General features: G+C 42.9%; 1 long non-coding RNA gene across 1 annotated transcript; it reads left to right on the forward strand.

Moving 5' to 3' along the window:
* Nucleotides 1-1,185: 1,185 nt before the first annotated feature.
* On the forward strand, nt 1,186-28,538 carry LOC110341306. Its single transcript, XR_002383196.1, has 4 exons — nt 1,186-1,294; nt 20,931-21,081; nt 27,454-27,870; nt 28,351-28,538. It is a non-coding gene; the product is annotated as an uncharacterized LOC110341306 (long non-coding RNA).
* The last annotated feature ends 43,551 nt before the right edge of the window (nt 28,539-72,089 follow it).

Raw genomic sequence — 72,089 nt, forward strand, 5'->3', positions numbered from 1 at the left:
TTTAATTTAGACATGCAAATTTTTTAATTTGCACCGACTGCTCTGCCTTAATGGTTTTGATTAATACTTGGAGGTAGTGTTTGTGAAAGAGATTTATACCGTGATTCATCTGCAAAATAATCAAATCATTACCAGCTAATGACAAAGCTGTGAAAAATGATATAGATATTGTGTAACTTCCAGCTACGGCCGAGCACGTGGAGGTACCCGATCCTTCCAGCAAATGTGGGCTTGTGTTAATAACTGCTGGGAAGTTCGCTCTAGGTCCACTCTAATTTGGCAACAAAAAACATTGATCTTAATAAAGCTGTCTGATAAAAGGAGCCGTGATTAACATCCGAAGCCCTTGCTCTGCTACTCATGCCAAGGTCCCCTGTTTTTTTTTTCCAGGAATGAAATTCCGCTGCACTTCCTGCTTATCGCTCCATCCAGCCTCAGCCTTTCTGTGGCTCTCCAGATAAGGCTGCAGACAGACTGGAGAGAGGGTGGGCCTGCAGAGCTCTCAGACAGCAGCGCTGGCAGCCACAGGTGGCAATTATAAAGAAGTCAGAGCCTGATGCACCAAGGAGCCAAGGTGAAGCCATCTCCCCTCTGGGTCCTGAAGTTCCAAGGTGGGGGAGTCAACTTCTAGTCAGGTCCTGTTCTCAAATGGCATCAGGAAGCAGAAGGAGGCAGGAAAGCAGGGGATGGTCCCAGGTCTCACTACAACACTCCTTCTGCCCAGATGACAGCACAATAGCTCCAGTCCAAGCACCAAGAGGCTATCTTGGCACAGGGACAGGTTTGGATTACGATTTTCTGACTCTCACCTCTTGCTCTCAACCCTTAAAAAATAATAAAATTCACTTTTTGGGGCTTGGCTTGGGGGAGAAGGAAAGGACAGAGTAGAGCTCTCACTTTGTAGCCCAGGCTGGACTACAGCTTACTAGGAAGCCTCCTGCCTCAGTCTACCAAGAGCAGAGGTTGCAGGCAAGCCACAATCACACCCAAGTTTTTAAAAGGTACACTCTTGAGATCTTTGAGAACTCTACTGTGAAGCATTGTATTTATTTGTTATGTGCTTGTATTCCCATGGTCTGGGAATGCGTGCACGTGGCCAAATGCAATGTGCAGTCGCCTTCCCGAGGCCCTCGCTTTCCCGTGGCCCTCCCTTTCCGGTGACCCTCCTCTTCCCGAGGCCCTCCCCTTCCCGTGACCCTCCCCTTCCCGTGACCCTCCCCTTCCCGAGGCCCTCGCACCAGCAGTGGAGGCACGCCACCTCCTTTTCCATGAATCTTCACCGCAAGCACAGAAAGTAAGTACATCACTGTTGTTGTCACTATTATCACCCCTGTTAGTTGGAAAACTAGCTCTCTCCGTGTGTTAAAAAAAAAATGGCCCACATGGACACGAGGCTTGCTTCTGACCTATTCTAGTAGCAATGTGTGCCTGAAGTTACTATGGGAAAATGAAAATTCTCTGTCTCAGGAGTCGGTAGTGAGAGCAGATGGAGGGGGGCAGGGAAGGTACAGGGAAGGTTTAAAAGAAGAAACTGGTCAATCCCCACCACCACGGCTGGTGATAATACTTCCATGCATCACAGAGAGCCAGCTCCTCGTTTATTCTGGTCCTCACAAAGGAAAAGCCAGGGAGTTGATAATCATTAATATTTCATTGAGGACCCATCCATATTTCTGTGATAGTGACACGGACATTCTACTTCATCAGGAAGCCATTTTACAAAATTAGCAGGAGCCAGCGCCATTCTGGAAAGCAGAAGTCAGGACTACTTATCATAATTATTTATTACTTACTGGGTGCCAACTGGGCCTCTGTTGTGGGGAGGGAGTTAGAGGGGCAGCGTGTAAGAGCAGCGGTTCCTGTTCGCTGGGTTCCCAATCCAGCTCCAATGACACAGCTACGATGGCTCTTGTGTCCTTAATTACTGATAACTACCACAAAAGGAAGATCAGAACTTCCTATCGCTGCTCTAGACGTGAAGACAGATGAGAAGGGAAGCAATAAGTGCAATTAATTCCAGCCAGAGCTGGAAGAGGAAAACTTGGAGCTGTGCTACCACACACAGCATTCATCAGGACAGTCCTGCTCGCCCAGCAGGTGCTGCAGATTCACAGATGCCACAAAGGCTGCCACTGTCGAAAGAAGCATAACATTTGTGACAGGCTTTTCAGCTCAACAAGTCAAAAACAATTGTGTGACTTCCTGGTGCATTGTGCCCAGGAAAGCTTCCAAAGTTCAACCAGTAAGTTCAAGGTCTAGTTAAAATCCAAGGCATTCAGAATAAACCTGTGTCACCGCACTTCCGCTTGCCCTCTCCTGGCCTGGGGACTGCAGGCAGGTTGACTCACCCCAGGAGGATCAAGCCATCCAGAATCTGCTGACATCACGGTTCTAGTCCCACCTCCACCTGTTAAGGGAAGCTTTTTCTTTGCTAGCTGCTTTGGTTTATCACCCGCCAGTCGCCTGGGCTCTGCCACATTGTAGTCCCCAAATAAACACACAGGACGCTGTATTAATTATGAAGCTGTTGGCCTTGCTTGTTTCTTCCTGGCTAGCTCTGCTTTAAGCAATTACCCCATAATTGTTAATCTAAGTATGTTTCTTACCGGAGAGGTTTCCGGGCTTCCTACCCCAATGGCGTTACATCTCGACTCTTGTGTTTCTCCTTCCCAGAATCCTCCTGGACTCCTAGTCCCTCCTGTCTAGATTCCCTATTGGCCAGACAGTGCTTTATTGGCATAAGACTTCCCCAACATCCACCCACCAGGAGAGGGAGTATCTCAGACCTGCCTGCACCCATCATGAAACCCATAGGAGTATTGGACCTGCTTGCACCCACCAGGGGAAGAAGAGACCCCACCTGCACCTTCTGGAAGAAGGGATAAGAAGGCTACAATATAAGAACACAGTCAAGAACAGAAAAAACAATATGATGCCACTAGACCAGCAAGACCTGAATATCCAAACACAGATAAAGCAGAAGAGAATGACCTTAAAAACAGCTTCATGAAGACGATAGAGACCCTAAAAGAGGAAATGAGAAAATCCTTTAAAGAAATGGAAGAAAGAAACAAACAGAATAAACCTGTGTCACAGGCCTTTGGACAGCTAAACGTCTTAGACAACTCATGAGCAAGATGCAGTGTGAATAACAGGCTAAAGAGATGAAGGGATGGGAAATACGCTCTCAGAGGTAAACCTGCAGAAGTTGTCGGGACTTAGTGGAACAATCCCCTAATACCTAGACAAATAATGCTGCTGAATTCTCGGGAAGCAGACTGCATCCCCACCCTTAACTTCTAGGAGCTTCTTGTGGCTAGACGGAACACCCTAGAGAAAACCGACTCTGAAATAGAGCCATCATGCCAACGTCAGGGAAACACTCTTGTCTGTCAACAACTCGTGGGAATGAGATGACCTCACCTCTGCTTCCCAGGCGTGGATGATGGAAGGACTGGAGGTTGAGCATTATTGCAGATAGGTTTATGGCTGTGCTTCTGCCACCAATGGACCACCATTATTCTGGAACCAGTCCCTGACCAGATCCTTCAGCCCCCTCACCAGCTACTAACAAACACAGCCTTGTGTTTGCCAAGAATATTAGCTGTCTTTCTGAAATCCATTTCAACACCTGTCTACTCTTAGGCACAATTCTTAATGTAAATATTCTATAGCTACATCCCCCTGCTGTAGCAACCAGCCATATGACACCAATGGGGCATTTATTTATTTATTTGATTCTTTTAGATGGGGTACCCTGTGTTGACTATACTGCTCTTAATCTTCTGGGTTCAAAGCATTTTTCTGCCTCAGTCTCCCCAATTACTGGGAATGAATATATAAAATCTCAAGTGTCTGCTTCAAAAGCTGAAATAACTACACATGGCTATTGTGCAGTTCCAAGGAGGGCAATGTCAATCTTACTAAAGCTTACTACAACGTAAGTGCACTTACTGGGCCTCTCTCTCTAACATGTCCTTGAAGCTAGAAGTGGCTACATGACTAAGGACTACTGGGCTATGCACCTTCCTCTTTCCTGTTTGGCCCCATTTTCCTTCTGTTTGGGTGTATAGCTAACAACATACAGATCAACTACCTTGAGAGTAAAGGAGGAAGATAGGAAGTTGGAGAGGAGCTAGGACTTTAAAAACCTGTTGACCCACTTGAGTAATCCTGAATAGCTAACATATGGGCTGATGAAGCCCTCCATCATTCCAGCTTTTGCCTGCTTTTCTCTGCTTAAAAATGATTTCCAGCCCCAGTATATATAACTGTACTCAAGAGTGGGTACTATCCCCATAGACCTGGGTCTATGAATACAGCACTGTCCTCATCTGCTGCTCCCATTCCACCTCCCAGCTCTCCTTAGTATCAGCCTGGACCACTGTGAAGCTGTGGGCATGTTGTATAGAACTGCCTGTGCTCAGCATCCCTTCTCTGTGTTTGGCTTCCCCATGTGCTCATCTTCCTGCCTCCTTATTTGCAACTTATTCCCCATTGGGAGTGCTCCAGCCTTTGTTGATCACAATTGAGAGTCCTCCCCAAGTCTGGGGCCAGAACAGAAAGTAGGCTCTCTCTGCAGCAGACTGAGAACATCCTATTTATTGGGGCAAGGAGCAGGAAGGAATCTGGATGTTACATTTTGGTGGAAACAATTGAGTCCTCTCCCTTCCCTTCAAAGTGTGTCTAAGAGGCAATTTTCTATAACATGCCAGAACAAAGATTCCTAGCCTCAGTCTTGAGGTCATTCTCTTTCCCTGGTGACTCTTGTTTTCCAAGATAGTGTCTTGTCATAGGCCTAGGTTGGCCTCAAATCTATGGTGATTCTGCCTCAGCCTCTTGGTTATTTAGGATTGCAAGTGTATGCCTCTGCTCCTGGCTCTTGATGACTTAAGGCTGAACATTGAGCATATGCTTGGCCTCTGCTTAGGCCCTTCACACATGCTGCTTCCCTTAATCCCCAAATTAACCCCAGCAAGTGAACTTCTAGAATAAATCATGGACTAGGGTCACCTGGCAAGGATGTTTTAAATCCACACATTGTATTTATTGACAGTTTCTCAGCAAGGCTGAAACTAGTCTTCCATTGGGTATATGCAAATACATCTACTGTTCCCATTTTAGAGATGAGGAAAACGTGGTTCAAAGAGCAGAACATGGTGTCCATAAGAAGTTCCAGCCTTGGGACCTGACATTCAGGCTGCGTGTCTGGGGTTGTTCTGCAGCTAAAGGAGCCAGAATTGGGCTATAACTTCCCATGTGACTCTCTCAAGGGCTAGCCACTGACAGCATCGGCGTCTTCTCTCCAAAAGGAGCTTTCTTGGAGAGGCAAAGAAGAAAGAAAGCCTGAGGACTGTCCTGAATGCTGGGAAGGTTTTGAAGACTGGATGCAAATGTCTAGTCTACTTGAGACTTTCACTACACAAACATTTTCTTCCTACAGGATCCCATGAGGTTACCGTCGTCCCATTTCAGCAGGAAGTAATTCTGAGAATACTATGCCCACTTTCCCTACTGTTGGCAATAAAGGATAATTTACACCTGTTTAGAGTTAGTTTTCAATAGTTCAAGGTTGGGATTGGAAGGAGGCATTCATACTTGGACATCTCTTTCAGATAAATTTAGGTTTAGATGGGATAGATATGCTTAGGATGGGATATAGGTAGATTATTATATCTTCTAGTGATTTATAATTTGTGTATCACAATTCATCACACTGTGTAAAGTCTTATTTCTATTCATGATGTTTGATGCATAAATATCCTTATCATCTTCTATATATATATATATGCTATATATATATTCAAGACATTTTGTATATTGACACAATTTAGTTTTGTTTTAAGTCTAAATCTTTTCTTTAGACTAAAAGGGGAGTTGCAGGGAGAGATCTTAGGTACCTGTACCGCTGACCACGCCAGTTTGGGTGTGGTTACAGGTACAGAGCTGAGCTTAGGGGAAAGAGAGATGCTCTCCTGGGGTTCCAGTCAGGTCTCAGAGAGCAGCGGAGCGCTAAGCTCAGATTCTTGGCTTCTCACTTAAGTGGCTTCTGCCTGATAAAATATCGTGTGGCATCCCTACCTTGTGTAGCTTAATTTCCCTCAATAGACAATGAAACTGAAAGATACGTCAGTTAGTGCCTGGCCACTTGGCTATTTGGACTTACGTGAGTTTCCAAAGCTGCCAAGGTTAGACCCTTGCTCTAATTCCTGGTATTTCATCTCATATGTCAAGGGCTGTTGGCTCGTTTTCCTAACTGAAAAGATGCTCTCACTTCAAATCCACTCCTACACAGTCAGAGGTACAAGTGACCTTCTCCCCACTTTCCCCTCTTTCTCCATGCACCATGGCATCTGAGTCTGAGTCCCCCTTTTTTATTTTTCTAATTTGAAAGCTAGGAGAAGAAACTCCTGGGTAAAGCTTTTTCCACAATCAGCTCAGAGGAAAGTGCCCTAAGGAGCATCGTGTGTGTGCGTGTGTGTGTGAGTTTGTGTCTATGTGCCACCTCTAACCTGTGGGTGTCAGAGGACAACACTGGGAAGTTGGTTCTTTCCTTCTACCTGTACAGAGACTCTGGGAATTAATATTTCCAGTATGGGAAGCACTTACCTGCTCAGCCATAACATCGCTGGTCCTAGACATTCTTAGGGAAGAAAGCTCCCTCTGAGGTTTTCTCAAAGCTACTCACTGCATCGACCAAAAGCTTTTCAAAACATTCACTGAACATTTACTCCCTTAAGTTTGTGCCAGTTGCATTTCTAGCCCAACAGAGAATCATTACCCTGAAGTCACAGGTGAGGAGTGCTGTCAGCCACCACATCAAGGAAAGCAGGGTGTCCATCACGGGCACTGGGTACTAGGAAATGAGTGGAAGGAAGGAGTAGTCTACACCTCTGCCTACAGTATAACAAATGCGGCTTCTACGTCCATATGTGGACTGCCTTGCTTTTCACTGGGTCCTTTCTATCAATCTGAGCATGACAGTCTTTCAACAAGCATTTGCTGCAGCAGATCTATTTGCTAGTCCACAGGAGATACTCAGAACAAGCTCATGAAATAGGAGCCAAGGTGCGGAGGAGAAACATCTTCTTAGCATCTGGTATTCATGGCTAATTTGTGCAGAGAAAACCACCCAGAGGTTTTAAGAAAAAAAAGAGAGCGAGAAGCCTAGGAAGAAGCATGGACACCATCTGAGTAAGGAGGGACACCCCATGCTTAGTGACGAGTGCCAAATTGTCGTTTGGTCTGCACACGAACAAAGGAACAAGGCTGGTGCTGAGGCTCAACCTACCCTTCTTGACAAATACAGAACGTCCTGCCAACATCTGCCCAGATGTGACACCTTGCCCGAATTCCCAGTCGCATCTTAGGCTGTCTCACTATGTCAGTGAAAGTTTGGCTGATTTTCTTGAGTGCAAAGAAAGTATACAGTATCCTTAATTCTCATTTACTTCTTGTATACAGTTGTGGTGATCATGTGTGGCCCAGAAGAAAAGAGAATCACCACAATAAAGCTCTCAATTGGTGGATTAAATAAAATGTTGTATCATTGATTTCTAAATCACTAAACTACGCTGAGATGTTGCCAGTGTCTATTTAATAGAACTGCCAAAAAACATTTAATTTTTTCATATAAAACACACCCAGAAAACTGAACAAATTTCATCAAAATGTTTAAATGCCAGAAATGATTCCAATCTAATAAAACATTAAGGCCTTGCGTTGTCTGCATTGTGTACACGGCAGACCTCCATAAACGACACGGCTGGAACCTGCTTTTTAATTCTTTTGCACAAAAGCACCAATTTAGGTCCTGCTGGGAAACCTTTCAAGGGATCACTCTGTAAATAAAGCAAAGCAATTTCTTAAAATACAGTTAGCCACGAGCAGTTCCTGCAGGTCTGCAAGGAATCTCTGCTGATCAGACGCCGAGGCGGCCTGGGCCATCAGCTGGTGAGACAGAATCTGTTGGTATCTGCCGGCTCCCTGAGTGACAGCTGTGTGCAATCACAGAGACATGTAGACACACATCAGACAGCATGAGCAAGAAACAAGCAGCGGGACAGGAGGGCTTGGGTTCTGAAATGGACGATGGCATGGAACGCTTTGGAACTGCCGTCTCCAGAGCCTGGCAATGTTTTCATTCAGCACTTGCAGTTTACAAGGTGAAGGCTGAAAAACATGGAAAAGGGGCTCGCTTTTAAGGGGTCCATCCTGTCCTTGGGGTGCAATGTGGACCAGCTCTATTCTGGAATATTTTTGAAGATTTATTCTTAATTATGTGTATATGTGCATGTAGAGAATGTTGAATACCCGGGACCTAGGGAGTCAGTTGTGAGTCCCTAGACATGGAATCCAAATTTGGGGACTCTGCAAGGGCAGTTTGGACCCTTAGCCTCTGTGCTATAACTCCAACCCAGGTTTTATAATCTACACCTGCCTTACAGTAGGATGTTCATTTTAGCACCATAGTCAGAAGAGAAAACAAATCTAGAGGCAGAAAACCCTGTACAAGGCAGAGTTCAAATCTGCATCAGTCAGTCTGTCCTTTCCTTCCTCTGTTTTCTACCTGGGAGAGCAGCTAGTGCCCTTCACCTTGGCAGTCTTTCCATAAAAAGGAACCCATTTTATTCAGAAGTAGACCCCAGCAAAACTCCAGGCCAACTAAGACTTCAGGCCTCACTTTTCTAACATGCTTTATGGACAATGGGAATAGAAGGCTAGAATAGAAAGTTCGAGACTATGTCCAGCCTCCTTGATAGGAAGGCTAAAGTAGTATTCCCTCTGCATTTGCACAAACTGGAACCTGTGACAGCATGCACCATCCCTGGAGATCCCACAAGTGTCCTTGAGTAACAGAAGCCACGTCCTACCCCCAAGCAAGAGCTAAGGTTTACAAGAAAGCCAGTGAAGTTCTCTGAGGAGAGCAAACCCACTTCATGTCAACCTGAAAGATCAGTTAGAGTTCCCAGAATTCACCCCCAGAGTGTGCCCCTAAGTCACCCAGTGAAGGACTGTGAGAAACTGTGTAAATGGACTCAAAACAAAACAAGACTCACCTGACAGTGAGTTTCATTATGAACCTGGGGTTTTTCTGGAACTGGTGATGTCACACAGTTTTGAAATGTTGGGAAGGTGGGGGCCTCCCACCTATGCTCCACGCTCAGGTGAACTTGATATGTCCGATAACCCCCCATTGACATGACAAAACATCTCATCCTCCCTGGAGGTTCCATGAGCTCTCTAGCTCACTTCTGCCTTTCTCACATTAGAAGTGGTTAACAACCAAAGCTGGTGTCTGTTCTTATTGCACACCACAAACAGCGGCAAGTCATGGAGAGGCTTGTTTTGGCTCACAGTAATTGTCCAAGGTCAAGAGGTTGCAACTCTTGACCTTCTGTCTGGCAAATTCCCAAGGTTCACAAGGTATCATAAGGCAAGAGCAAAGAACATGAGAGAAAACTCGTCTCCTGACTGCTTTACAGACCTACTCTTGAGATAGCCCCTTAACAAATGAATTCATTAATTGCATGAAAGAACTAATCTGTCTGTGAGGGAATAACCCCAATCATTCTTTAAAGATCCTACCCAAAGACACAGAGGCTGAACCAGCCATCTTCTGTAGCCAGGTGAGGCCTCAAGTGGAGAGACTGGGACACCAACCAGGCCACAAAACCTTCGACCTACAGTGTGCCCTGCCTACAGAGTGTTCTGGGACTGGAGCCTAGCAAAATTGTCATCAAAGAGACTTCATCCAGCAATCAATGGTAGTGAATGCAGAGTACCACAGCACATTGGGCAGAGCTCTGGGAGTCCTGTGAGGAGAGGGAGGAAGGATAGGAGGAACCAGATGGATCAGGGGAACCACAAGAACAAAACCCACAGAATCAACTGACCAGGACTCATGGGAGCTCACGGAGATCAGGGAGCCTGCAGGGGCCTAACGGTGGCAGCAGTAGCTGTCTCTGACTCATCTGCCTCCTACTGGATTGCCTCATCCAGCCTTGATGTGAGAATATGTGTTTGGTCATTGCAGCTTGTTCTGCCATGATTGGTTAGTGTCCCTGGGAGACCTGCTCTTGTCTGAAGGAGGCTGACATGGGGTACATCTGGAGGGAGAGGTGGGAGGGAGGGTAGGGAGGGGAAACTGCAGTTGGGTTGTAATAAATGAGAGACAATTTTTTAAAAAGACCCTACCCAATTCCATCGCTTAATGTCTCATATTGGACACTAAATTTCACTGAATTTTCACGGGAAAAGCCATATTCCTTTGAATTTGTGTAAATTATAACAATCATGTGTCATAGCAATAGGAAACCATGAGGCAGTCACATCTCCAAAGTACCATCTGAGCTTGAGTTATATGAGTTATGTGGAAGTTTTGCCACTTAAAGCATAGGCCATGAAGCAGAGGATTCTACCTGCATATACCAGAATGCAGAGTCCCAGGCCCCACTCTTGAGCCAGGGATCATAATCTGTATTTTCATAACAACCTCGAAGGAATGATATGTGTGTCAATTTTTTGAGACTTGCTGAGATAGGCTTGGGTTTTGACAGTGTCCCAAGCTTTAGTAACTGGTTTATTATACAGGCAGAATTCCAGAGCTCCTGAACCCTGATTTCTACCTCCGAGAGTCTTTGGAAGCTGCACACATGCTCCAGTTGGGAGCATGCAGACCTGGATTGCACCATCATTCACTTGGTGTAGGGCTATAGGTCAAGACAGAGAATGCAAAGCCCATGCCATTTCAGTTTATTTAGCAGTAAAAGAAGCCAACAGAAACTTCTCTCAGGAAATTTGGAGTGATCAAATTGGGTCACACAGGTAATGCTCCAGGCAGCAGGTCAGGCATTTTAAATGGTTGACTTTTGCCTCTTCTGCTTGTGTCTTGTCTTTACCCCAAACACCTTTCCATGAGGCCGCTGTGCTTCCCTTCCAGCTTTGACATGCTCTGATGTAACAATTAGTTCGTTCTTTCCTGCTGAGTACCCACTAAAGCAAACCCTGTAAGTGTAATAGAAGCAAAAATGGATCAAGGTGACATTTTGTCTATGCCCAACTTTGTCTCCTGCTCAATTCAGTTTGGACTAGAGTGGAGAATTAAGGCAGCAGGAGGACAGACATGGTGTCATCAGCAAAGCTCCCTAAAGCACTCTGAGGGTTCACAGGGCCATACAGTACTCGTTGGTCTGATGGTCTAGCTAGGGGTGATGCTATCTGTAAGCAGGTTCAGTGTTTCCAAGGCCTTGGCTTCTTATCAAAAGAATTCAAAACCAGGACTCACACAGACAGACAACTTTGTTCAAAGAAAAGTAACATGCAAGTTATAGAGAGATATGCTATCAAGGTTGACAGGGGTTCACATGAATAAGGGTGACCAAGGATCCCATCATTGCATGGAGATTCCTTTTGCAGGGTTCAAGAGAAGAAGCGGGTGTTGGTGGCGCACGCCTTTAATCCCAGCAGTTGGGAGGCAGAGGCAGGCGGATCTCTGAGTCAAGGTCAGCCTGGTCTACAGTTCAGGACAGTCAGGACTATACAACCAACCCTGTCTCAAAAAGGGAGGGGGATTTTGATTACTAGAGACATAGTGAGGGTGTTTCTCTTTTTGACAGATAAAGCTTCAATTCATAAGGTCTTGATCACTCATGTCCCTTCTCATGATATGCATGCCCAATTAATTATAAGATTACCAATAGGGGATTCTTTCTAGCAGTTTTCTTGAGGACACGGTTTTACCATATTTCACTTGTACCCCAAACCAGTTCAGACACGGTCGGCATTTCTGTTCTTCATACTGGCTACACTGGTAATATACTTGAACAGAGGCTGTCTAAGTTTGATTATTGCAAGGGATTGAACAACTTACTCTGTTGTTCAGAAAGAAGTATGTGAAGCTTGGTGCAAGAGGGTGCCCCAGGCTGCTGAGGTGGCTAGGTGAGCTGTTTAGAGAAAGGTGGGTATGTATTTACATGCACATAAAGGAGCTAGGATGCCTGGTACATTATTATTGGGGCTTATTCAAAATCAAATGTGTTCCCAGATGACTAAACTGTTATCTGTGTTTGCCTGTCTTGGGGAGACTGACGAATACTTCTGCAATGGAGCCTGTAACCGGCATCGTGAAGTGGTGTGAATAAGGAGCACGTATGCACAGCCAGATGGAGAATACAAGTGGGAGAGACGGCCTCAGAGAGAATTGCATGGGCTGAGGATGCAGAATCAGAAGTTAACAGTGGAAGAGAGCCCCAAGCATGAGTGGTGACAAGAGCAGTGGGCCAGAGTCAGAGAGTACTTCAGAAAGTCGAGGACAGAACCAAGGAAAAGGTCCAAGAAACTGAGAAAGTCACACAGGCCAGCTAGCATTGCAGTCTGGGATTCTGGGAGGAAGGGGTGGATCCTTAATGTAGATGGCCGCTATGGTTTAGGTGTGAGTCTAAAACATGGATTGCAATTTGTCCTCATTAGACAGTAAGAGGTAAGGTAGAAGAGACTGTTCAGAGGGAATCAGTCTTCACTAATGGATTTGACCCAGTCACACAAATCATGGGTCAGTGGGCTAGTAGGTTATCTCTAGAGTAGATCAGCCATGGAAGCTAGTTCAGGTCGTTTTTCTTGCCATGCAATATATTCTTCAGGCAAAAGGGCCATCAACAAAAGTGAGCTCTCCACATTGAACCAGAACTGTGAACCAAAATAATCCTCTTTCTAGCTCATCCAGCCTGTGGTACTCTTGTTAACAACAGAGAAGGGATTAAGACAGTGTGTGAAATAAACACCACCACTAACTAGGTCTGCCCATGAGCATCTAGACACTAAGGAGCTCAATAAAATGAATGGAAAACCACTAATGAATAAAGAAATTAGTGCAGTTCAGAGTGACTAAGGACACACCAAATATAAATGCTGTAATCTAAGGAAGGTGCCCCCCACCGGGAAGCCAAGGAAGCCAAGGGCTCCTAATATCCTCTCTCTTGCATTTCAAACTATTCTTAGGATGCTGGGATTTTTTAAAATATGCCTACAGATTCTCTGTAACATCACATGTCTTTAACAATCTCATGATTTCTCATCATTCTGCAGATACTGCCCCACCCCTCAGGCCCTTGGAAGTCAAGCATTGCTGTTGGCTGCCAGCTTCTCTGCTTCTGTCCCTGTTGTTCTCACTCGTTAAAGAAAAGTGAGACAGCGCATAGTATTTGTACACGAGAGAATAGAGGTGTCAAGTGTGGGATACGGCAGTGCCACCCACGCGCGTTCCACCCACGTGCTGTACTGCATGCAGCCTTACCGCTTTGACTGGGTCGTGAACAGCTTCTCAGTTCCAGCCCCTACCTCTGCTCACTGAAGGAATAATAACTGAAAGTGCCTTGGTGTGGAGACCACTTCCAGAAAGGTGGGCGCTAGGCCAGCAGTATGAAGTTGGAGCCACTGTGTGTATTAGCTTCCTCTGTGGCACCAGCTTGTTTCCCAGCATCCACCTGGCCTGTCTCTCTACTTAGGGCCAAATTGCCTAACAGATCTAGAATGTTCTTAAGAGAACCAGCCCCACAGGAGGAACAGTGTAGTCCCATTCTCACACCCACAGAAAACAATCTCCCTTGATAAACTTACCCAGAATACGGAAATGAGAAAATCTCGATGGAAGCCACTTTCACTTCAGTGTGAACAAAAATTTGGAATCACTTTGAAAAGTACAATATCAATATTTTGAATTAACCAGTGGGAGAGAGGCACTGGGCCAAGGAGAGGAACCCAATCTTTCTACAATTTTGATTTCTTAATCTCTTAAGCAAAGCCCTGGGCTGCCACACCACACAGAAGCAGGCTGACAGCCAGCTGTCATAGAGCCTGGGCCACTGTGCAAACAGCAGCAAGATCATCAGTAACAGAATAGGGAGGGGAGAGAAAGCGAGAGCAGAGGAACAGCAAAGGAACAGAGGAAGGAAGAGCAAAGAGGAGGAGGGAGTAGTGGAGAGAAGCAGGGAAAGGAACCAGGAACAGTGGGAGAGGGGGTTCCTGTGACAGCCATTGAGAACTCAGCCGTCCTCCTCTGCACGGGCTTGGTGCCGTGTCATTCAGAAAAGAGAGACAGGAACAACTGCAAGTGGGCGTGAGCAGAATAAAGTGGTCCATCATAGACATTCTCTAGAGGGGCCGCGTGCAGGAAACAGACTTTCTATAGGATACTGATGCGCTTCTTAAACTAGGGAAGACCCGTGCTCCCACACTATCGGTGCATTCATTGTCACCTTGAACAGCACATCATCGGGAGATCGGATAAGTCCTGCAGCAAACATGCCTTTGCGTTTGAGAGTCAAGTTCAGAGTCCTCTTGAGTCCCTGATCTGTTATATGGCAATACTGATCAAGCATGCTTCATTTCCAGAAGAGGAATCAAGGTTGGGAGAGGAAGGAGGCCCTCCAGAGACCACCACACTTATTAGACACAGGTCAGCGGGAGAAGCCTGGATCTTAGGACTGGAGCGGAAACTCAGTGGTTAGACACACGTGTGCTCTTGCAAACAACCCCAAATCATTTCCCAGCACTCTTGGGGTGGGTTCACAACCATTTGTGATTCCAATTCTAGAGAGTCCAAGCCAACACCATCTTCTAGCCTCTCTGGGAACCCACACAAGTGTACGTACATTCACACATGCACGTGTGTGTGCGCGCGCACACAGAATATAATCTTTGAAAAGAAGCCTGGCTCTCCACTTTCAAATCACAATAATCTTTCTGATCTGCTGACTAGTGGGGAGAACACCACATTTATTATATTGTATCCTAGCTGTTGACTGAGAGTTGTTCTCAGAAACAACTGCAGAATTAAGCTTAAACTAAAGTGGGTTTCCCCTTATGCATGGGGATACTACGAGTTTTCTTTGTTAGTGAGCTGAGAAAAGGCTACAAAAAAGAGAGCTGAACTTGCTCAACAGAAAGCATGAGGTGCCTGCCTAGATCTCTGAAGTCTCTGTGTGCCTTTTAAGGGGATGCCACCCTCCCTCTGTGAAAGTAATGACTGAACTGTGGGGAAGGGAGGAAAGACCTGTGATAAATGAAGGGGAACTGGGGGGTGTAACATGAGGTTCTTTGTCCTGGCTGGTCCCACCACTCTTCAGCCCCAAATGAACACATAGACACAATGTTAGTTATAAAACTGTTGGCCGGTGGCTTGGGCTTCTTATGAGCCAACTCTGTCTTAATTATTAACCCATTTCTATTAATCTATGTATTTCCACATGATCTTGGCTTACCAGAGAACACCTGGTGTGTCTTCTCTTCCAAGGCTCTACATGACGACTCCATCTGCCTGTGTTTCCCAGAATTCTCTTCATCGTCTATACTTCCTGCCTGGTCCACCAGCCAGTGTTTTATTCATCAACCAGTGAGAGAAACATATATAAAGGACACCCCCCATCAGCGAGATTATAGCAGAATCTCAGCAATGCAATCCCAGAGCAGACTCCAGATGCAATGGATCTAGGGAAGAACCTGCTTCCCATGTGAAGAGCCTTCCTATCTTCACCACCTTCCTTGGCCCTCCATAGAGCCCTTCAGGAACAGTGGAAAGGCACAGAGGAACACCACTGGAATGTTGGTGAAAGGAGGTTGGGTTCAGATTTGGGTCAAACGCACTAGAGGGTTAAACCCTATGGAGGGTTGGGATGAGAGTGTTGGTGTTATTGATAGCTGAGCTGGAGCGGTATTAAAAGCAAGTATTGATGAGAGGCAGATGCCTTCCTGTGTGAACCTATCCCACATGCAGAGTCTGACTAGACTTGAGAAGTGACTGAACTTCTGTCCTCAAAGAAGGACAGAGTCCCAAGCACACTGGTTAGATATTTAGATAGAGGAGACTCAGAAGCATAGCAGGATGCTAGGATCCCCGGTGAGAGGCACACATGCATGCTACATGCAAATCACTCCCAGGCTTTTGTTTTATTCCAAGTGGGTTGGTAACCTACCCACAGGGCCTGTGTTCTTCGCTGAGCTTTGCTTGTCTAGTCAGCATGGCCCAAGGCCTGCACCTTTTCAGCTTAAGGATCAAGTACCAGGACTAGCCAGGAATAGAGCCGAGAGGACTAAGAAAGTGTACCCCTTTCACTTTCACAGCTGAATTGCTGAGATTTCAAACTTTAAAGGTTTGTTTTCACAGCTAAGGATTCATGGGGCAGCCTTGTAATCGCCATACACCCTGTAATGTCTGTACTCCAGTTCTAGTTTGAGTTTTGATTCCAAGCAGCTCTGAAATACCTAAAACCACTACTCCACCTTCCTCCCCCTTCCCTATTAGCTTGTCGAACTCATGACAACCTACTAACTTGGAGGTTTCATGTGGTAGCTCTCATTCAGTTCCCTCTTCTCCTTCTGGTTGGCTTGGTTCATCAATAGACTTAGCCTCCCCGTATTCAGAACCCTGGAATGCCTCTCTGCAGAAGCCAGTGTTCAGAGTGATCCACCCTACAGTGCAATGGCAAACGTGAGTATCAGTTTTCAAGAGTAGTCTCTTCCCCAACCTTACCCACAGTGAGCTAGCAGTGCTGTATGCTGTGGGTTCCATTGACTCCAGAACTCCCTGCTCGGGACAACCCTAATTCCAACCTAGCCTGGCCCTCCCTTCTCCCTCCTTCCCCTTTCCCTCTTTTTCTCCCTTCTCTCCCCTCCCTATTTTTGTGTGTTTGGGGGACAGGGACTTTGCTATATAGGCCAGGGTACCCTTGAACTCTTGATTCTCTAGCATCAGCTCTCACCCTGGAAGGTTGAGGTTGCAGGCATGCATCACCCAGTGCAGCACAGTTTGGTCTTCTGTAAGCAGCAATACTTAACAACCCTTCTTCATAGACCCTGCCCAAGTTATCGCCCATGCCGAAAGTAAATCCAAAGATCTCTTCAAACTCATATGTCCGAATTGTGTGCATTCTGACAGATAGCCTGTCCACAAGGCTTTGTCTTCTGCACTCTAATTATCAGGGTTATCAGAATCCAGCCAGAAATCCAAAAGCTGGCATCGGTCTGAAGAGTGGTTGCAAGGGCTTCTACCAGCAAGATCAGGGACTTTATCGAGCAATGGTGTTGCTGGACTATGTCATTCTTTATGGAAGAATTTACACTTCTTTTAGAAAAAACATCCAAAACATCTCTCAGAGTGTACATTTTCAATAGAAAGCGTAAAGTAGTTAACAGATTGTACTGAACTATGTGTATAAACACACTTGACGCTCTGAAGTCAGGAAGCTGGGATGATTTAAGTACATGTGGGTATGATTCATTTTATTATTCCTAAGGAGTGGGTGTGAAGAGAAGTTCCTGGGCATCAAGGCTGAAGGGTGTGTCTGTCAAGCAGTTTTTGCAGTTTAGCCTTATTGGGCAATAGGGCATCTCATTTGTTCTCACTACAGAGATGCAAGGACGATACCCTGAGTGACAGGAAAGAACGGTGACCAGAGGTTAACTGCAAAGAACAGTAGAGAAGGCATAGAGATATCAGAAACCACTTTCCAACTTCCATGGTTGCAAAAAAGAATCCTCTTAGGAAGTGAAAAAAATTTCTCAATGGGAAAGCTAAAAGCACTAGAACTTGTTCATATTATGCAAAAGTTTTTTTCTTTTCTATATTCTAATTAGTCCTTTCAAAACATTTCTAGGCCATTAGATCAGAGATCTACTATGACATGATATGGTATAATTCATGTGAAATATTTTAGTTTTGGGGGATCATTTGTCTTGGTAGCAACCACTCTGAATACCATCTAGCAGAAATAAATCAAATGAATGAACTTGCCTGTGTTTCAATAAACTTCATTTACTATGGCAAGAAATGGAATCTGCACAAAGTTTGTAGTCAGTTGATCATCAGGCTTGGGTGTGAAATATCTGCCCAAAAAATGACACATATCATGAAGGAATGGTCCCTGGCTGGTGGCCCTATTAAGAAGAGACTGAATCACGAGGGTACTAACTTCATCCATAGACCAATCAATTGCTGAGCTCAGTAACTGAACTCCCACCAGGAGGTAGGGCCTACTTGAAGCCAGATGATCATCAAGGACCTGTGCTTTGAGGGTAGATCCTGTTCCCAGACCCTTATCACTCTGCTGCTTGGCACCAGAAGGTGACCAGCATTACTCACGACATACTCTTACACTGGCCAGCTTTATCTCAGACCCAAGATGGATCTAAGACTGAATGAATTAAGGCTTAGAAATTATGAACCCAAATGTTCTTTGCTTCTTAAAATTGTTGTTCTAGGTGTTGTACCACAGCGATAGGAACATTGACTTATACATGACCTCTACTTTAAACTACAAATACTGTGAATAAAAGCCTGCTTTCCCAGGGTAGCAAGCACCAAAGGTGCTTAATGAATATTAAGGAATGACTTCAAATGACATTCAAATTGCGTACCTTGGTCAAGCCACTGCATCTTTTAGAGCCTCTGGTTCTGAAACATTTAAGTGGAAAAAGAAATGTCCATCCTGCTTGCTTCTGGGCTATCTCATGACAGCCTCAGCCAACAATAAAATTGCCAGCACGCACTGAGTTCTGAAAATGTACCATGTGACAGCAGCTGCTAAGGACAACTGACGTGTGTGTACTTTCATGTAGTTTTCAGAACCCAAATGGTCTCCATCTTGTCAGATAAAGAAACCAAGCTTCAAGCACTTTAAATAGTGTTGATCCCATACTTAAGTGGAAGAAACTGTATTTAAAATCCAGAGCCTGTGCAGTCACTGCCCACTACTTTACATTCTCTGGGCTTGGGGACCGAACAGGGCTGACACAAATTGTTTGTTCTTTAAATAAATCATGGCTGTTTCTATGAGCAATGAGTGGCCTGTGTGTTGCTGTGCAATCCTCTTGCCCTTGTGTGGTTATTCAAGCACGATGATTGTGGAAAGGGGAAAGTGGCATAATTGAAAGAAAGCCCACTAAGTGGTGAGTAAATGCTGATGAACTAACATGAGAAAGAGGAAAGGCCATTTGCTGGGAAAACACTTGGTAGCCTAGAGAACTAAGGAATGGCTGAAGAAGAACCCACAAAAAGTTGATAATGAAAGGATAGCTCCATATCACCCTGCCTCTAAGTATCTCAGCTCATGTTCCAAATTTCCTGGAAAGAGAATCTCTTTCTCCAGCTGCATCAGGCATTTCTGTCCTTATATCAATCAGTGATGGCCAAAGAACAAAGCTGGTGGCGATGCTACGCCACAGATGGGATGCGCAGAACCATGAAACAGACAGCCACAGCAGCGGATCTGTCCTAGGTGGGTTGCCAAATTCACACACCACGTTCTGTCTCCAACTGACCCTGTAATGACATGAAAACATTAGACATTTACTGTCTCTTTGAAGCCTCTTTGACAGCTCTCCACCAGATACAAAGATATTATTGAAAGGTCCAAAGCCCCTACCTCCCTCGCTCCCCTCCACACCTCTACCTGTCTTCTGCTATTCATCATCTCTTAATTTTATCACTAATCTCTGAGTCACGTGACCTCCTGATTCCCATAATCTCTGGTCACCCTGTTCACTCCACCAACTATCACTAGCGAATGGTTAGCTAGCAAGGTTATCATTGATGGTTTGTTTAAAGGTTGGCAGTAGCAATAAAATGTTTTCTCATGACCTAGTGCCATGTATGTATCTGTGGTGTACAATGTCCACAGTTGAAAATATATCCATCAGTGTTATGGCTTGATATGAAGTGTCTCCCGTGGGCTTGTATGCTGAGTGCTTAGTCTCTAGCTGAAGATACTATTTTAGAAAGGTTTGAAAGACTTCTAAAGATGGAACCCAGATGGAAACGAGGGCACAGAAGGCAGGTCTCTAGAGGTATCTTGCTTCTAGACCCTTCTAGTCTCTCTGTCTCCTGTTACTCCAAGGTAAGAAGTTCCCTGGACACAGACATCTGTGACCATGATGTTCTATCCAAACACTTGGGGCCAAGTGACCATGGACTGAGCCCTCTGAAACCCTGAGCAAACCTTTAACTTGTTCTCCTAGGTAGCTTGGACACAGCAATGAAAAGAGCAGCAAATGGACAGTTTATGGACACTAAATATAATTGTTACTGTTTCCTGTGAGCTCTTTTTTATTAACCTTATTTTTGCAGCAGGTTTCATGACCAAGCACTCCTTTCTGATTGGCAGGGTACCAGCATACTCACTAAACCACTGATTATACATTTGAATAAATATATTTTGGAAGCTAGGTGTGGTGGTGTGTGCCTGTGATCTTAGCTCTTGGGATCTGAGGCAGTGGATCAAGTGTTAATGCCAGCCTGATCTACAAACAACCTATTCTTTTTCCCAAGCCAGCAGCTTCCATGATGTACCAGGAAGCAAGGGCAGCTGCTTGGAGAATTCACAGAACTATGCACACGCAGGATCTTGTTGAGAAAGTCTTGGGACATCTCAGCCCATGGAGTCCAGTGCAGCGCCACTGTGTTTTTCCCCTTGAACCTTTAAATGGTTGTGCCAAAAATCAAAATATTCCTAGCTATTATTGATTTCTTGAATGTGTGATCCTAAACTAATTCCCAGGAAATTTACTAAGTAGTTTACAAGCATTATTTCATCTGAATTTTACTGACATGTCTGCCACACTTGGGAGCCAAGACCTAGAGAGTGATGGCAGCTGATCAGAGAGTCATGGGACCCAGTGGTCCTGCTCCAACATCTGGTCTCAGAACCCCACGGTTTTTCTGTCCTTGAGACTTGCTTTGACTGCTACTTTTCTATGACGTTGCTTTTCTTCAAGTGAGATTTAGGATCTTTTTCAATATGATACCATGATACATCATTCAGTAGGAATTTTATATCCAAATTCTCCCTCAAAAAATCATATTCCTAATTTCCTCATTGAAAACAATACATTGAATCCAATCTGAAGGTCCATTCATATTTTTCACTTTCTCATTGTAGCCAACAGTGGGCTAGGAATTTTGACGGCAGTGGAAATGAACGGTCCCTTCCCTCCTGGTCCTAGAAGACATGCTACTATACGGCACAGCTGAGCGGACGAGAGGAGGGAGAGAACACAGAAGAATTACACACCAGCTCTTCAGTGCAGAAGGTAGGATTTGGTCAACATTTAGGGTACAGCTGTCAATTTAAGACTGAACCTTAAATTCCTGTGGGGTTAGGGTTTTGGAGCTCTTGCCTTGCAGTCTTCAGAGACATGCAGACTACTTTCCCATGAAATTCTCTGTAATCCATTCATTCCAGCTCCATTGCTATAGGTTCTTGGAAACACGGTCTTCAAAGGAATGGCTTTTACTCACAAACACAGCCCGGGCAAAGAAAAAGTCTGTCAACACTTCCCAGCCTCTAAGAGGGTAATCACAGTTGTATTAATCCTAGACAAAAAATTTCCTCAGAACTCTAGACCAGCCTGGTAACTGTGAATCTGTTTCCTAACCCCAGTGTCCGCAGTAACACTGACAGACAACACAGACTCAGAGCTCTCATTGCTCACAGTAGTGATGCAATGAAGCCACCAAGACCTCTCACAGGGGCCGCTCAAGACCATCAGAAAACATAGGTATTACAATTTATAACAGTAGTGAAATTACAGTTTTGAAGTAGCAACCCAAATAATTTTATGGTTGGGAGCCACCCAACACGAGGAACTGTATTAAAGGGTCGCAGCATTGCGAAAGGTGAGAACCACACTGAAAAGGCTCACAAGCCAGTTCTCTATTTAAGTAACAAAGAAACCAGGTGCTTAAGGACCAGAGGAGGAAAAATTGTACTGCCCCTATGTCACTACTAGCTAACGTGACACAGAAATGACTGAATTTCTGAGATCTCTCCCAAAGTCAGTTTTAGTTAAAATGGTGTCAGGTTTCAACGTGACTCTCCTCCCTCTCTTGGTTGCTTGACTTTCGTTTTGTTTTCTTTCAAATTGATGTTCCCTTTGCACATTCCACTTCCGCCAGGCTTGGGAGGGGGAGCTCTGGTAATTCTGCAAGATGGTTGATTGCCGTGTTTTCGCTGATTAGGATGAAGCTCCAATAAAGCAGGCAGCCGCGTAGCCACACTGCTCAGCTAAGCCCTGGAATCCTTAGAGAGGCTGCTCGCCACTAAACAACACATCATAAAGTTTGCTTCAAGAAAGTAGATTTATTTCTTTATTTGGATGCACACACAGCCATAAAGGTTTATCTTCTGATCAGAGAAAGAAAGTAAGCAAAGTAACAAGGGTCTTGACTGAAGAGACTCTGTGAACCAAGTAGCAAGGTTCTCTGTCCAGGCCAGCAAGAAACGGGGAGGAAGTCAAAACAAGATCCAGACAGAGGCAGGTCCCACACTTCTGCTTTCCTTTGCTTCCTCCCTCCCTTCCTTCTTCCTTCCTTCCTTCCCTCCTTCCTTCCTTCCTCCCTCCCTCTCTTCCTTCCTTCCTTCCTTCTCCTTCTTTCCTTCCTTCCTTCCTTCCTTTTACTTGTATCCATGATAAGCAAACTTAAATGTGTGTTTAAAATCTTGAGGATTTATATTATTAACCAAACAAGAGTTTTTACAATCAGGGAACGCTTGTCTGGCTTTCCCCCCTCGCCTCCTCCCTCCCCTCCCATCCCCCAACCAGCACACACAATTTTTGTAGAATATTTTGTTGGCTATAATTAAACTATGTGTGTTAATTAGGATTAGATTTTAAATGCACTGCTTGGGAAGTTGAAAAATACAGGATCTGAATGAGCCCAAATTGAGATGACACTTGAATTTTCGCAGATGTTTCCATAATCCTAATTTCAAATTGATTGTACTTCCTGAACAGTGAGAAGCCGTTTTCAGTTATTTATTCAGACGTGCACCGCTTCTCCCTCTGCCAGTGGGCAGAAAATATCTACCGCTTTCAATAACTCCTTCAAATAGACTACTTCCCAAGGCAGGTTTTAATGAAGGGAAATGGGGATAAGTAAATCCCACCTGCTCCCAGGGTCACCCCTTCCCAGGCCATATTCGGACCCAAACAGAAATGAAAACTCCAGCAATTTCCCTCTTGCCTACCCCCTCTGTGCCCGGTTCAGCTGCCTTTTGAACTACCATTGTTCAGTAGGCTAGGAGAAGCACAAAAAGACAAAAAAAAATAATAATTTCCTAAATTTTTGGCCAACAGTAGCCATAATAAGTGGCACTCAGTTCAGCCACAAAGATGTGTGGTGGCCTACCCCACGTAAGCCCTGGGTTTGGACCCAGCAGCAGGGCCACCTGTAAAACACATTCCCAAATAAATGGCCTGTAAAAAGGGAAGTCCCTGCCAAATGTGAGAATGTCAGCTTAGGGTGAAGACTGGCAGCCCACTTTGTTCCTGAAAGACAGTAGCGCCTGTCTTGCGTACAGAGGGCCAGGGGCTCTCGTAGTTTCACTGTGGGTTTATATTTTATGTGCAACCCCAAATCCAGAGCATCTTAGCAGTCCTTCTAGGAAGCAGCCCAGTTCCCTCACAAGTCTGCTGTTTGATTGTAATTCCTTGCAGCTTTCCTGCTAGGGGCGGGGGCGGGCTGCTGAATTAGAGGCATCGTGCCTTCTTCCACCTGTAACGATTTCCCACTCAACTGTAAGACAATGGCCATGATTGATCTAATGAGGGACTGGAAAAGCCAGCTGATTGCTATAAATAGTTGAAAGCAAAAACTTGTGCTTGGCTTCCCAAAGAATTTCTCATCAACTCTGATACCCTAACCTAAGTAGGTGAGCATCGCCGTGTGGCAGATGAGGTGAGACACTGAGCCTCTTCCTGGTAGGAGTTTGCACACAGGCAAGGCAGAAGTCAGGCAGTGGAGAGATGGCTGATGGAATAATCAGGCTTTGTAGCAACGATTCAGTGCCGTTCTATATGTGCTATGGAGGCACAAATCCTTTTTTATTTTTTTGAAGAAAGCAATTTAAAAATACAAGAATACAAGAGACTAGACTGTTGAGGGATTTTAAAGGACTGTTTTTAAAATCATGTTTGAGTCTAATGGAAAGAGCTTTTGTGCCTTCATTTGTTAAAAAAAAAAAAGTAGAAGCTGGGCAGTGTGGCTCACACCTTTGATCCCAGCTCTCAGGATGCAGAGGCAGGTGGATCTCTATGAGTTTGAGGCCAGTCCGGTCTATGGAGTGAGTCCCAGGACTTTCAGAGTGGATACACAGAGAAACCCTATCTCGAAAAAAAAAAGTCAAAAGAAAGGAAGAAAGGAAAAGAAAAGAGAAAACTGTAAAGGTATATAAAACTAACATCTATAATATACCTGGAAATCATAAATTTGCATGTTTTGCATACATTCACCTTTAAACGTGGGCTACGTGACACATTATGTGATGTCTGTTCTGCATCCCTGATCAAGTATCAGTGTCTGGGTTTGTAATCTCGGAATCACTTAGGCTCTCTGGGTAATTCCAATGAATAGTAAAGCCTAAGAACCAGTTATTGTACCAGGCAGGGTCAGTAAATAGTACAGAGAAACTTTTTTCACCTATCCTATCCCACCCCAAAAAATAGAGGCAAGAGAAAGCTGTTTCCAGTACCCTGGCAGCTGAGAACTTACCTCAGCAGTTCATCCTAAGAAGGCTGGAGCCAAGCTGACACTGCTACAGGCTCTCCCTGGAGATCATAGCCACTGCTTTGATAATGCCCCACGGAGTAGATCACTTGCTTAAGACTACCAACTGATAGGTGGCAAATTTAGATTTCTGATTGGATCAGTGTTGGCTCTTGAACCCACATTGTCTCCTGTACCAAGGGAGGAAAATGGGTGGCTGTGGCAGGCCTAACATCCAAATCCAACCTAAGACCCGTTTCTTTAGCTCACCAGGACAACGCTTAAATGCATGCGAACAAGTTTCTGGATGTCTGGTCTCCAATGAACTACAACAACATCATGCAGTTTCAAGCCTTAGTGTAGATAGCATGGCCTCTGCAAACATCTGGATTCAAATACTTTTGCTATGGATTATTTTGTAAAATAATACTAAAGTCTCAGAAATGTAGATGTTACCATATGTGTACATCCATTGATGAAAATGAAAAAGGTCCCTGCCTACTTACTCACTGGGCAGGAGGACAGGAGGGAAGGAGAGAAGGAGAAAGACTTCGGTGTCAAGAGACTGACATGCTCTTAATGGAATTGTTATGCCCCTAATTCCATCCATTCACTTTTAATTCATTAATACAATGCATACTTGTTAGAAGGCATTTTTTACTGATTCCTTTCTTTTTATTGGAAATATATATATTTTTCATACAATATATTCTGATTATGGTTTTCCCTCCCCAACACTTCCCAGATGCTCCCCCACCCACCCAAATCCACACCCTTTACTTTCCTCTCCCAAAACAAACATCTAAAAATAATAATAGAATATGAGGACAATTTTTAAGTGATGGAAACTCCAAAAAAACAAAAATTAACTTGTGTGCTTCATTGAGTGTCAGGCATTCTGTTGGCATTTTAGAGGCTTTTTTCCCAGCTAACATTTAGTCCCTTCAGCAATTTCCCTGGTGCTACTAGTTGAAATATTTTTCTACTACAGGGATTTGAGAGTACAAGGCGCTAGGATGATCTCATTCATTCATATAGTAAGTACAGATGAGCAAACACGGCAGGCCAAGGCCCATTCATGGATGACCCAGAAGTTCAGCTAAGATTGAATAGCAGCTTAGCCTCAATCACCCAATCACCCCTGAGCAGGAGGAGTTAATTATTAAAACCCTAAGAATTTTTAAAACAAGAGGTTGACATTACCCGGATGTATTTATAGCAAGGAAATTGGGATGATGAGTTTTAATTGTCAAGTTCACGCAGTCTACAATCACCCGGAAAGAGACTCTTAATGAAGGACTGTCTAGCTCCGATAGCTTGTGGGCACATCTGTGGAGAGTTATCTTGTGTATGCTAATTGTGCAGGCCCAGCACACTGTGTTCAGCACTGTTCCCTGGGCTTCTGTCCTAGAACTTATAGTGTGGAGAAGGGGAGCTGAGTAACAGTCACGGACACACTTACATTTGCTCTGCTCTGGACTGTAGGTGTAATGTAACTAGCTGTGGGGAGGCCCTGCCTTGCCTTCCTTTCCATGATAGACTGTAACCTGGAATTGTAAATTAAAATGAGCCTTCCCCTGATAATCTGCTTTTAGTCAGGGTATTTTCATCAAAGCAACAGAAACGAAAGCAAAACATAAATCATCATAAATACAAGCTAACTTTTATTTTTTTCCTTTTCGTAAAAGCCATTTTGTATCACACTATTACTTGTACGCAGTGGTGGGGTTCCAACCTGAGCCATCCTACATGCTCTGGTGGGTGCCATGCACACATAGACAGTGCTAATTAGATTTAATGGAAAGAGAGAGAGGAGGAGGAGGAAGAGAAGGAAAAGGAATAGAACTTAAATAAGGAGGAGAACCTGAGCTTGTGGCAGGAATCTGAGGGAGTGGAAAGAGGGAATGGTGATTCTATTTCATTCTATACATGTATGGAATTCTCAAAGAATAGATATGAACATTATTATCAGTCAGATCCATTTCTACTGTGCAGCTCAGTATGAAAGTGTGTGAGAGACATAAACCTTTCATGTCTTTCCATTTTGGTGAATTGTGTAAAGGATCTTATTTTTAAAAAATGTTAATTGTTGAATAATTGTAGGGAACAACCAAGCTGACTGGGAAAGATTTTATATATTGTCATTTTGTCAGGTCTAGGGTTCTTTTAAATCCAAGTCCAGCTGTCGCTATTCCCAGTAGCAGGATTCTCAAGATTCCTAGAGAGTTAGAGTAGCCTATGCCTTGTTGTCTGCCCTATCAACTGGCACAGAACCCATACTTCTTTAAAAGCAGGTACTTTGAGCGGCTGAAAATGTTTAAAAAAGCAAATCCACCTACGTTGCATTCTCTTCCATCCTTTTCTGAATTGTGTGTGTGTGTGCGTGCGTGCGTGCGTGTGTGTGTGTGTGTGTGTGTGTGTGTGTGTGTGTGTGTGTGGTTTGTGTTGACTGACCAGAACAGCACGTGATCACTGAGAAGTATAAACATTGCTGCTCACAACTGGTCAGAAATGCAAACAGCTTTCACAGAAGGGACAATAAGAAGGGAATAGATGAGAGTGGGTGTGTTCAGGGTCCCTCCCCTTGGAGCTCCGGAAACCTGCAGAAGAGGGAGAGAAGAATTGCAGGAGTCAGAGGGGTTGGCACAATAAGAGAACACAGGCCACAGACATCAACTAAGTAAAGATCATGAGAGCTCGCAGAGACTAAAGTGGCAACTATGGAGCCTACAAGGACTGCTCTAGGCCCTCTGTATACATGCTGTAGTTGTTTATTGTAGAACCGAGTGGGGAGACTCCTAACTGTGGGAGTGGGAATCTCTGAATCTAATGAACATGACAATAGCATGAAATCTGATGACAAATTGCTCCACCCAAGGTCAGATAACTGTGTAGCCATCATCATCTTTCTTTTGCAGTAGAGTCTGACTAACACAGAAACCCACGCATAGAGTGACACGCTCTGGAACATTCAGCTCTGAACAGGACACCTTTATCAATCCTCTCCTCAAGACCCAGGATCTGTGCAGAAGAGACAGTGGAATGATTTAAAGCCAGAAGTAGCAGATGACTCCAAGAAAGCAGCCACCTCCAGACACAACATGACGGATACACATACGAAGTCACAGAGGCTGGGAAAGCATTCACAAGACCTGCACAGGTTCAAACCAGGCAAAGTCACAGCAAGGGGAAGAAGAAGCTGATACTAAGTCCCACTTCAAACAAGCAGCTATTTGCAACTGATATTTTCTGGGAAAGGAAAAAGTTCATATATTGACACTCCAGAGCAGACTCCATGCCCAGGAGCTGTTGGTCAACACAAAGTGAACTCTATGGTTGGTTGGTTGGTTGATTTTGGGGACAATTGTTTTACCTTGTTTTGTTTTGGTATTTTTTGTCTTACTGATTTTCTTTTTCTTTTAGTTTAACTGTTTTGATTTGTGTTTTTTTAAAAATGTTTTGAGAGAGAAAGAGAACACCAAGATGGGTAGATAGGGAGATGGGAAGCATGGGGAATAGTAGGAGGAGGGGGGAGAATGTGATCAAAATATGTTGTTTGAAAAAATTAAATAAAACACTTTAAAGAACATTGACAAGGAGAGGAGTGCAGGGCATAAGGATGAAGAGGCATTTAATCACCTCTTAAGACAGAAGTCCCTGCACACAGATGTTGACATGCATGTTTAGTTTCAGTGAAAATTCAAGAAAACCATGTGCAATTATTATAAATTAGGATTAGATGTCACACAGCCGTTCTAATAGCTGCCATGTGTTTTTTAAACTGAAATTGAAAAATCTACTTTTCCCCTTAATAGGAAAAATGGAGACAGGACAATCACCAGAAGCTTGCAGCCATCCAGCATGGCATATGCATTACTGGACAAGAGAGATGCTGCCCCTCCCCATTCACAGGATCACACATACTTACAGTCACACATAGACACAATCACACACCAAACACCACACACACACACACACACCACACACATACACACCACACCACATGTATCACACCCCATGCACACCACACACACTACCCACACACCACACACATACACACACACCACACCACATGTACCACACCCCATGCACACCACACACACTACCCACACACCACACACATACACACACACCACACCACATGTATCACACCCCATGCACACCACACACACACACACCACACACATACACACACACACCACACCACATGTACCACACCCCATGCACACCACACACACTACCCACACACCACACACATACACACACACCACACCACATGTACCACACCCCATGCACACCACACACACACACACACACACACACACACACACCACATGTACCACACCCCATGCACACCACACACACACACACCACACACATACACACACACACCACACCACATGTACCACACCCCATGCACACCACACACACACACACACACACACACACACACACACACACACACACGGGGGGGCGGGAGTTGTTATTGTTGAATTGTTAAGAGTAATTTTAGTTTATATATAATGCATAGATATAGTACTATATAATTCTCAAGGTTTGTGTTAATTAATTATGTTAGCATAGAAAGCAATGGGTTTCCTTGTGGTATTGTCATATATGTATGCTTTGTTCTCATTCATTCCTTTTCCCCATTCTCTGCTCTGTAATGACAGAAATTCTTACAACTGTTACTAAAGTCACCCAAAGATCATCAAAAATAGTAACTTGGACTGTCCCAGCATTCAGGCCCACAAGGTGTGAGAGTGTCAGAGTTTATTTTGCTTATGTCATTACTTGTCAGTTCAAGTACTCATTAGTTCAATCAAATTATTTAATAGTATCACTTATAAAATGCTCCATAACATCTATATATATGAAACTATATGATTTACACCAAAATCATTACATGCCAATATTTAAGGACCTTGGTAGGAAATCAAATTGTCAGCTAGCCTAGCCAGCTAGAATAAAATGTCTTTACTTTTTTTTTTTAAACTGGGAATTGCTTTTGCTCAGCTGTTGTCCAAAATTTCGGCTAAATAAATATATAGTATATTCTGTATGTTTTAGAATAAATTACTCCCAATGTTGCAATAATCCAGTGTCCAACTGTTCAGAACTTCCTGCCCAGACTCTTAATGACATGACTAACATCCAAAAGAATTTTGGGGGCAAAACTTCGGAACTTTGGTCAAAGTAGACTGAAAACAGAAGTTCAGAAGAAACTGTAGAAAGTAAACTTTTGCCCCCTCCTGTCCCAAAGCTGGGAAGGAGCTAACCATAGTGAGTGGGAAATGAGTTGTCTACCACTGAGCTATGAATTCTAGAAATGGTAGCAGAGACATAGGGTAACCTACAAAAGAAAGTGAAGTTTGAGGCTCTCTCTCTCTCCCTCTCTCTCCCTCTCTCTTCCTCTCTCTCTCCCTCTCTCTTCCTCTCTCTCTCTCTCTCTCTCTCTCTCTCTCTCCATCTCTCTCTCTCTCTCTCCCCCTCTCCATTTGAAGGATGTTGAGGACTGACACTTGGAGGAAATTTTTATTTTTAGCCTTATTTTAACCTCATGAGGAACAAAATTAAGTGCATTGAACTTAAGTGAATGCTGAAGGCTGTCTAGACTCTGTGGGATGTTCTAGGCTCCTCACCTATGCCCTCCAGAAAAAAAAAAATAGTCCAACAGAAAGAGAAAGAAGCACGTTCTATAAATTGAAAAAAGTTCATATGGATGAGTTAGAGACATGACGAGCAGGGGCAACTTCTTTTTTTTTTTTTTTTTTTTTTTTTTTTCATGACAGGGTTTCTCTGTATTGTTTTGAAGGCTGTCCTGGAACTCTGTAGACCAGGCTGGCCTCGAACTCTCAGAGATCCGCCTGCCTCTGCCTCCCGGGTGCTGGGATTAAAGGCGTGTGCCACCAACGCCCGGCAGGGGAAACTTCCTTTACCAATTTGCATTTATCCCCCTGGTGACTGCTGATTGCAGACTTGCAGACCAGGAGAAACTTAGAAAAGCCGCAAAGGTGAATAGGAATAATCACCACTAACAACATACACACAGTAAGGAGCATGAGGAGGAAAACTGTGCAGCCTGTGCTGTGGAAGGCTTTCTCACATGAACATGCTGTTAGAGGGCTCATCAGGTTAGTCAGTTTCTGAGAGTAACTTGGTGCTGTGGTCAGTGGGATCCGAAGGGTGAGCTCAGCAGCTGGCCCATGGGAAAAAGACAAATGTTGATTTCAGTATTTCTACTAAGGTACCAGGAGAAGGTGCTACTAGCAACACTCCTACAGTATCTATGTTTAGATTGATTGTTGAAATGTATTTCCCAATTTTTATTGTGATAAAATGAAAATAATATAAAATGTTACCATCTTAAGCATTCATACTTTTTATAAACTTTTTAGGTGGCATGCAAATGATGGATTTCATTGTGACATTTTATGCATGTCTATTGTACTTTGCCCATATTTGACCACCTCATGGTCTCCCTTGCCTTCTGCCTTCATGTCATACTTTTTATTTGTGCTATTTCCAAGGCTTTGTTTTTAATTTTTTGTTTTCCTCAGGAAAGTCATTCTGACAGGGATGAGATGTAACAGATTAAATTTACATGTTCTTGATAGTGAAGGATGTTGAAAGTTTATATACTTGCGTATTTTTTGATAATGATCTAATTCATTGACCATTTACTGATTGGATGGTTTGTTTTCCTTATGTTTTGTTTTTTAGTTCTTTTTATATCTAGATATTTTTAAGGTTTTTTTTTCTCCTTCTATAGCAGCCCCTTTGTTATGCTGATAGCATTTTTGCTGTGCAAAAGCTTTTAAATTTCATGAAATCCTATTTTTCACTTATTTATTTCTTGAGCTGTTTGAGTACTTTTCAGATATCCACTTCCTATGACTATTTTGAGGTGTTTCCCAATAGCAGTTCCAAAGAGGCATGTCCTGCATTGAGACCTGTGATGCATTTGGGTTGGTTTCTGTGTGGGATGAGAGGCAGGAGTCTGTTTCTGGTCTTCTACCTATGGATATACTGGTTTCACATGACCATTTGTTGAGAAGACGGTCTTTTCTCCAAGATATGTTCTGGGAACCTTGATTAAAAGCAACGTGGCTAAGTGTGGGGTTCTTCAAAAGTAACGTTTTACTTCACATTCTGGGGGCCAACTGAGGGCAATGGCAATAACCTGTATTGTTTTAGGAATCTTTTGAACCACCCTCCCCCAACAATTCCAAGGGAGGAGTCCTATGTCCGATACTCTAAATCTTGGCAGACGTACTAGGATCCCACATGGCTTAACTCTGTATTCATATCTGCACATATAATATGTATTTTAAGTAAGATCATAAGTATTTCCCCATGACTTTCTCAAATATTCTTTAATGCTATTTATCTCTTCTTTCTCCTTTTCCCTCTGTATTATCCTCCCTCCCTACTTAAAGTACCCAGCATACCCTTTTTCCATTTCCTCCTTCAAACTGAAACTGGCCTGGAAGCCCCCCTTCCTAAGGACTAGGTATCATAGTATCAGAAGGTGCTGTGTAAGCTGTCAAGGAAAAAAAAGCAATCAGTAGTCACACCCAGCTGCAATGACCATGAACTACAACAATGACCCACCTAGCAGAGCATCCCCAGTGCAACCTCGATCGTGTACTAGTGGCGCGTCTCATTTGGAGGTCTAGTTGAACTTATGGCACACGCAATAAGAGGGAACGTATGCCTGATACTGCAAACCTAGCCTACACTCACGTGACTGCAGAGGACACAGATCCTAGAGGAGAACCCATTGCTGCCATTTCCTAGACCAATACAATTTCTAACCATAGTCTTAGTATCTGTCTCACAGACAAATTCAGCCCTTACCCTTCATCAAAGAATCTTCTTTTTGAAGCAGAGACTGCCACCGGGACCCACAGCTGCTCAGATTGCACAGTCAATGACCAGGGAGTCCCACCTCCCAATCAGTACATCTGCAATGTGACTCCTGCACCTAAGGCTCATGAAAGATGGGCTGGAAAGACTATAAGCGCCAATAACCAAGACACTTGCTGTGAGATAGTGTCTTCTAGATATGGAAGGAAAATATCAACATGGTTTCCTAAACAAGACAGGAAAATGGGGGAGAGATCACAAGACTCCACCCCTGGGTAAAGACCTTCTCTGCTAAGAGAAAAAGGATAATTCATTTTCTCCAGGATCCAGCCCCCTGATAGGTTATCCAATCACAACTTGTCATCCCTGAACACATGTACATATGACTAAAAGTAAATGGACCCAGGAACACACACAAACACATAATTATAGATCATTATATATTTAATTATTAATTGTATATATATTATATTTAATTAAAGAAGGATAATCTTTTTTATTTTTAAATTTAAATTTAGATTAGAAACAATGTTGCTTCACAAGTCAGTTCCAGGTCCCTCTCCGTTTCCCTCCTCTCCTCCTGTGCCCTCCCCCAACTCCTCCCATATCCCCTCATTTCCCCAGGGAGGGTGAGGCCCTTCTTAGGGGTGTCCATAGTCTGTCATTTCAAAGAAGGACAATCTTAAATTTAAGAGAAAGTCAGGGAGACATTGACAGCTTTGGAGAAAGGAAGGGATGGAAATTGTATAAATACAGTGCTCATACATAAAATTCTCAAAAGCTTTCTTAGTTAAATCAAATAGCTGTAGTGGTGTGAGTTTATTTCTGGGTTCTTTATTCTATTTAATTGGTCTATGTGTCTATTTTTATGTCATCCATGCTGTTTTTGTGCCAATAGCTTTGTAATATAGTCTGAAATCAGGTATTGTGGCAGCTGCAATATTCTTTGTTAAAGGCTTTTCTGAATCTATTGAATAGATGAGTCTGTCCATACCATGTTTCTCACTTATTGATTTATGCATATTGAATCATCCTTATATACCTACAATGAAGCTAGCTTAATCATAGTACCAGGTCTTTTCCATATGTTGCTGAATTTCGTTTGCAAATATTTGTTTAACAAGTTTTATGTCTTTGTTCAAGAAATCATCCTAAAGTTTTCTTTTTGCTATTTTTCTCTAGTTTTTATAAGAAAGCAATGTTAGCTTCATAAAATTATCTTGGTAGAGTTGCATCTCTCTTTATTTTATGGGATAGTTTGAGGAGTATTGATTGCTTACTCTTCTTTAAGAGTCTTTAGAATTTAGCAGTTAATCTGTCTAGTCCTAGGCTAGTCCTGCTGCTGTTGCTGTTGGGAAACTTTCAAAAAAAGATTTACTGTATTTTTATTTGTGTGGTGTGTGTGTGTGTGTGTGTGTGTGTGTTTGTATGTGTGTGTGTGTGTATACACCACACATGGGTGCCTGCGGAGGTCAGAAGACGGTGTCACATCTCTTGGAGATAGAGTTACATTTATTCGTGAACTGCCTGACTCGGGTATTGGGAATAATATGTAGGTCCCCTGACCTATCTCTCTAGCACAGAGAGAGTCCTTACTGCCGCTTCAATTCACTGCTCATTATGGATTTGCTGAAGTGATTTATAGCTCCTTGATCTTATTTTTAGTAGTTGATAGGTACCTAGGAAATTATTCATTTCTTCTGGCTTTTTCCATCTTTTTAAAATACGTTTGAAAGTATTTCCTAATGATCCTCTGTTTAATGTCTCATTGCATAGTTTGCATAAAAATTTATCCATCTTGAAAGAAGCAACTCTTCATCTTAGTGAGTCTTTGCGTTGTTCTTTTAGTTTTGTTTTATTTATTTCTGTTCTGATTCTTGTTCTTTCTTTGTAGCTTATGATTTGAAACGTTGTTTGTTTGTGTTCCCTCTGAGCTTCAGATGCATCATTACCCCTATCTACTGGAGATCTTTCTGATGTTCTAGTGTTAGCACTGTCAGATATAAACCTTCCTTTAGCAACTGCATTGGTAATATCCCAAATATTCATTTGATTACAGTAAATTTTTAAAATTTCTCCCTTATTTCTTTTTAATGACTCACTGATCATTCAAATAAATGCTGTTCCATCTTCAAGTATTGGCATAGTTTTCATGGTTTCCTCTTGTTTTTAGTTTTATTCCACTATGATCTAATAAGATGCAAAAAATATTTCATTTTTTTATATTTGCTAAGACTTGTTTTATAGCTTAAAGTGTGATCTATTCTAGAGCAAGTTCCAGGAATTCTGAAAAGATGTGTGTCCCATATCTGTTAGATAGAATGTTCTGTGGCTGTCATATCTTTTTGCTCTAGGGTCCAACTTAACTCTGAAGTGTATCTGTCAATGCAATGGACCTGTTGTTTGCCCATGCTGCTTGTCTTACAAAGCTACGTGCACAAGCATTTGATGCATGTCTATTTATAGTTGTTATATCATTATATCTTTTGGGTCAATTTCTCCCTGTTGCAATCTGCAGATCTTCTTTATCTTTTCCAACTAATTTCAACTTGCAATCTAGTCTACTTTATCGTGTTAAGTACAACTACTCCCTGGTTTGGGCTTCATTTGCTTTGCATATTGGCTTCCATACTTTCGTGCTCTGGTCTGTGTATATCTTTGGCAGTGAGGTGTGTTCATTATAGATAATACATTTGGGTCTTACCTTCACTGGTTTAAGTGGGCAATTCAATCCATTCTTTACAACTACCCCCCCATACATTACCCTCATTCTTTTCATCTGGTCACTGAAATGATTACCTACTAAACAAAAATTCCCCTTTTCCTCTCCATTCCTCTACTGGTAGGTATTATTCTATCTGTCTTTGAGATTTAACTATTCCATACTATAGCTAATATTAAGTCCAATCATATACTACTAATCTTTTCCTGATTGTTTTATTTTGCCTAGCATAATAGCATAGAGACTTATCTACAATGCATCATATGCTAGAATCCCCCCCCAAGCCCCAATACCCACTATTTTAAAAAAATTTGGCAGGACTGGACCTCACTGTTTAGACAAGGATAGTCTTAAACTCATAGATCCTACTGCCTCTGCCTCCTTAGGGCCATGACCAAGGGCATGTACCACCATGCCTGGCAGAATCTCTTTATGAGATTAAATAATATTACATTGTATATACATTCCATACATTGCTTCAACTTCTTTGAAACTTATGAACTTCTACAATTTAACTATTATAAATAATGATGAATATAGGAACACTAATATTTTGTTGAGAACTCATCTTTATTTCTTTGGAGAAAATATTCAAAAGTAGGCTTAGTGGATGATATGGTGATTACATCTTTAATTTTTTAGGTAATCCAATAATGTCAACACAGATTTTATAGCATGTTTATGTCACCACAAATTATCACCTTGTGGCAGTTTGAATGTAATTGGTCCCCGTAAGCTCATAAGGAGTGACACTATTAGGAGGTGTGGCTTTGCTGGAGTAGGTATGGCCTTGTTGAAGGAAGCATCTCACTGTGTGAGTGAGCTTTGAGGTCTCATATGCCCAGTGCCTTAGTCCACTTCCTGTTGCTTGCAAGATGCAGGACTCCCTGCTACCTCTTCAGCACCATGTCTGCCTATACACCATGATGATAATGGGCTGAACCTCTGAACAGTAAGTGAGCCACCACAATTAAATATCCTTTATAAGAGTTGCCATGGTCATGGTGTCTCTTCACTGCAATTGCAATCCTAAGATACAAGTTGGTACCGGGGGTTGGGGTATTGCTGTGGTAGGCCACATCATGTTTTTGCTTGAAGAAATATGGACTTTGGGTTAAGAAAGCAGTGCAATTCTTTAAGTGCTGCTTAATTGGCCATACTAGTATGAGCATGGAAGACAATGGTGTTAAGAGTTTTTTTAACTATAGGTGGGCTCATACAAAAGGTTTCAAAGAAGAGTTTTAATATGTTGCCTAGAGATCATTACTGTGATATTTTGGTGAAAAAGTGACTGCATTTTGCCCTTGCCCAAAAAGTCTACTACTACCTAAGGCTTAAGTGAAGAGTTTTGGGTCAATTCCATTGGCAGAGGAAATCTCAAAACAGCCTCGTATACACAGTGTCATGTAGTTATTAGTGATAACTCTAATGAATATTTATAATGAAAAGGAGCAAGATGAGCAGGTAAGTTACAACTCTGTAAACTTTGAGGAGAAAAAGAGCACCAGAAGTGGAATGAAGTTAAATTCTGTGTTCAAGGAGATAAATGGATTTAGAAATGGATTATAGGGAATGGTGACCTTAGGGTAAGATCCCACCCAGCTGAGTTTCTGATTTGTGAAAAGAAACTAAGAAAAGCTTAGAGCTTGGTGTGCACACCTCTAATCCCAGCATTCTGAAGGCAGTGGCTGGTGGATCTCTGAGTTTGAGGCCAGCCTGGTCTACAGAGTAACTTCCAGAACAGCCAAGCTTAGGCAGTGAAGGAAACCATCAAAAATAGAAATCTGGTGAAGATGTAATTGAACAAGGGTGGCCATGTCCCAGCCCCAGTAAGCAGCAGAACATAGCAGCTTTGGCCAAGTGATTCCGGGTTTAGAGATAAGGATGGAAAAAAGGAATTATGGAATAAAGCCGCCTAGGCCAGACATGTGTCAGAGATATACCTGAATGGAAGCCAAGAAAGGTCATTGCATGAAGCTATGAAGTTGAAGCCTGGATTGCCTTGGAGACCACAAGATGTTGAGATGCCATAGCCATGAGATACCAGACACAGACAGCTGCTAACAGGGAACAGAAACAACCCAAAGGAAGAAGTGTGTTGCGGTCAACAAGGCTGAAAGGAGTTGGAGATCTGAAAAGCACTTTGACATAAGACATGGAGATGTAGAGTTTGGAGCTTGCCAAGCTGGTTTTTGGTCTTACTTTGGTCCAGTATTTCCTCACTATGCTTCCTTCCCTACATTTTAAATGGTGATATGCATCCAGTGTTACTATATGTTGTAAGTATGTAACCTGTTTTTTTTATTTTGATTTTATAGGCTATTACAATTAAGAGGTTGAATGAATCTCAGAAGACTTTGAACTTTGGAATTTTAAATATTGTTGAGAATGAGATAGACTATGGCGACTTTTGAAATTGAACTAAATACATTTATTTGCATTATGATATTGTTACCAGCTTATGGGATCCAGGGGTGGAATATGGTAGTTGGAATATAATTGGCTCCCATTAGCTCATAGGAAGTGGCACTATTAAAAGGTGTGGCTTTGTTGGAGCAGGTTGGTCTTGGTGGTGGAAGTATGTCACTGTGTGGATGGGCTTTGAAGTCTCATATATGCCTAAGCCATGCCTAGTGCCTTAGACCACTTCCTGCTGCCTGCAAGATGTAGGACTCTCTGCTACTTCTCCAGCACCATGTCTGCCTGCATGCCGCCATATCCCACTATGATGATAATGGACTGAACCTCTGAATTGTAAGCCACCACAAGGTTGTCCTTTACAAGAGTGGTCTTGGTGTCTCTTCATAGCAATAGAAATCCTAACTAAGACGCACATAATGCTTCACTTCTCCACATCATTACCGACACTTATTTCCTGATGTTTTCATGATAAACCATCATAAAGTGTCTGAGGTGGCATCTCCTAGTTTTGACTCGCATTTCCTTCATGATTAATGATGCATCTTTCTTGTGATTGTTGACTATTTCCATATCATCCTTAGAGAATTATCTACTCCAGTCCGAGCTTGTTATGAATCAGGTTGTTTGGGTTATTTTGTTGTGGAGTTTTAGGAGTTCATAGTGTGAATGTGCCTTATAAGGTATAGGATTTGTAGATATTCCCAACATTCTGGGGCTGTTTTTTTACTCTGATAATATTTTTTGATGCACACATTTTAATTTACTTTATTCTTGAAGATCATCTTAAACACTATGTCACAGATTCTGAATTACAGAGCAAATTACAGAAATAGGAAGTATGTTTCCACCTTGATCATCAGTTCACATGAATATTGCCAGCATTATGAAATGCCCCTTACAAAAATTTTTTGAGACTTTTCACACATGCATAAAATGAAGTATGATTGTATCCAACCCATTTCTCTCAACTTTCCCAGGTCTACCTCCCAACTTCATGTCCTCTCTTATTTTTAATAATCCACTAAGTCTATTTAGTGTTCCCCCTATGTGCACAGGTATGGGGCCATCCCATGGAGCACAGGCAATTTAACTGTGGCAATCAGCTGCCAATAGCTTCTCAGTGACCTCATGAGCCCTCTCCTGTGCATGCTGAGTTTTGGTTTATGGAGATAATAATCCCTGACTTGAGCAACTGTGATTATCCTTAGACAAAAAAAAATGCCCCTTTCTTTGCCCTCTTCTCCTTGCTGGAATAGGGTTGTGATGCAGTTCTGATCCAATGGGTAAAGTGGTTACTGCTGTAGTACTAGGACCCAAGACAGAACCCAGAACCCATGTTAAATCAAAAACTAAGTGAGGTAGCCTAGACACATAAAGACAAATGTGCTATGTATTCACTTCTAGATGGATGTTAGCACTTAAGTCTTCAATAAGCAAGCTACAGTCTATATAACCACAGAGGTTGGGTGGATGGATGTTAGCACTTAAGTCTTCAATAAGCAAGCTACAGTCTATATAACCACAGAGGTTGGGTATAGAGTAAGGGAACAGGGAAGAGGATAGATCTCCATAAGAAGGAGAAATAAAATAGATAGCTATGGATGGTCAAGGGATATGACAGGAATGGAAGGATCAAATAAGGAGAGGGTAGGGAGGGAGGAAGAAAGAAGAAATTTGGGAAGGGACAGATAAAACTAAAGACCATTAGAGGGAATGTACAGAAACTTAAGACAGTACAAGTTTCCTAAAATATATGCATGTACAAAGGCAATCTAAATAAAATTACCAAATGATATGGGAGACAGAGCCCCAACAAGACATCTCATCAAATGAAGCTTCAAGTGCTCAGAATGAGTTACATTTAATTGAGTCATTGGCCAATGGGACCCCATGGGAATCCCCAAACAACCTAGACTGTTGCCAAGACTATTGATTGTTTGCTACAAACTGACAGTAAAGCCCTATTGCTGAAAGACAACACCCACACAACTCAATGAACACAGAGAAGCTGAGCTGGTGTCTCCCCTAGAGCCTTCACCCCCATGGTACTATAAGGTACTGTCCGTGCTACCCAAGGAGAAAGGTAAACACGAACCCAGCTACAGATTCTTCTATCTACAATGAGAGCCTGCCTGCAGGATGCACTTGTGCGATAGTGGTGCAAATCATGTGGCAGTAACCAACAGATATCTGGTTAGATTTAGATTGGAACTAGTAGTAACCAACCAATATCTGGTTGGATTTTAAGGTCCATTCCATGTTTTGGAATCTATTTCCAACACTTCTTGGGTAGTAAAGAACCTGAGACTAGATAGGCCAGGAACCTAGGAGAAAAACAAACATTTATGTTCTCCTAAAGACACATAGTCATAAAATGACTCTTAATGCCATTCTGCTGTACTCATAGATCAGCGCTTTGCTCAACATCATTCGAGAAGCTTCCTCCTGCAATAGATGGAAACAAGTACAGAGGCCCACAGCTGGAAAATATGCAGAGAGTGAGAGACCTTGGAACTCTCAGTCCTAAATGGAATGTCTCTATCAAATCCATCCCCTTGGGGCTTTGCAAAATGTAGAATATTCCTTTACACTGTGTGAATATATGTCACTGTGATTAGGTTAATAAAGAAGCTGACTAGCCAATAACTGGACAGATAGAGGTTAGCCGGGACTGAAAGACAAAAAGAGAACATGAAAAAGAGGAGGAGTCTTGGGAGTCTCCAGGAGATGCAGAGGAAGCAGGAGGTCCATAAAGGGCTCATAAAGTTGGCTCCACTTCATCTTGGCTCAAGGTCAGAGAATTCAAAACTGTCCTAGTAAATCATAAGACCTAAAGGTCTAAGGCATGGCTACCTTAGGATGTTTGATCTTGGTCTTTGATGTCTTATCTAAATAACAACAGACTTGGTCTGAGGTGTGGTTACTCTTGACCTTCAAGGTTAGATAAGGGGAGATTAAGTCTAAGGTATGTTTACCAAATGCTTGGAGAATTAAGAAAGAAAGTCTGTTCCTTATACATGATAAAGAAGTCTTTTGCCATGTTCCCCTTTTTGGTTGGGGTATTTAAGAATGGTGAAGAATAAACTTGGGGTGTTCAGAATTCACTGGATTGCCCTCCTAACTCTATCCTGTGTCTCTGTCTTTTTCTTAAGTGCCTTTGCCCGCCATTTCTCAATCCACACCCCTCCTCTCAGTTAGGAACTGGGCAAGTCAGCTGGATCCAACTGAAGCCCCACAAAGACAGGCTGCAACAGACTGGCCCCACAATGTGGAGCTTCTACAGATGGCTGCGACATGAACTTACTGTACTGAGAAAAGGTACCAAACCACATGACCGGGTGTAGTTAAGAAATATGGGTTAATTTAAACTGAAAGAGTTAGCTAGTAACGACCTTAAGCTATGGCCGAGCATTTATAATTAATAAGTCTCTGTGTGGTTATTTGGGAACTGGCTGTGGGAAAGAAAAGTCCACCTACAGGAAAAGGAAGCAGAAAGATTATAAGAGTCAATGGAGACAGAGAACACCAACAGCCTTCCAAACACAGCAGGACTGACACACACAGGAGCTAACAGAGACTGTAGCAACGTGCACAGGTCCTTTGTGGGTCTGCCCTGATTGGGCCCCTGAGCCGAGAGAAGTGGACACAAGCTCCCATCCCTAAGTAAGCAGCTATCCAAAATTAATAACCACCCACAAACGAAAAATTTCTTCTTTCTCATGTAGTGAGAACCAAACCATTCTTGAGGACAGCCCCACCCATGCCTGGCAGTAGATTGCCAACACAAAACTAATTCAGCACCATCTTTGGAAGTTCTTTGTCTCATAATGTTTTGTCGGGGCATTTTTAACCCTGTAAGTCCTTTGAGAATATATTATGGATTCCAGTTTTGTGTCTCTGTGGGATTCCTGTGTTTGAAAACATGCGTGTCTTTGTGTCCATGAATTTCTTGTGCTTTTTATTTGGTCCTTTTTCTCCTTTTCGTTTGTTTTATCCCATTCTGGCTTGTTTTGTTTTGTCCTATTTTGTTTTGTTTTATTGTTATTGTTTAGATGCCTCGTTGTTTTCCAACAAGAGAAAGAAAGGGTGTAGATTCAAATGGGAAGGAGACAGAAGGGTCTTAGAGGACTTATGGGAGGGGAACTGTAATCAGAGTATATAGTATGAAAAACATCTATTTCCAGTGAAAACAGTAGAAAGACGGACAAACAGACAGTCCAGGATGTAATAGCACACATCAGTGGTGGAAATAAGTAGACCCGTGGAACTCAGTGGCTGGTCAACCCAGCTTAATCAGCAGTTTGGGGGAAGAGAATTGGTCTCAAAACCTAAGGTGGGGATACTGGAGAGATGGCTTAGCTGTTACAGGCACTGACTACATTTCCAGAGGGCCTGAGTGTGATTCCCAGCACCCTCATCATGGCTCATAACTCTCCATAACCAGTTCCAAAATATTCGATGCTCTCTTTTGGCCTCGGCAGGCATCAGATATGCATATGGTACAAAGATTATTCAAAAACAAAACATGACACTCAGAAAATATAAAAACTGAAGTGGAGAGGGAAAGAGACTTGGGATGCTGACTCTGGTCTCCATAAGTGTGTACATATACATACACATGTGTAGACCCCACACATGTGCACATACCACACATGTATATACACCACACATGTGCACACACCATATGTGTGCACACACCCCACATGTACATATGTATCATACACATGCACACACACCTCACATGTGCTCATGTACCGTACATATGTACACACACAACATGTACACATACACAGAAATAAAATGAAGTTAAAAAGGGAAGCCCAATTTAATGCAAGAAACAGTGGGCATAATGTCCTTTATCCATATTTTTTTCTCTACACCCACAGGACATATTTTGAGTTTCAACTCCAATTTGAAACTATATAAAAAAGCTTTTATTTTAGAATCATGGTCAAGATAGCAGTACAACAAAAGCTGAAAAGTGTACTTTTTAAAGTTATTTTTATGTTATGTGTGTGTTTGTGGGAACACCAGACCTTGAGCAGAGACCCACTTCCCCTTCTGCCTGGGAGTAGGCAGCTGTAAGACAATGTTTACTAAAAACATGTTTACTAAAAACAATACAATGCCCGGGGCAATAAGTTCCTGGAAAAGGCCTGCCCACAGAAACTGCCCTGACCTCGACCTTGTCCAAAGACTAGCCACCTCTTCTGCCACGCCCAGATCAGTTTTTGGTGTCAGAGCAGAACCAGCCAGGGTAGAGGAGAGAGCAGAAGCTTCTCTGGAGGGAGCCTTTCTTAGGAAGTTTTCTTGAACCTTTTTGGGGCCTGCTTAAAGTTTTCTTTATATCGTTGAACAAGTCTCTGTGTTGTCAATCCCTGACACCCTCCGCACGTTCTCAGACACAGGCTGCGCGGCAGACGCAACATGTGTTAGCCTGCACCCATTCACTGTGTATGCGCTTGGTTCCTGAGGAAGCCAAAGAGGGTGCCATATCCTCTAAAACAGGAGCTATGCAGCTATGAACTACCGTGTCAGTGCTAGTAACCAAACCTCAGCCTGCTGCAAAAGCAGCCCGTGCTCTAACCACTGGACCATCTCTCCAGTTCTCACATCACGGACTTCTTATGACATCTCTGATGTACTTTACCTCCCCTAGAGTCCTTCCCTCCAAACTTGTATTCAACAATTAATTAACTTTGTACTTTAAGCTACTGTTAGACCTACTATAATATAAAATGAAAAGTAATTGTGATACAGTATGTATTTTATCTTGTACATGGTTGCAACTCAATACACTTAGCTAAATAAAAGTAAAACACATGTCAAGGGTCACTAGGCTCAGATGTACCTTGCAGGACCCAGGTCTTGTCTCACTGAGAGTATGCTTGGGACGGGTACCCACTAGTACTGCCTTCAGACATGGGCACCCACTTGCTTTTCTGTTCATTTCCTTTGCTGTGAGTGTGGCTGGGGGCATTCCTTCAAACAACACATGCTGCTGAGTTCATGTCACTTCCACACACCTTCCTTTCCTCTAAAGGCACAGGTGTCGGTCATCAGGTCAGCTGGACACAGCTGAGAATTTCTAGACACCATATCCTCATCTCTACATCCTTGGGAGCACCCAGGTTAGGATGTAATGAACAATAGCCACCTGTGGTAAAAGAAGTAGAAAAGAGCAGAGACCTGAGTCATCTATTAACTGCTAACCTAGCCCTGAATAATTCATAAACGCGCTAATCCAACCCTATCAGCTATGTGAAAACAGGCAGAGCCTCACGAACAGACCCTTTCATTTCTACTGATAAGCTCTAATATCTTAGGCCAAAGCCAAGAACTGACTTTGCCACCCACCGCCTCCACGTGGTTTTCAGGGGGTGGCCAGGCAGGTACATACTCTTTTCTGTGGTTTCATTAGACCTCAGGAAAATATTTCAAGCAGAGAAAACTTAACATCAAAGAGTTCAGAGGAAATGAAGTCATCAGAACAAAGGCTCCAGTGTTCCCAGGAAGATAATCTCAATGATTAGGCATATGAAACTATCACATTTAAGAATCTCATTCTCTATCTTCCCTTTCAAAAGCAGCAGGATTTGTTTCTTGGTAACCCCACCTGCATTCACATGATAAGACCCCAGACCACTTTCAACAGAGGTTATGCCAGCTCCTCTAACCCAAACATGGAGAGACAGGTAAATAATAGTGCATTTGTTCCTGATGCTGAATCAGCCATCTGACTTGCTGCAACAAGAGCAGCATAAGGTGGGGGGGGGGTGTATTTGGGCTCACAGTTCAAGGGTGCTTTCTACCATGGCAGAGAAGTCGAGGTGGCAGCAACTTGCAGCAACCAGTCACATTGCTTCCACAGTCAGGAGTCCTCGGGATGGTGGTCTTCTATTGTGGTCCAAGACTACAATCTATTTGGAGTGTCATCTTTTATCCTCTGTCAGCCTGGACCAGATAACGCCAGAAGCTTAGGTCCTAGTAGAATACAGATCCTGTTAAGTCGACAACCAATGTTAAGTATCACAGAAGTGCCATCCATGATATAGGAAGTGCACACATCCCCAGTAGTTAAGGGGACATCTCTTCAGCAGAGGGGGAATCAGGTAGACAATATCCACATCTAAATTTTAAATCACTGTCATTTGTTGGTGTGTAAGATGAAAGCAGATACATTTCTTTAGCTGACTTTAATGACCAGAGTCTCTCTTTTTTTTAAAGCCTTCAGTTTTTTTCTTAGTGTCAGCTCTATCCTAGGCATTGAGACAGGTCCAACAACTCATCAAAAAATCTGTGGACATCCATAAAGTCAGATACTGTTCTAGTAAGTATCAACTATCAACACCTGAAAAAAGGACCAGTTGGTAATTGCCTTTATCAGGTTGATCTGTGGATGTGCCTATGAAAGACTGTCTTGAATATCTTAATCAATGTAGGGGGTCCAGCTCACTTTGGGTGTCCATTTCCCAGACAGCTGATGTTGAAATATATATGCTAACTGAGCATGAGCTACAGCAGAGTATGCTATAAGACAAGCCAGAAAGTAGTGTTCCTCCTCATTTCTGCTTCAGGTCCCTGCCTTGAGTTCCTGTCCCAGTCTCTCTCTATAGCCGGCTGTGGGCTGGAGCTGGAATAAGCCTTCTCCCTGCTGATCTGCTTTGGGCTACAGTGTTTATCTCAGCAGCAGAAGGGAATCTGAGCAAACACCAGCCATTCCTCTAGAAGCCTGAGTCCACCACACTAGAAACTAACACTTGTCCTAATAGAAGCTTGGGAACTCCAAGGCTGTGGAAGATGACAGAAATGTTAGGAAGCCACCAGACCAGTGAAGCACAAAAAACAAATGGCAGGCTCATATGGCCATCACTAGTGTTTGCGTCTTCACAGTAGCATCTTGACAGCGTATACATCACAGAGGCATGCTTGGGAACATGGTGACGAGGAGAAATGAGTCCCCTGGGTATCCGCATCCATGACACGGCAGATCCATCCCTGGAGATGAAGTATGCCCACATTTCTAGTTCATGGCTTTGCCAGGCCACACGCCACACAAATGGAAATAAAGCATCTTATTATCGATCTAGACCTTTCTTTGTCATTCACACTTTGAAGCATGCCGTAATGCTTTGACCGGCTTCATACATTTTAACAGGGAATTTTTAAGCAAACATTATCTTGACATGTAGCATGCGATCAGAAAAGTATGCAAGCTGTAAAGGTGCAGTTAAGTCATTCACCAAGGTATCGTACTTCACCAAACATCATCTGGAAGAAAAGTAGATGCAAGGCATCTGGAACTACCCTCCCCCTGTGCCTTTTCAATCTCCTGTGGTCAGGCATGCATCCCATACGCTGAGAGTGCATGCACACACACACACGCACACGCACACACACACACACACACACACACACCAGGGGTGATTGATCTAATTTTTTCATGAAATATTGATTATTTTAACCTATTTTTAATTTAAATAAATTATTAAAGCAGGTGTGGTGACTTATGCCTGTATTTCAGTACTTGGTAGGTAAGGCAAGAAGTTCATGGCCAACCAATGCTACAAAACAAGGACTATTATTCATAGATAAGTAAGTAGGTAGACAGACAGACAGACAGCCAGAGGTAGGTAGGAGTTTTTGTTTTCAGGGAGCTGGAGGTTGAACCCATGGCCTGATGCATGCTAGACAAGCTCTGTGCTTGCTACAACCACACAAGCCAATTATTAAGCGAATGGTTTTGCACATGGTTTTCTTCACTTGGTTTGCATTCTGTAGGATCTATTTCTGTGGTCACATTACAGCCTAGTACACAGCATCTCTGTGTGTAACCGTACTTCATGTGCTCATGTTCATTGTAAGTTATTCGTCCACAGTACCAAGGGAGGACATCTGAGTTGCTCCCTGTTTAGAACTATGATGACAATAGTTGTTATAAGTATCATTTTTTGTATGTGTGGATGTGTACCCCACTGTCTTTGATACATTTAACAAGAAACAGAGATGCAGCCCAGAGGTAGATGCTAAACTTCATTAAAAACTTCCATATTTCCAAAGTGATTCAACTAATTTACATTTCCATTAGCAGAAAATAAATCCCAGATTGTCCTGGCTGACATTTAGCATTGTCAGCTTTGATTTTTGTTTTGTTGTCTTTAACCATCTGATGGATGTGTGGTATTGCACTGTGGCTTTATTAATTTGTTTCACCTAGTGACTAATTGCATTGAGCACCTTTCCATATGAGTGCCGGGCCGCTCAGATATTTTCTCTCATCAAGTCTCTTTGCACACTTTAGTTCTGACTTGTGCTCTCCTTGATTGATGCATAGAACTTTCTGTATATTTAAGATCTGAGTCTTCTGTTGTGTTTTTACACCACGATTTGCAATTGTCGTTGGAGACCCTCTGCATTGTCTTCGCACCGAGGACATCTTGCTGAAGTCTACTTTCTTCAGTTTGTGTCCTGTTTAGGGTCTTTGCTCACCTCATACACCATTGTCTGGATTACTATTCACTCAGAACTACTTTTTTTCTGTCAAATATGTAATAGGATAAATCTTTTATTGGACCTACAGGCAAAATGTTTGAAAAGTGAAAACATAAGATGTTATAACTGGTGAGCTGGCTCAGAGGCTGAGAGGGCTCGCAGCTCTTGCAGAGGACCCCAGCTCAGTTCCCAGCACCCATATGAGGCAACTACCTGTAACTCAGGCCCCGGCAGATACAACACCCTCTTCAGGACTCTTTGAATACTTGGAAGCATATGTGTATACATACATGCACACACGCACACGCACACACACACACACACACACACACACACACACAAATAAAATTCATCTTTAAAAACCAGATTCTGTCTGGGCAGAAAGCGTATCTTCACAGTGTCACATGGAGACCGCAGGATTTGCTCCACCCTTTGGTGTGGCTTACATAAGTGAACTGTCTGCAAAACTACTGTGCTCTGCCCCTTCGTAACTTCAGTTGTACTGTGTGCTTGCTTGAGGGCTAGCACTCCCAATTCCTATCCCACTTTTCCTTCTCTTCCAGTGACTTGAGTTGGACTGCCAGTGGAATCCCATTTGTAGGTTTCCCCCTACATATGAAGACACATATATCCCTACCACGATCAGATGTGTTTCTCTAAACATCTGCTGTCTGTAAACTGGTTTCCCCTGTGGCTGATGTCTCTCACTGGATTCATGTGAATAGTGTCTGTGTTTCCGTAACCCAAATTGTTCATGCTCCCTATAGAATTAAAAGATTGAAGACAAATAGTTCCAAGACCTGTGTTTTGCAGATTTTTGTTTGTTTGTTTTGTTTTTTCAGATTTTTTTATCCATAAGCTGCCAAGAAATAAGGAGGTACTATTTATAAACGTGAGGTTACAGAGGGGCAGAGAAGCCCTGTTTCTCTGAAGGAAGCTGGTTCAGATCCATGAGGATACTTGAGCCTGGCTTCTCAGCCAGCACTAGAGCTGAGTATTGGGACTTCTTGCAATTGGATAATGATATACAGCACTGCATTTTTAAAGGGAAGTTGTATTTATTGAGCAAAAATTTTAATACAGGTTTAAGCATAAACATTCAAAGAGAGGAAGAGAGACATAGAAAAGAAGCATATTCCTAGAGTGGGTTTAGATCTATCACCCATCAAGTGTAAACCCAAATCTAACTCTGTATATTTAGGTCAAATTCCCCAGAAGCAGACCCTGAGGTCTGTGTGCACATAATCTATGCAGAAAATGCTCCTGGGCAGTAGAGGAATCATGGGAAAGAAAAAGAAACCCATCACATCCACAGTTTCAAGAAAATTTCCAGTCTTAGGGTGAACTCACAGTAAGTTCTCAAGTGTGATACCCAATCCATGGTGCATCTGCTGTCATCAGTCGCAAGCTAGAAGCTGCTGATGGTTGAAGAGGGAGGATACAGAAGGCCAGGACAGAGCGTGCGGCTTGCTGTATCTTCATCTGTTTAGGTGAGTGAGTGGTGTCAGTAGGTGAAGGCAAGTGTACACAGTGAGTCACTCACGTGCACACACCATAAGAGCAGAACACGGGCACGGTGAGCAAGGACACCAGGGACACCAAGAAACTAGTAAGAAGACCAAAGGCTGTAAGAGGCGAAACTTCAGTGTACAGGTGTCCGATTTAAAGTTAAATATAGACCCGATGGTTAGGCAGCATGTCGGTGGATTCAAAAGTGAGCCTAGAGCAAAGCCATAGGCCTCAGCATCCTGTGTGTTGGACGACCCCACCCAGAACGGCAGGCGCAAGGACCAGAAAAGGTTTACTGGCTGCTTTATCAGGCTGGCTTTGTTAACTTCATGACAGGCCTACGTGGTCATTGTGCATTGGCATTCCATGATCTAATACTACACCCTTCATTCCTTCATTCTTCTCAAACATTCTCAATACTAAGACAAGTCAGACAGTGTTAAAGTGTAAAGTGAGGGGGAACAGTGCAGCCCTTCCTCAAGAGCTTGCCTCTAGAAGCTTAAGTGGGAGTGCACTCACGTCGAGGACAAGGCAGCACTACCTGCCTGACCCCACCCCCCAGTGCCAGCCCGGAACTCAATCCACCCCCCAGGTGCCAGCCCGGAACTCAGTCCATCCGCTCATGGGAAGAAGCCAACAGTTGACTCAGTCATGACAATATAGAAGCAATGAGTACACTCTTCTACCTCCCTAAAGAGACTCTTGCGATGGTGGGACAGAAATATCTAATGAATTTAATTAAGTTATTAACAATTTTGCGAGGTGTTGCTTTTCCATTAAAGCACAATTATGAAAACTGCACAAAAATTAAAATCAAAGTCAGCTTTTGAGTGGTGGGCACGAGGCTAAAAGACCATCCCTCCTCTTTTATAAACACTTCCCCAGGGTGTGAAGGATTGGGCAATAGGTATGTGATGTCCCTTATCCTCTGGAATCGGCTGAAATACGGCAAATCTAGAGCCAGCTTAGACTGAATCCCGCCTTAGCTTCAGCTGCCGAAATGTGGTCATTTCAAGACAGATTTCTCAAGTTAATTATGTTTTCCTGTAAGACATAGCATTAATTTTAAGTGTAGAGTATTAAAGTGGAATGTATAATACACTACTCAAATGGTCTGTTGTAATTTTTCTCCCCAAATAAGTGTACTGCACATGATATGCCTGTAATGGTATTAATTATTTATCACTCTATGTGGCGAAAATATCAATTATAATAAATAGTAAAAGGGCTATTAGATTTCCTGAACAATAAACAAAATGGAAGTTTTGAGATCAATGTGATGAATATGTTAAGTTTAAACTCTCTTTGCTGTAAGAGTTGATAAGGTTTTATGTATCAATCTCATGAAAGTGTCACAGATATTTAAAAGAGAAATATATTAAACAAAAATAAAATCTATTAAAGAAGCTAATTTTAAATATTTAATGATATAATTAGGTCTTATTAACGTAACATTTTTTTATTTTTCAGATTAAAAATTCACAGGGTTGTCGTCTTTTCCATCTTAATCAGATACCCTGTTTGTTGTAATTATTTGGTAGGTATTTTCATTAACATTTGATGAATATTAACTGTTTGAAATAAAACAGTATTTTTTCTTTTGCTATTTAGAGTAACGGGGTTACTTTGTATCTGGAAGAGGGACAGCCAGAAGAAGAAACAGCTATTACCTGCCCCTCTGCCAGGCCAAGAGCAGAGAGAAAGCTAAAGCCTGACTGGCTGCAGCCGTGGAGGCCCTGACTTTGGCATACCTGAGAAAGGCCAGCTTGGTCTGTAAAGTGCATGGGTTAGGGCTTTATTCAAATATAGTTTCTTGCTTGCTCTGTCTCTGTCTCTGTCTCTCTATCAGTCTCTCTTTCTCTCTTTCTCTCTCTGTCTTTCTGTCTCTCTCTCTCTCTGATTTAGGCGGAGTTATTAAATCCCTGGAGCCTCCATTCCCTTAGCTGCAAAGTATCCATCACCAGCTTTCTTGCAGGGCTGCTTCCAGATTAGAGGAGCAAAGAGGCACAGAGAATATGCTCAACACTAAAGTGATGTCCTGACACGTGTCTACAGTACTGCAGTGACGTCCTGACATGTGTCTACATTACTGCAGTGATGCTCTGACACGTGTCTACAGTCCTGCAATGATGTCCTGACACGTGTCTACAGTCCTGCAGTGACGTCCTGACACGTGTCTACAGTACTGCAGTGACGTCCTGACATGTGTCTACATTACTGCAGTGATGCTCTGACACGTGTCTACAGTACTGCAGTGATGTCCTGACACGTGTCTACAGTACTGCAGTGATGTCCTGACACGTGTCTACAGTCCTGCAGTGACGTCCTGACACGTGTCTACAGTCCTGCAGTGATGTCCTGACACGTGTCTACAGTCCTGCAGTGATGTCCTGACACGTGTCTACAGTCCTGCAGTGATGTCCTGACACGTGTCTACAGTCCTGCAGTGATGTCCTGACACGTGTCTACAGTCCTGCAGTGATGTCCTGACACGTGTCTACAGTCCTGCAGTGATGTCCTGACACGTGTCTACAGTCCTGCAGTGATGTCCTGACACGTGTCTACAGTCCTGCAGTGATATCCTGACACGTGTCTACAGTCCTGCAGTGATGTCCTGACACGTGTCTACAGTCCTGCAGTGATGTCCTGACACGTGTCTACAGTCCTGCAGTGACGTCCTGACACGTGTCTACAGTACTGCAGTGACGTCCTGACATGTGTCTACAGTCCTGCAGTGATGTCCTGACACGTGTCTACAGTCCTGCAGTGACGTCCTGACACGTGTCTACAGTCCTGCAGTGACGTCCTGACACGTGTCTACAGTACTGCAGTGATGTCCTGACACGTGTCTACAGTCCTGCAGTGATGTCCTGACACGTGTCTACAGTCCTGCAGTGATGTCCTGACACGTGTCTACAGTCCTGCAGTGATGTCCTGACACGTGTCTACAGTCCTGCAGTGATGTCCTGACACGTGTCTACAGTCCTGCAGTGATGTCCTGACACGTGTCTACAGTCCTGCAGTGATGTCCTGACACGTGTCTACAGTCCTGCAGTGATGTCCTGACACGTGTCTACAGTCCTGCAGTGATGTCCTGACACGTGTCTACAGTCCTGCAGTGATGTCCTGACACGTGTCTACAGTCCTGCAGTGATGTCCTGACACGTGTCTACAGTCCTGCAGTGATGTCCTGACACGTGTCTACAGTCCTGCAGTGATCAACAAGAACACAGAATGTTTCTGATTCTGTTCCACTGGAGAAATACAACCACATTTATAACTGATGATTAATTCTTTTCAAAGACCATGCATTAAAAAAAAAGAGTGGAAATTTCTATACTTCAAAATGACTAGAAAACAAAAAGACAAGCTACAAATTGGAAAAAAGTATTTTCAAATTGTATCTATGGAAAAGGCTTACATCAGAATATGTAAAAAGCTCATACAAATCAATAAAACACTATTTGAAAGTTTCAAGTAAGAATGCATACAAATGGTCAATAAGCACGTGAAAACATACACAACATAATTAGTCATTAGGAAAATCTCCCCTCCACCATCACCCACTGGCAAGGAAGATAATCGGCTGCTGAGATGGAGATTCACATGGGGCAGAAATGAAAACACTGGCCCATTTATGAAAACGTTAAGCACAACCTTACAATGTGACCCACAGTCGCACTCACAGCAATCTACAGAAGTGAAATCTGTCCCCTCTCATCCTTCAATACTTTTTTAGTAGTGATTCACTCCTAATTTGTGAGAGACCTCTGTAGGCAAAAAAAAAAAAAAGTCAAGACGCATCATTTCACTTACCTGCAGAGTGAGTCACCCCCATGCTCTTCTCCATCACTTATCAACTCAATTAATGATTTAATTGTACAATTCCTCCCTTTACATCCAGGAAGCACAATCAGCATCCCATACCCAAGAAGAAACACCGGATATTTCCCAACATTAGCAGAATACCATTTCCACAGGAACTCATGAGGCCTGGTACAACCTTACAGGCAGCCCGACACTCAGCTCTCTCCTGGTTGGTGTGTTGAATGTTAGAGGAATTTCACAGTTAAGCACTAATGGCCATAAGGCCTTATGCTTTCCTTCATGCTTAAATCCCAGAGGTTCTTAACTAAAAGTATTTAATAATGATAACTGTCCCATGCTTTAGATTGCTCACTAAGGAAAATGCATGCTGGGAGTTTGGTCTTCATCCTAGTGGAGCTGGTTGTATTGAGTAAATCACTGGAGATATATGGTTTCTCTTAAAGAGTCAGTAACACAGTAACAACGTGTGTGCACACATACATGTGTACCAATGCATTGGTCTGTGAGGAAGACATCACCACCATCAGACAGTGTCTGCCACCACTTCCTATGAAGCTTCACACTGAGTCTAATGCACAGCGCAGCCCTCCAAATGAAATGTGTGCTCAGGGGATGTAAGAAGGAATAAGAGAATGACTAATAGACAGTATTTTCTGGAACCAATGAAGATGGCATTCTGGGGAGTGGAGAGAGAGGGAGAGAGATGGAGGGGTTGTGTGTAATTCTGTGTATGAGTCTATGAATAACAACAGAGTGGCCAGGTATTTCTACCCTTCCTGAGGCTGGGAGAGATCTCACGAGAGACACATTAAGATGCGGTGAGGGGGAAAAAGGCCAACAGCAGTGAATGGCGTAGGTAAATGAACTACACGCAACCAGTATTGTTTACACAAAACACAGTGGCACCGGATCTTTTTTTTAAAGACTTGGTTTTGTCTCCTTTTTAATTATGAAGGATAAAATAAAATTGAGTGACTGAGAGGAGTAAATAGATAATGAAGTATCAGGGGTTTTTATATAGAAGCTTCTTATTAAAATGACTGTCTCCTTCAACTGTTTAATCTAATTTCTGCAAGGCAGGTCTCCACTTGTTCTGCTCATATAAACGCACAGGTATTAGCGCTCTTATTAAGACCCTGAGCAGCTCCCATGCAGGTGCTCAGAGCTACCTTAACCCCTTCAGTGGCTCCTGCTCTGTTTCTCTATCCATTCCCTTCCTTCTGTGGAAAATTGCAACCTCTTAAATGTATCTGTGTGTTCGTGCATGTCCGTGTGCATGCGAGTGTGAGTGTGTGTGTGTAGGTGCCTGTGAAGTCCAGAAGAGGGCATTGGATCCCTTGGAGCTGGAGTTACACATAATGGCAATGCCATATGTAACACCACCTGACATGGGTGCCAGGGACTCTGGCAAGAACAGCAAGTTTTCTGTGGTTATTTCAATGAGAACGCCCTCACAGGCTCATGTATGTGAATGCTTGGTGCCCAGGTGGTGGAGCTGTTTGGGAAGGATTAGGAGGCGTGGCCTTGTTGAAGGAGCTGTGTCACTGGGGACAGGTTTTGAGGTTTCAAAAGCCACACTAATCCCAGTTAACTCTTCTCTCCCTCTCCCTCTCCCCTTTCTCTCCTCCCCCTACCTTCTCTCTGTGTGTGTGTGTGTGTGTGTGTGTGTGTGTGAGAGAGAGAGGGGGAGAGAGAGGGAGAAAGGGGGGAAGAGAGAGAGAGAGAGGATCTCTCTTGTTCACTGCTCCACATGTCAGACTTGCTTGCTGTTGCTCAGCACCATGCCTGCCTGCCTGCTGCCCTGCTCCCCAACACAATAGTCATGGTCTCATCTTCACAAACTGTAAGCCCCAAAAGACTCTCTCTGTATCAAGCTTTCTTTTGGGCACCAACCAGCTCACAAATCATGACACAGATACCTACTATTAGTTATTAACGCTCAGCCTTGTCGTATTCTCATTTCTAGCTGGCTTTTGTAACTTAACCTGTTTCTCTTCATCTAGGTTTTGCCTGAGGCCTTTTTTACCTTCCTTTCAAGAATGCTCAACTTCATGTTTTGCCAGCAGGAGGCTAGCTGGCTGGCGGGCCCTGGTCTCTCTCTCATTCTCTTCCTTCTCAAGCCTCCTCTATTTATTCTCTCTGCCCTCCAGCCCTGCCTGTGCCTCTACCGCCTACCTAGTAGCCAGTCAAGCTTTTATTAGGCCAATCAGAAGGTGAAACAGCAACACATGTTTACATAATTGAACAAATGTAACACACCTTTCCATAGTCAAAGTAGCATGCCGCAGCACTTTTCTCCTGTAAGTTCCCTTACCATGTGTCTCTTGGCAGCAGTGCAAAGGTAGCTAGGACCGTCTGTTAGTCTCTAAGCCACCTCCATCCCTGGGCTCATTGTCACTGTGATAAGTAAACACGTACAGGGACCTCCACGTGAGGATGAGTCCAGCCCAGAGCTTGGGCAAACCACTCTCACTGTTGCTCCTGAGCATTTGGGTTTTCCTTTCCTCCAAGTGAGGCTAGCGTTTACATTTCTTCAGGCCAGGAGTCAGATGCTCCCCCAGCTATTAAGTGAGATTAGCTTTCCTCCACACAGTGTTGGGGCTCTATCACCATTTGGTGGCTTTTTACATTTCTATCCTGGAATACAGCATTTACTAATGGACACCAGTCTCCCTAAAATTCCGCTAGCCAGCCTACAAGACAGCTGTAATAGTTTTAAAAGTCAACTTGACACCACCTGGAATCGCCTGGAAATCAAACGTCAGTGAGAGACTGTCTAGATTAGGCTGGGCTCTGCACATGCCTGAATGTAAGAGGACTATTCCTGGGTTGGGGCTATGGCCTGTTTTGGAGAGTGTGGGCTGATAGTTGGCATTCACACCTTCTTTGCTGTCTGTTTCTGATCATGGATATGATGTGCTCAGTTCTCTCAAGCCCCTGCTGTGACTGCCCGGCCATAATAGACTGCAACACAGAACTGTGGTCTGAAATAAACATTTTCTCCCTTACGTTGCTTTTGTCCGAGTGTTTTCCTGCAGAAACAGGATAGAAATTGAGACAATAAGTAGTTCTGACAATTCTCTCCTCCTTGAATTCACCCTTTTTGTGTTGTCCTCACCTTCCTCAATCCCACCAATACAAGATTTCAGCTACACTGAATACACATTATTCTTCTGTTGCTGTTTAAGTGCTTTAAAGTACAGTCTAAGTACAGACATACTGAGTGGGGTAACATATGTAGCCAGCCAACGAGGCGCTATAGAAGTGACAGTGTGGCCTCTGGGAATGGGCCATAAAAGGCACTGAGTTCCCTTTTGCTCTTTGCTGGGTCATTGGCTCTAAGAGAAGTGTGTTTCTGTGTGAGACACTTAAACATCTCTGCACGACACAGGACTGAGCCCAACAGCCAATCACCACCCTTGTCTTACCAAAGGAATCTGTGCGCCACCTTGGAAGTAGATCTTCTAGTGGGGAGGTATTTTTTGTAATGTCTGTAGCCACAGCAGGCATTCTGATTGAAATGCTGATGTTCTGAACCAGAAATGCTACCAACAAAGCTGTTCTTTGGTTTCTCCACTCACAGATGGTAAGCTAAGAAGTGTACATTGAAGCCAGGGAGTTTAGGCTAGTTTCTTACGTTGCGATAGATAAATAAAACAATGAAGGCCAAAAATGGTCAGCGACCTGCCAGTACTTACCATGGCCTCCAGCACACAATGACCACTGGAAATAGCTGCTGTCTTAAATGAGTTGGGATGGCACTCAGCTTTACATGGTGACATCTCTTAAGACAGCAGGCAGGCCCTGTATGAGCTCAACCCATCCTGTGGGAGAAGGCACTAGTATCTACAGGCTTGGTTCTTTTCATTGTTTTGTTTTTTGTTTTTTTTTTTTAGTAGTTGCTTTGTAAGAGTTTGTACTGTGAGACAATTCATTTCATGCACACAAAACCCTTGAGTTGGATAGAACTGTTCTTATTTGGCAAGTAAGGAAATGGAGAAACAGTTAAGGCACTTTCCACATACCCTGGCAAATAATTGGACTGACAGGGATTATGGTGTCAACCATTTCATCATGGTGCCTACCAAGAAAAAGAGGAGAGAGAGAGAGAGAGAGAGAGAGAGAGAGAGAGAGAGAGAGAGAGAGAGAGAGAGAATATGCATGTGCTCTAGTAATGGTCTCAGAGCAGTCTTCCTTCATGTTTGTCACGAGTCATCACTAAATCTAATACTAGACAAATTGTTCTCAAAGTGTACATTCCACAGTAGCAGCTTTAGCATCTAATTTGAGAAAAATCAAGCTGCCAAGCCTACCCCAGACCAACTTCAGAAACCATGGAGTGAAGGAGCCCAGAAATCTGTTGGGGTTTGCAAGTCCTCCACGTGTTTCCGAACTGGGAAGAAGCCTGAGAATCCCTGGACTAGATCGCCTTCATGTCTTAGGCAGCTTGAACAGCGAAAGGAAGATGGCTGACATGCAGTCCTCTTTTTATTCTGATCTCACCGTTCTTAAACTGGGTAGCAGCCCCAAAGTCAGTTGACTGTCCCCAGCTGAGTAACTGGGCTATTATCAACTTGCAGGGAACCCCAGCAAGTAGAGAACAAATATGGGGTTCAGCAGCTTTGATGACATTCTCAATATTCCTTGTTTTTCGAATAGGCAGTGGCTTTGAGTGAGGAAGGGACTGTCCCTAGTTCTGGGAATTTCCCAGTAAGAGATAGGACCCCTTTTATTTAGGAACACCCAAACCTTAGTGAGACTAATGGAGTTTTCAACGTATTGGTCTAAAGATGTTTAGCTTCCAAATACAAATATGCATGGGTACACATGTGCCCACACAGGCACACTTAGAGACCAACATCTAACATTCAACATTACTAATAAACCTCTGACTGCATGATAATATTGACATTTTTAGGTACTAATAGAATGCATGTGATGTTCTATTAAGAAGTATATTTAATGAGTTGTTACCTGGAAGTCTTGGTTCGCATTGTTTATTGCATGAAAAGGGATTGTTTTGGATACTTAATACAATCCTGGTTGCATTTAGATAAACTTTGTTTATATATTTTTATTTTTTCAAGTGTGTGTGTTTATGTGCACACAGCACCACGGATTTGTGGAGGTAAGAAGACAACTTACAAGCTCCAGTGATCGAACAAACTCGGGTCATTGGGTTTGGCAGCCAGCAGCTTTGCCCACTGAGGCAGCAGCTTTGCCCACTGAGCCCTCTTGACTGGCCCAGTTTGTATCCCCACTCTCTCACATAGCCACACCCTGCAACTTTCTTCTTTAGTTATTATAAACATCCTACTCTTCTACCTCATTATTTATTTATTTAAAATGAAAAAGGTAAAGTTAAAAGAAGGCTATCTTCATATGCAGTGTAAAGATTGGAAACATAACAGCTCAAGTTCTAGGAAATAGAAGATTTCACCTGTACTCCTCATACATTATTCTTTTGTTGTAATTTAAGTACTTGAAAGTACAGTACAAGCCTAAAATAGCTCAAACATTTTGACATGTTTCAGTGATGAACACCATAGGACTGCACTGAGAAACGAAAATAATTTTCTCTGCTTTTTATTTATACTTTCAGAAATTCAAAAGGAGTCCATTCATGCTGGAAATGGGTGAGAATTCATTGAGAACTAGTATCTCACCCAGGAAGGAGAGGGAGTTGCTAAGACTGCCTGTTAAAAGTGGTAGCAGGTTTTCTTGGACTGCCAGCCTCCAATCATAACACAGGCTGGCTTAGTCTTCCCTCCCCTGGGCCCTCTATGCCTGTTTTTCTGCATCTGGCATTTTTCCATTGCAGTCTTTCTACAGCAGCCTTCAGCTGATGCCTGTCACTGGCCCCAAAATGCTACTGGGGTTAGCCACCCCACCAGCAACCCTGAAATCACAACACAGAGACTTATTATTAATTGTAAAAGCTCAGCCTATAGGTTAGGGTTTTTCCACTAGCTCTTATAACTCAAATTAACCCATTTATATTAATCTACATCTTGTCTTGTGGTTTTTGTTTGTTTGTTTTGTTTTGTTTTTGTTTTTCACCTCTTCCATCTTGAATCTCATGTTTCCTCTCCATGCTTTCTCAATTCTCTCCTGAACCTGGAATCATCTCCTTTTCTCTCTCTCTCCCTAGAAGCCCCACCTAACCTCTTCCTGCCTAGCTATTGGTCACCCTACTCTTTATTAAACCAATCAGCAGTTTCCTTGGCAGAGACACACCTTCACAGTACACAGAAAGATCATGCCACAACAGAAAGCCAGGTGTGAAGGAGCTGGAATTGCACTCTAACTAAGCACTCCCAAAATCTTGAGGTGCACTAGGAGCTGAATGCAAACCCTGGCTCAGTCCTCTGCAGCCTGGCTTGTACCAATAACCACCCTCCAGGTGGTGCCGATGCTCTGGTCCCTGGATTTACTCAGGGAAGCAGGGAGGCACTGAAGCTGTCCAATCCCAACCACCCATAGAAGGAGCACTGTTTCAGTTCTTTCTTAATCGTTAAAAACCATGCCCAAAAGACTATCCCGTTGGATAACTGTCTTTATAAAAGGCTTATAGGTTCCTGAGAAAAGACTCAACAATGAATCTGAGTTCATTTCCTGTGTCATCTTGGAAAAATTCTTAATTCTTAGAGTCCTGGTTACTCACTGAATATTGAGAGAGATTCTGCATGTGCCAAGCCCTGTGCTGTGCCCCAAAGATAAAACAGGAAATTCACAATCCAAACACAACACCAGTGATTTCAGAATGCCATTGTCCAATGTGATAGGGACAGCCACAGGTCATCGGATGGAAAAAAATGTTAGAACCACTAATAAATACAGTCAAATGGGGAACAGGCCGTTCCTGGTGTGGCTATAGCACATTAGGGAGTCCTGACTGTGCGTTCACACACTTTGTAATATGGTGTACTACTTGTCTCTTACTCCTTTGAGTCTCACCCACTCTTGTGGCTTCCTCTGTCCAGTGAGACATAAAGTAAATGGTACATGGCATTTGTCTAGAGCCTTTGCCTTTGACTGTGTGTAAGGGAGCTTGGAATAGTTTCCTGGAGACATCTCAGCTTTCTAATCATTTTTTAAAGTCCCTAGACCTCTGAACAAGGCTATAGTAGAGTCTCCAGCCCCTACTGGTCCTCCCCAACTTTGCAGCCCTGTGAGTCTTTTGAGGTAGAATTGCCAGAAGAGCCACCCAGCAGCCCTCAGAACCATGACACCATTGCTACTTGAAGTTTAGTGATGCTCATTGGGTGAATTGGACAAAGAAGAACGGGGCCATCATGGCTGGAACTGGGACCATGTCCTGGAGGGTCTTGAAGAGAATTTGACCTTATTCTGGAAAACAAACTGAAAATTGAAGCTTAAGAGTTAAAGGGGAATAACACCCTGAGTTATGAAACGTAACTTGGATGTCAGTCACTTAGCTCTTTCAGGGGTCCTTATTCTAGTGGCAATTACATTTAATAGTAGTAAATGTCATGAAGAGAGGAGTCATGATTTCCAGGGCCAGAAAACAAACAAGCAACAACAAAAACCCTTTATCCTTTACTCTCCCATGTCTCTTCTCAACTCTGTGTCCTACCTCACTCAATCCCTTTCCAAAGAGAACGCTAATCTCTGCTAAGGAGATGAGGTGCCTGGAAGAATGGTGCTGACGTGCTTGTGGATTGGATCTGGAGTGGCATGTTCTGAAATAATGTTGAGTAGCAGGTTATTTTCTATTGTCATGTCTCGTGAGAATTTTTAGAATAGAAGTCTATACACCAGAAGAACCCTTAGCCTTGAACATCAGTGACAAATCCCCTGTAGATCATCTTTGAGAGCCAGGACTCTGTCCTAAAAGGTTTAACTCCTTCACTAGAAAAGAAAAATGACTCTAGCTTGTGTCCAAGTTGACAAAAAAGAGCCAGTACAAGAGTTTGATTGAAGGAATGGCCTAAGTGATTTGCTACAAGTTCAAGGTCACTCTGATAATAACATCTAGGTATTATTAAAACTAATAAGATTATTGAAGATAGTTTAGAACACAACTCAAAGAATATACCACTATGCCTGGGTCCCTCACCCTCAGCATTACACAAGGGTTTTTAACTTCTGACCTGGTTAAATAGATACCACTTAACCTCATCCTGGTTTCCTTCGCATCTGAACAGCAACTATCCAGTCCCTGTCACACACGAACACCCTGACTGGTGTGGCCCTGAGTGATGCTACTGGGAGCATAGTGGTGTAGAAAGAAAGAACATCACAATAATGATGTCATTTTATGAGGCATCCTTGGGGTGGCCATGAGTGAAAACTGAGTCAAAAGAAGCTCCAAAATATATCAAGAGAATAGTAATATTGTCAGAGCAGGTGGTGAGTCTTCCAGGTCACTCTTGAGGGACGCATGTCACACGGGATAGACATGGGACAAAGGGCATTTTGTGATCATCTTTAACCATAAGTGGCATATGGTTAAAATGATTCACCAACATGCTTTACAAGTGAATGGCTTAAAAAGAGTGGTACAGTGTTCCATATAGCATCTCATGTGCACGTGGCTTTTCAGATATTCTGCCTTATGTATTGTTAATGCTTCCTGTACTGTGTACCCGGCTCTTTCACATAACTAAGACGACTTTCCTTCCAAAGAATTGTGTCAGTCACAGAGTGCTCTTTGATATTCCTCATTTTTACCTCCGCAGTAGATAATTCACCTGCTGATAACAAAATAAATTGTCTCTTTTACTAAATGATTAAAAGAGTCAAGCACATTTTTGAAAGTTATCTCTTTTCTTCCCCATTGTGTGACACTGGGCAAGTCATTTATCCTTTCTGAGTTCAGATTACCTCCTAACCAGGAAATGATGGTGGAAGACAAAGAATAAGGTAATAGATTCAAGCTTTAGTTTTCATATCACTTGAACTCCATGCAAGTGATAATTACACGTTTTAATTAGTTAGCCATATAACTAAATCGAATGAGTCATACAAGAACTAATTACAAGACTGTATCATGAAGCAGAGAACAAGAAAAGGTAACGACTTCAGAACTGAAGAGACCACTTAGCAGTTGAAATCACTAGATACTGTTGTAGGGGATCCAAGTTTGGGTTTCAGCACCTACTGGGTAGCTCACAACCATCCGTATCTCAGATTCCAGGGGATCTGATGCCCTTTTCTGGCCTTCCCAAGCACCAGGCACACACTGGTTTGCCTGCAAAGACATAGGGGCAAAACAACCATATATACACAAAAATAATAACATTTTAAAATAAAGATAACATGAAGGGCCTGAAACCACATTGCTGTGCATGGCATATGCTGCATCCTGAAGCCATGTTGATGTCCTCAGTTCCTGTGGTCTGTGCCCCCACTAGAGAGCATGCTGGTATCTGTGGTCAGTGTTACCACCAAAGGCCATGTTGATGTCCATGGTCCATGATAACACTGGAGGCCATGTGGAACCCCTGATCCATGCTTCTGTTGACTGTAGAGGACAGGGACATTTATTTTGCAATGGAATCGATGACTATAGACTCAAAGTTGAGAATAAGAGACATAGAAGGCTTCTGTGGCAACCTTTCTCATTCATCCCCACTCCCACCCGTCCCCCAAAAGGGAACAGTCTATATAGGAAGCCATTGAAGCCAACTCTCAAAAATTGAGATGCTAGGGTTCCTGAAGCATAACCCTTCACATTGATGGCTTCTGGTGGGGGTGGAGGTGGAGAAGGACTCAGTTTTCTCTAAGGGGCTGGACACTGGGAGTTTGACCATGCTCCAGTGAGCATATGGACAACACAAACTGGATGTCACTGTTCTTCTTTTTATTTAGGAAGGTCACAAGGGTGAGGATGGACCAGGAGGACTGGGAAATGAGTGTGATTGGGGTGCGTTATGTGAGATTCCCAAACAATCAACAAAATGTAATGTTAGAGGAAAGATAACAGAGGGAAAAGAGAAATGTACATATGCTTATAAAGACGTCAAAAATGAAACCCATCATTCATTCTGTAAACCAAAAATATAAGACGTATTTTCTAAAGAATGTATCATAAGAATGCATCATAAGGGGTTGGAGAGATGTCTCTGTAGTTAAGAGCACCTCCTGCTCTTCCAAAGTACCTGGGTTCACTTCCCAGAACCCACATGACAGCTCACAACTGTAAGTCCAGATCTATGGGATCTGACACTCTCACACAGACATACATGCAGGTAAAACATCAATGCACATGAAATAAAAGTAAATAAATTTTAAAAAGTCAGCTTTTGTTGGCTGGGTGATAGTGGTATATGCCTTTAATCCCACCACTTGGGAGGCAGAGGAAGGTGAATCTCTGAGTTTGAGGCCAGTCTGGTTTACAGAGAGAGTTCCAGGACAGCCAGGGCTACACAGAGAAACCCTGTCTGGAACCAAAAAAAAGAATGTATCATGATTTACCAAGTCCTGTATACATGAGCTCTCCCTCTGGGGGAGGGGGGAACTATATGTATACATAATACTAACAACTCAGTGAACAAAATTGTCAGGTAGCCAAGTGAAATCAGTGACCTGTTGCCCTGGAAACCCAAGCATAACCACCTACAGAAATGGAGCTACAAGAGACAGCCTCACTTTTCACAGTGCTTATGGACAGACAGTGCAGGGTGTACTCCACGTCCACAGAGATCAGCTGAGAGCAGAAAACAGTGACTTCAGGTTAGCCTGTTCAAATCAGGAAAGTGCCATCACTACAAAACAACTATTATTTAGAGGCTACAATTCACCATTTGGAATGGGAATAGAATAGATGGTGTTAACTGAAGTATCTGAGTTGTCATTTTATGAATATTTTAGTTCCATTATAAATTACTCATTTGTGCAGATTTGTCAGTGTTCTCCCCCAACCTGCCCTCCCATGCCTTCAGACATCTCACTAGTAAATAATTAAAGGTATCAGGATAAAGTCAAAGAGAATTTGACAGGAGGCTACCTGATGATGGATAATGTTAAAGTTGGCCACAAATAACGTGTCTCTTAATTAACCACAGCTAAAGGAATTACCTACCAGGTCCTATCAGGGCTTAGTCTCATCCCCTCTCTGCTCACAGGGACACCAAACAGCCATTGTGGCGATGCCATAAAACCCTCAGTGATGAATAAGGATTCTTTGATGACTTGAAAGCACCTCCTCAGGAGGTGTTGACAGTGTGAAAGTATTAGGGGTTTGGACTCCCAAGAAGCAATCCAACCTTTAGGTTACCTCTTGTTAATAGGATGGGGACTCCTCTATAAGAGAGGGCAAAGAGGGGAGTCTGCATTCCCCTGTGCTTTTACCTCTACCACAGGAGGACCCAAAGAAACTTGTTGTGAGCTGATGGCCCTTTGATCGTGGACTTTGCAGCTTTAGGAAATGTGAAAATAAATTTGTGTTCTTTACAAATTATCCAGACTCAAGTATTTCATCATATCAGCACAAAGCATGGCCCTCGTAGACTGTGTTTGGAAGATCATTTCTCATTATGGTCTCAATATACAATGTACCCCACACACAAGTACATTAGAACCAGCTGAAGATGTTGTTTGGGAAGCCTATGGAGCCTTTGAGTGATGGTGCCCAGTTGGAGAGAGCAGGCTGCTGTCAGCGCAGCCTTGGGGTTAATAGACACCCTGTATCCTGGCCTGCCTCTGCTTCCTCTCTGGGAAGCTGTGTTAAGGTAATGAGCTCTAACCACAGGCTCTTGTTATCATAGAGTAATTCACCACCATGCCACCTGCTGTAATGAACTTTATTCCCTCAAACAACAAGTCAAAATAAAACCCCTTCCTTAGTTGCTTCTTGTAGGGTACTTAGTCACAACGACAAACACAGCAACTAATACACTTTATTAAACCATGTGTGTTTTCTGCCTTTCACTTGCCTAAGTCCTAGAGCACAGTCCCAAAAATGATATCGCTGACAAAAAGGTGAAGATATTAATGTGACTGAGTCTTGCCTTCTGGGCCATAGCTAGAACAGATGAATAAAACACCAAGTAATGAGTATTCCGGAAGTTAGTACAGGCAGCAAAGGACACAGAACACAAAGAGGACAATTCACTCAAATGGTGAAGAGCGCAGAAAGGCAAATGAGTGAGGACTGAAAGTGCCTAGGGGAAGCTGTCTTCTGTTCACAACTGTGTGTTGTCATTATACAGCAAGTGGTTGGAAGCTGTTATGAACAGACCAGCTGAGTTTTTATCAAGGGAACTTCTCGAGTAAAGCAATATACACTGTATATGTATATCATGTATATATATGTAATATGCATATTCCACAAGCACACATATACGCACAGTGATGTTCAGTCTGAACCCTTCATTTACTTCATCAGACTATTTAATGCAACACACATTTAGAGAAATGCCATAGAAATGGAGAGTAAAAGCACTGTATGGCTGAGACTTTCTTTCGTGTGCCAGAGGGACAGGTCACTTATTTGTCATGGATCTTTCCATGAATAAGTCCCCACCAATGTCCTGATTCATGGAGCTATTTGTTGAACATCCAGAAAGTACTCTATGCAACCCATCATAGTTTCAAATTCAAAACGTGTTTTTTTTTCCTGCAGTTCAAAAATATAAGCTCAGTTTAAAAACTGTTTAAGGCCTGAAGAACCATGCCTTTAATTCCATCACTCAGGAGGCAGAGACAGATCTCTGTGAGTTCAAGGACAGCCTGGCTTACATAAAGAGTTCCAAGACAGCCAGGGCTACACAGAGAAACCCCCATCTCAAAAAAGAAAAAGAAAAAAAGAGGTTTATGACCATGAACATATTCTTGAAGTGTGTGTGTGTGTGTGTGTGTGTGTGTGTGTGTGTGTGTGTACATGCACTCATATGTCGTTTGATTGCAGGTGCCCACAGAGGCCAGAAATTGGTGTCATATGCCCCTGAATACAGGTGCTAGACCTGAAGCCACGCCCTTCGAAGAACAGCAAGTGCTCTTAACTGCTGCACCATCTCCAGCTCCGCCATGAGCATGACGATACTCCCCAAACTGCAGCGCATCTATGACCAACCATTATTACTAGGGTCATAGTATTTTGAAAGAACTTGTACACTTTTCAGGCTTTTGATGCTGTTATTTCTAATAACTTTTTTCCTCCTGGTACTCTTCTTGGTGTCCTGGCTTTAGAATTCTACTTTTTTCTTTCTTGTGACTTGAGAAAGAATCCATTTGTCTGGGAAGATATTTACGTTTACTTGACAAAAGTAATCTCATTCAGCACCAAAGATAAATCCTACATGTCAAAGACCTGCAGCCCTCCTGTCTACATCCCACGGACCCTGGCAGGGCTGCTAATCTGAGCTCATTACATCCGAGGAGTTTCGTGGGATGACACTGGATTGGATGGGAGTTTTACCCCATTCTAGAGATACATCAGACAGAAAGCAAACAGCAGAAGTGATCTTTTTCCCTGTGCTTGCTGCAAATAGACAGCAGTGCTCCAAACAGCAAATGCTCACAAAAATAAGAAACGTAATAGATAGGAAGATTATTATTGCTCCATGCCCTAAACATTAGATTGGTTCACACATGTTTCCTAAAGGATATTTAATTAAGATGCATTTCTTTCTTTTTGGGGGGCTGGGGAGAGGAACTTTTTGTTTGCTCTTGAGACAGGGTTTCTCTGTGTAACAGCTCTGGATGTCCTGGAACTCACTCTGGAGACCAGGCTGGCCTTGAACTCACAGAGACCTATCTACCTGCCTCTGCCTCCTGAGTGCTGGAAATAAAGGCATATGCTACTACACCGAGCTAAGGTGCCTGTCTTATCACTGTACCTTGACAATTATCTTACTGGTGGTGGTCTGTTATTTTCCCAGCAAGGTAATAAAGAATCTTCCAAGAAAGTCATAACAGGTCAATTCTAGAATATTTTCTACCTTCTTAATTTTCTCTTTGGCTGATTTCATTGATGATCTGGCTTTTATCAACCCACTCATCAACAGAGTGAATTAGATGTGCACCAACATAATACTTGATGAATGTAGACGGACAAGAGACTTCTATTCCCTAAGAACTCAGTGGTGCAATTTTCTTGTTCATGTCTTACTTACTTGACAAGTGCAGATGACCCTTTGATGGAACAGATGATGGGGAACCTGGCTAGACTTCCCATGTCAGAACTTGTAATTGCAGTGACAGATATGGACCTCCATGGACAGGAATGTAATACAAGCCTGAATCTCCACGCACTTGGAATGACAAATATGGGCCTGCAGGTGTGAGACCCAGACAGGACTAAAGCAGTCATAGCAGAAGCTAAACTTCAACAGACCCTCTAAGAAGTCCCCACTATTGCTGAAAAAATGGGCTAAGTTTTCCATAAGAGAATGAACTTCTTCCATTAATTTTCAAAGTTTATTATTCTTCATACTTTCATGCCTGAATCCCAGCTGACCACCTCTGCTGTTCTCAAACCCTCTTGGCTTTGAGCTCCTTCCTGGCCTGATCAGCCTCTACTTTTCCCCGATATACAATCCAGCCACTTTATTTCTTTCAAATGTATTGAACTGAATAAAAATGAAAAGACAAATCATCAAAATACGAAGACTCCATAAAAGCAGCATCTGTAAGAAACTTCTGGTCTCAGCAGCCACGTCCTTCCCACACTCTCTTTCCCCTCTTCTCAGCATATTCCAAGCTGGTGCAAGGAAACCCTAAACGCTTTTAAACCACTGCCCAGGAGACCCCACCCTTTCTTACCTGGCTATCTGAGGCCCTTTCTCCTCCTAAGGCTTCTGCTCTTTGCCCCTGTTTAAAGCCATCGCCCTCCTCTTGACTTCTATATGTCACCCGGGATGCTCTGAGGTAACAATAATGATGGTATACAATCGCTGGTAAAAGTGTAATGTTTGAAAACCCTTCTATTCTGTGTCCTTGATTGGAGAATGTCTAATTTAGACCATCCTCCAACAATTTGCCCCCCATTAAAACTTAAACATAAAAGTGTAGTTGGAGAAAAGTAGAAAATGGCTTAAATGAACAAAACTTGGGAATCAAAGAGAATCTTGTTTCTCTAAGGCAGACTTTGATAGAAAAATAAGAAGGCAGAAGAGTGGAATGAAATAATTACTTTATGTTTGTCTATTCATAGAAGCAGATAGGTAAGATCTGGGGGCAAGTAAAACATGCTAAGAATCTTCCAAGAAAGTCATAACAGGTCAATTCTAGACATCAAGGACCCGTCACTCTAGTTCACATTTCAGACACTGAACAGACCTAGTTAGCCCATCTAGAGCCAGCCAAGAGAAGGTGAGCCCTTCTGGTGTAAGACTGAAGAATGAGGCATGTCAAGTTTAGTTCTCCTGCATACCTTCTGATTCTCACGGACATGGACAAGACTCACATGCATCCACAGACTTCTGAGTAGACACTGTGGCAGGACACAGGGGGACAGGAGCATACAGCTGAAGTTCACATAGCATAATTGGTCCTGATGTATGTGGTATTTGTTGCTGTCTCTCAGAATACTTGCAGTACAAGAGCAGATGGTATCAACTCAGCCAGGAGGAACAGCTGTGGTCTGACTGAAGAAAGAATGAATGTATATTTCAAATTGACCCAAGCTCTGGCACTGTTCTGCAGGCAATGCCATCAGGGACCAGATCACTTGTCCCTTGAGGGTTATGTCCAGAAAAAGCATAAGATAACTCAACGAAGACCTAAGGAACTATTTGTCCTTGATGATAGTAATTCCTTCTTGTACAACCAGATGTTCTCATGAGGGAAAAGATTAAGACTCAAGAATTAGAGAAGTGTTTGAAAATCATCTTCTTCAAAATATCATGTCACTGAAGGGAATGGTCCAGCTTAAGAATTCGTTAAAGATAGTTCCAAATGTCTGCAGTTTGGTGGATGAAGCTAACATACGCAAACTCACGATAAAACTCAGTGTGGATGCTCCTGTGACCCACAGCAATTACAAAACCAAATTTCCATTGCCTCTAAAGTGGGTAGGGAGGCTAGGCATGGTAGCACGTGGGACACAGACTCAAGCAGACCTCTGTGAATTCAAAGCCTTTATGGTCTCTATAATGAGTTCCAGGGCAACCAGAGCTACATAGAGACCCTGCCTCATAAAGTTCTAATAATAATAATAATAATAATAATAATAATAATAGTAATAATGATGATGATGGTGATGATATAATAAAATGGGTAGGTGGATGAAATCAAAAGGCTCCATTCCTCTTGACAGCCATAGGGGGATGTCTCCTCTGCGTAATCCCCATAACTTATTGGCATTCCTTTTCATTTTTAAAATTTATGTACATGTTTTGAAGATTGCTTCCTGGTGAAGTATCTGATAAGCGTGTTTGTAAATAGTATCTCTTGCCCCTATTCACACCAGCACCTGTGGGACTATAGATGCCTTTTTTCTGACATTTGAAAGTATTAAAGCAGCTCCAGGGCTGAAGAAAACATTTTCCTGTAATCTCTGAAAAGTTTAGTTGCCAAGGCGACAGAGGCCTTAGCGACCAGGTAAGCAGGCCATGGCTCTATGTTCACATGGTTATTCAATGAAAGAACAAATGTGAAAGGCAGGCATGATTGGAGGGAATAGATGCTGGGATTTCTTGCTTCTTAAACCTAAAGTCTCTTTTATTATGTAATTACAGGAAACCCAAACTTGCCCTTTTAAAACGGAATAGTTTTAGAAAAGATTGCAATTTAGTCCCCATACCATTCTGATCCATTGAAATGCAAACATCATCTTCATTTCCACCATCTACACCGACAATCCGAAGACTAAGGGACACTTGCAAAAGATTTAAAAGATGGCAGAATAGATGATAACCCCTAACAGTACACTCTACTGTCAAGGGAAGTGTGGTGGCTGAATAATAATGTCCTTCAGAGGCTCCAGCATTTGAACACATGGTCCTCAGGTGATGGCACTATTCAGGAACATTTAGGCGGGGCAGCTTTGCTGGAAGAAGAGTGTCACTGAGGTCTGGCTTTGAGATGAAAGGCCTTCACCTGCCTTGTAGTTGGCCCTATCTATGTTGTGCTTATGGTTAAAGAGATGAGCTCTCAGCTTCTAGTACCTACTGCCAGATCTGCTGCTTGCTGCCATGTTTCCCGTGGTGATGGACTCATCCCTCTGAACCGCAAGCCCAAAGAAACTCTGTCTTCTATAAGTCAGCATGGTCATACTGTTTTATCACAGTAACAGAAATTAACCACAAAGAAAACCACAAGAGCGTCTACCTCCCTCTCCTCCTATCTTCCCTCTCCACACCCCCATCTCTTTCCTCTCCCCTACCTTGTAGGAATGAAGTTATAGCAGTGTCATTTGGGTGTAGAAGGACAAAAAGGCTGGCTGATCAGAAAAAAAGCACCAAAACAGTTTGAGATTCCCAAGATTTCAAACCACTTTTTCTGTGAATGCCAAGTGCTTCTCGTCTGTGTTGTTTCATCAGTGAAGGGTTGGGGAAAATGCAGGAAAACTTAGGAAACTTCCTCCGAACCCTGCAACAACCAGCCTTAGCTGTTAACCTTCAGGTATCGAGGGAGAAAGGCTAAGAAAGCTGAAGAAAGATGTAGTCCTAGGTACCAGCAGGTGAGTAGGCCTAGGCATGCATGTACCACATAAGACAGCAATGGTAGATAGATATGATTTACTTATTGCATTCTCATTAACCAGTTCTTCCTGCCACATCCAATACAGTGAACTCAAGCAAGGCCATGGTCAGGTTAGAAACAGTTCATCAAGTCTTGTCTCCCTGAAATGTACTACAATAATGCCACTTCATAGCTTCTGCTGCAGAGTTTCTGCTGCAGAGTACTACATTGAGGACTATTACTCTGATAATAGAAGGTCAAAGAATCATGTAAGTTCCTGAAACATTTTCGATATTTTCACTTCTGTCCCACAGAAGGAGTGATCAACACTGAATGGAGACTGCCATTGCAGAAGATGCTGGCCCAATACTAGTGCACCCAGAATAAGTCAAGAACCCTCTTTACAAACCTTCCTTCTCCCTCACAGAGATCAGACTTTCCAATTAAACTCCTATTTAATTTTTCTCTTCCCTTTAGAATACTAAAAGGGATATTGTTTTCTGATTCTTCTTAATTGTTCTCCTTTTTCTGATCCAAATCAATTGAAACATCATAACAGCTTCAAAATTAATTACACGGTTTCCCTCTGCTTGGATAGATATGTACACATCTCAGAATTCCATGACTGTGCTCACATTGCTAATTATGTGGGAAGCCCTTTGATGACTAGGTGTTTGCTCTGGTCTAGTGAAGCAGCCACCTTCCTTCCACACACCGTGGCTTTGTGTTGAAAGGCAGAATTGAAAGGGCATGGGCAGTTTGGGTTTGCTATGACTAAAAAATTAAGCATCTATTATCTTTTCTATATTGGTTTTGTATGAAGAGAAGCAGATTTGACTCAAAAGCAGCATTTCTCGGGGTACACAGTCATTCCTGCTGAATATCTAGAGCAAGAGGAAGCTAGAACAACTTCAGATCCCCTGATTTCCCGCTCCCCACAAGTGAAGCACAAACCTGTTTTAAAGAGAAGCCATTCTAGAACATCTGGGCCAGTTTAGAATTGTTTTGTCTGTCTGTCTGTAGATTTGTATGTGTGAGATGGAATCCGGTATTTGTCATACTGTCAAATAAGAAAAATACCTGGAGGATTAGTTTAGAGATCAAAAGTTGTTCTTTGTTCTTGTCCTTAAAATAGGTATGGCAGGGTTGCCTTGGTGGACTGGGCAGGCTGCGCACATTTGAAACTCCTGTGGCATCCTGCAATGTAGGGCACAGATATTTGTTCTGTTGGTAGATTACTATGGAGTCCTTTAAAAGTCCCCTTCTTGGGAACAGTCCTCCATTGCTGGTGCGAGTGCAAACTTGTAAAGCCTCTGTGGAAATCAGGATGGTGATTTCTCAGAAAATTAGGAATCAACCTCCCTCAAGACCCTTTAATACTACTTTTAGGCATATAACAAAAGAAGGCACATTCATACCACAAGGACATTTGTTCCACTATGTTCATAGCAGCATTATTCATAATAGCCAGAACCTGGAAGCAACCTAGATGCTCCTCAGCTGAAGAGTAGATAAAGAAAATGTGGTACATTTACACAATGGAGTACTGCTAGGTACCAAGAAACAATGACATCCTAAAACTTGCAAGCAAATAGAACCATCCTGAGTGAGGTGACCCAGACACAGAAAGACAAATACAGTATATACTCACTCCTAAGTAGATACCAGACATAAAGCAAAGTATACCCAGCCTACAACCCACAACCCCAAAGAAGCAAGAACCCTCTTCCAGAAACAGATAGAAGCAGATGCAGATATCCACAAGTAACCAATGTGTGAGCTCCTTGAGTACAACTGAAGTGAGGGAGGTCTGACAAATTCGGAACCTGTGTAAGACTGAACTAGACTCCCTTAATGTAGGTGACAGTGGTGCAGCTCAGACAATATATGAGGCCACTGGCAGTGACTTCAAGATCTAACACTAATGCACAAACTGACTTAGTGGAGCCCATTCTACATTGAGCGATAACTTGCTCAGCCTGTGATGGAGGATGTTCTTCTGTATATATGTTTCTCTTATTGGTTGATGAATAAAACACTGATTGGCCAGTAGCCAGGCAGGAAGCATAGGCAGGGCTGCCAGAGGAGAGAATTCTGGGGCAAAGAAGGCAGAGAGAAACT

This window comes from Mesocricetus auratus, unplaced genomic scaffold, assembly GCF_017639785.1.
Source record: "Mesocricetus auratus isolate SY011 unplaced genomic scaffold, BCM_Maur_2.0 Super-Scaffold_100021, whole genome shotgun sequence".
NCBI classification, from domain to species: domain Eukaryota; kingdom Metazoa; phylum Chordata; class Mammalia; order Rodentia; family Cricetidae; genus Mesocricetus; species Mesocricetus auratus.